Genomic DNA, 72,089 nt, shown 5'->3' with positions numbered 1-72,089 from the left:
TTCACGAACTTCGTCAGCTACGGATTTATCTTTCAGGGCGACTAAAGAAACAGCACGTGCTATTGGTAGATCTATGGCTGCTTTGGTTTCTACAGAAAGAAACCTGGGCTTAATCTTTCAGATATTAAAGATAAAGATAAATATTTTCTTTTAGACGCTCCCATTTCTCATGAAGGTCTGTTTGGTGATGCTGTGAATGAAGTGGTTGAAAGATTTCAAGAAAATAAAAAGCAATCTGAAGCTTTTAAAAGTTTTCTCCCTCGCCGATCTAGTCCTGATGCTGCTGGGCGTACAAGGCAGCCCCAGCCATCATGCTCCTCATTTCGTGTTTTTCAAAAAGAGAGTGTTGCGTCTCGCGCTCCTCCTCAAAAATCATGGAGACAAGCTTCGGCTCAGAAGAAAAGGTCCTGACGCCAAATGGGTCAGACCTGTGAGGGCAGCCCCAATCGAGACGGTGCGGTGTACACCTCAGTATACGGTGCCCGTCCAGTCTTGGTGCTCTCACGGGGTCGTCCTGCCAACCCCGCCACCCTTGGTGCCTCGGGGCGCAGCGGTCTCCAGCGGGTCTCTGGTGCTGTGTCTCCCAGACGCTGCGTCGTGCTCGCTCCCTCTGAGGGGGGTTCAAGAGCAGTTAGCTCGGGTGGTTCCTGTGCTTCGGCTTCAGGTCCCCGAACTAGCTGTTCAAATTACACCAGAGGCCAGCCTCGAGAGGCTGGTTCCCTTAGTAGAATGTCTAACAGAATGGAAAAGTCTGCCGAATATATCTCAATGGGTCCTGCAGATAGTAGAGAAGGGTTACAGAATCCAGTTCGGTTCTCGTCCCCCACGCTACAACGGGGTGTTGCTCACAGTAGTGCATCCCAAGCAGGCTCTGGTCATGGAGCAAGAAGTGAAATCTCTTTTAGCGAAAAATGCTATAGAGCAGGTGTATCCTCCCGACAGGGCATCGGGTTTTTACAGCCGTTATTTCATTGTTCCAAAAAAGGATGGAGGGCTGCGTCCCATTTTAGATCTTCGTCTGTTGAATCGTACAGTTCAGAAATTAAAATTCAAGATGCTGACACTCAAACAGATCGTGACTCAAATCAGATCCGAGGACTGGTTTGTCACAATAGACCTAAAAGATGCGTACTTCCATATCTCCATCCTCCCTCAGCACAGGAAGTTCCTAAGGTTTTCTTTCGGGGGCAAAATATACCAGTATCGGGTACTTCCCTTCGGTCTAGCTCTCTCACCCCGCACATTCATGAAATGCGTAGATGCAGCTCTGGCCCCGCTTAGCCTGCAGGGCATACGTATTCTGAATTACTTGGACGACTGGTTGATTTTAGCGGAATCAGAACAGTTGGCGGTTCGGCATCGAGATGTCGTCCTCGCACATATGCAGAAGTTGGGTTTGAGGCTCAATACCAAGAAGAGTGTGCTATCTCCATTACAGAGGACCACTTTTCTTGGGGTGGTATGGGATTCGGTCACGATGCGAGCCGCTCTTTCGCCCGCTCATGTAGCCAACATCCTCACAGCCACATCAGAGCTAAAGCTAGGCCAGGCCTCTGGAAGGTCGATGGTGACTAACCCTGACTCTGGAGGGTCCATGAGCACCTGACTCGACTCTGGAGGGTCCATGAGCACCTGACTCGACTCTGGAGGATCAACTGGAATGTGACTCGACTCTGGATGGTCAACGGGAACCTGACTCGACACTGGATGGTCCACTGGAACCTGACTCAACTCTGGAGGGTCAACGGGAATATGACTCGACTCTGGAGGGTCAACCGGAACCTGACTCAACTCTGGAGGATCAACGGGAACCTGACTCAACTCTGGAGGGTCCATGAGCACCTGAATCGACTCTGGAGGATCAACTGGAATGTGACTCGACTCTGGACGGTCAACGGGAACCTGACTCAACTCTGGAGGGTCAACCGGAACCTGACTCAACTCTGGAGGGTCAACGGGAACCTGACTCAACTCTGGAGGGTCAACGGGAATATGACTCGACTCTGGAGGGTCAACCGGAACCTGACTCAACTCTGGAGGGTCAACCGGAAACTGACTCAACTCTGGAGAGTCAACGGGCACCTGACTCAACTCAGGAAAGCCCACAGTAGCTGCCATCTTGTGCAGTGGCGCTGGGTTGGTGGCCATCTTGTGCTGTGGTGTTGGGCTGGCTTCCATCTTGCCTCGTGGTGCTGGGTTGGCGGCCATTCTGTGCAATGGTCCTGAGTCGGCGGCGGTTCTGCGCAGCGGCGCTGGGCTGGCGGCCATCTTGTGCAGCGGTGCTGGCTCGGCAGACTTGCACCTCCTTTCCCCTCTCCGTCCATAATGGTTAGACGGCGGTTCCCAACCGAACTCAGGGTCGCCGGTGGGCCATATTGGAGAGTGATGCCGGACCTCCTCTCGACCACTCACTCCTGAGCGACCTCCCCTGGTCCCACGGAACACGGCCAGGTGAGTACCCTCTAACCCATTCCTCGCCCGCTCGGTGACTGGGGAGGAAATGTGAATAGACATACCGCTGGATCTCTGTTTAGTGATGGAGCCCTTCTGTGACAATTCGCGCACCAGAGAGACACAGGAGAGAGTAGAGATCCAATCGCTGGTATTATTATCAATACAGGGTATTATTATTATTATCAAGCAGAGGTCAAGCCAAACAGACAGTCCAAAAATAAACAAAACAATTAAACAAAGGAGGGAACAGGAAAGGAACTCGGAAAACGAGAGGTTAGGGTGAATCTCGGAAGACGAGAAGATGATTGGGAATCTCGGATGACGAGAAGGCTGGTGACACGAAGGGTAAGGACTCCATACAAACAACAGGAAAAGACTGGTATATATAAGGAGGCTAATGACAATCAAGTGACTGCACCTGGTGCAATTAACAGGAATGCAATTACTGTGAAGACGGGACCAGACTAGAGGAATTCTAGTGCCTACGGTGAAGTGCCTAAGGGGAAGTGAGCCCATTAGTGGACACCCAGGGAAACAGAGACTAGACAGTGTAACACATTTTTGATGAAGGCAACATATGTTACATATTACAGATATTACTACAGTGATATTTAACCCTTCTGTTATTCCCGTGGAAAGAATCACGCTATTGGAGTAATTCATGGTCTCTTGTTGAAAGTACCTTGTTGATGCTTTAACACTTTTAAATGCGTGGCCCCTTTAAAAATAGCGCATAAGAGGATTGTATAAGGTGGGTGTGTACGTCAGGTAATCACGTAGCTACAGTATATAGACACAGGTGAGATGTAGTTTCCTCATGATATTGTATCAATGTGTATCAATGTGACCTGTTTGCGTAGGTTCTGTATCTTCTTCACTCCTCGTTAAAGGTAAGTTTTGTTCAGCTGGAGAATTATAGACAGGAGGGAATTATACACTTAGAATATGGGTGCATGTGGGAATTTAACTTAATTCACATACTTGATTTTAATGTGTTTGTTTGGTGTAATTTTAGATTAATCGGTAACGTTCATTTATCCCTTACCCTATTTGTGTGTTTTCTTTTTCAAATGTGAGAGGAGTGGGGAGGGATAAGCATGTCAACGAAAACATTTGTTTTACAGAAGTTGCTAGCTGCTGCTTTGCTCTGGCTTAAATGCCGTTTCCAGTTTTGGGATGCATGATTTTTGTGCGCACGCGATTGCATTGAATATTTTCACTATTTCAGGTATAATGTTCACGTTGGATGAGTTGTAAAACCGTGGCCTTTAATTCTGGTGCCACCTGGTGTTCGCTGGTGTAATTTCCTTGTGGTTTTTTTTTTCGTTGTTTTGTGTATTTTAAGTATGTGTACTTTTTTTGCTTGTATTTTATTTATTCGATTTTATTGCAATTTATTGAATTTTTATTGTTATTTGGGTTGGTTGTATTTCTTTTGTCTTGCTTTACATTGGTACTGCTCCATTATGGAGCTGATAAATTGTGGTTTATCTGTTGTTTTTCTGACTTTGGTTTATTTGGTTGTTGTGGAGTGGGTTTAAATTATTGTATTTTTGGTTTTGGTTAGTTTGAAGTGTTTTTTTTTTTTTTTTGTACTTTTGGAGCGGTGAAAAGTTTTATGCAAGACATAATACCAAAGGAAGAAAACCTCCTTGTTTAGTCTATCTGTTTTTGTTAACTGTCTCTTTGTTTAGTAGATTTCTCTCCTTTTTTGTGTCTTTAGCCGGTGTAGAGGTGGCTGGCTCATGTGAACTGATTAACGAAACCCATTGGGCTGATTCATTCACATGGATTAATTTATATTTTTTTATTATTGATGTTGAGCTCAACGTGTTTTAATAATTAAGTGATAAATAAATGTGTAGCCTGTGGTTTGGTCTCTGATTGTCCTTTTCATTTAGTTGAGAGCCTGTTATCGGGGAGGCTTCAAAATTTGGGGTCTTGTGTATGGGCCTTAGTAGTAAGTTGACTGAGTCATCCGGTCACAAGTGGCATAGTCGGTAGGGTTTTCGAAGTGACAAACGGAGAATGCCACAGAAGAAAAAAAAAGCTCTATGTTTAATTGTGGTTTGTTTTGGTTTTGTGGTGTGTTTCCTTTACAGCAAAGCAGCAGCTGGTAAGATGCAGACAGAAGTTTGGTAGTGGAGGAAACTTGTGTTAAGTGGTAAGGTTTACTGTTCTCCCATTTATTTATTTTTAAATTTTGATGAGGGGGAAGCTTGTAGACATGGAGGTTGAATTGGAGGAGTTGCGAAGACGTGAAGTCATTGAGGGGAGAAAATGAATGGTTGCACCAACAACAAGCAAGCCAGACTATCGGAGCTGTGGGATCTTCAACTGTGAATGTTCTACCTGCTCCTAGCCACATAGTTGAACGAGTGGTTTATGTCCCTAGGGAACGGGCCGTATGTTTAGCGGTAGAGGGGAAGACAATGTGTTTGAGTGGGTGGAGGAGATATAAGCTTGCTTGCGGGTCCAAAATCTGCCTCTGGTTGAACAGACCTGATTTATATTTGATCATCTAGAGGGTCCTGCCAAGAACGAGATTAAGTATAGGGCATGGGAAGATAGGGAAACACCAGAACAGTCCACAGTCCTATATTGCCCTTCAGAAAAACTTATTTTCAGCTTGAGGGGGAGCCCTTCCAAGAGTATTCCCATGCCCTTTTTGCACTAATGGATAAGGTGGTGTAGCAGGCTCCAAGTGGTATGACTAATTCAGTGGTTTTACTGAGAGACCAGTTTGTAGAGCATGTGCTGGATGGTGGTATGCGGTGGGAGCTCAAACGTTTTGTTCAATTGAACTCTGACTCCACCCTCTTGGATGTTTGTAAAGATGCCATTAGATGGGTGGATGAGGGGTTTCATTATGAGATGAGGGAGAGGAGTCATTCGGTCCCAGCTTCCTCTGCTCTTCAGTATAGAGTACAGGGATTGTAACCAAGATAGCGGCGCGTCCACACGCAGAGGCTTCTCTCTGTCCCGAAAGAACAGTGTTTTCGTGTTTTTTGTCTTGTGAATCGCAGTGTTTTTGTACGTCGTCATCACGTCTACCTGTCTGTAAGCGCGCATACAGTCGCGAGTTTCTGCTCGATGTCGGCAGAACCGCATTTTTACAGTTAAACTCCGTGCAACAGGAACAGCTGCGGGATCTCAGTCTGCTACGGAGGCCTTCACCATCACCTACCCCAACTACTGCATCTCGCCCACAGCGGAGGTGCCACAAGCGGTGTGAGAAAAGCAGAAGAGGGGTAAGCGGGTAGGTATCCGGGCTAGGCTAATGGCTAACCCACACAAGCCAGCTATCCCCACCATCGTACTGGCTAACGTACGCTCGTTGGACAATAAACTGGACTACATTCGATTACTACATTCAACTTAGAGTACTGTAAGAGACTGTTGTGTTCTTGTGTTCACGGAAACATGGCTCAGCAACAGCGTTCCAGACTGCGCTATTCAGCTCAACCAGCTGATGTGCTATCGAGCAGACAGAGCTCTCATCACGGGAGGAAAAACCCGTGGCGGCGGGCTTTGTGTTTACATCAGCGACGCGTGGTGCCACGATACTGCTGTGATCTGCAAACACTGCTCACCCCTAGTGGAGTTTATGATTATTAAGTGCCAGCCGTTCTATCTGCCGAGGGAATATACTGCTGTATTGCTCATTTCGGTGTACATTCCCCTGTTCGACATCATCAGCAACAGGAACGACGCACTAAATGAACTGTACCAGCACATCAGTGAGAAGCAGACAGCACTCCCGGATGCTTTTCTCATTATTGCTTGGGATTTCAACCATGCTGACCTAAAGAGTGTGTATCCAAAAATACACCAACACATTAACTTTCCAACACGAGGTAATAACATTTTGGACTTTGTTTACACCACACAGAGAGGAGCTTACAAAGCCCTCCCCTCCCCAACCTCGGAGCCTCAGATCATATCACTGTCATGCTAATGCCTGCATACAGACCGCTCATTAACGTCGCCAAACCAGTTCACAAACAGATTAAAGTGTGGCCAGAAGGATCATCAGAGGTTCTTCAAGACTGCTTCAACACAACTGACTGGGACATGTTTAAGCAGGCTGCCACATGCAATAACACCACTGACCTCCAGGAGTACTCAGAGACTGTCACTGCCTACATCAAGTGTATTGATGATGTAACAGTCACAAAAACCATCACTCTCCGGGCCAATCAGAAGCAGTGGATGACAGGGGAGGTCTACAGACTCCTGAAGATGCGGAACGCTGCCTTCAGTGCCGGAGATGATGTGGGCCGAAGAAGCCATCTCCATCCTGCTTCAATGACTACCGTCCTGTTGCACTTACTCCCATCCTCATGAAGTGCTTTGAACGGCTAGTCATGCACCACATCAAGTCTGCCCTCCCCCTCCCTGGACCCCTTCCAGTTTGCATATCTGTCCAACTGGTCGACTGATGATGCCATCTCCACTGCCGTCCACTCAGCATTCACAAATCTGGACAAAAAGGACTCCTATGTCAGAATGCTGTTCATTGACTTCAGTTCAGCATTCAACACAATCATCCCTCAACAGCTCATTTACAAACTGATCCAGCTGGGGCTCAACACTTCGCTGTGCAACTGGCTGTTGGACTTTCTGACTGGAAGACCTCAGGCAGTACGGGTCGGCAGCACTAAAAATCTTTGATCTGCACTGTTGTTCACTTCATTGATTTGCACACTATCTGCCATTTGCCTTGCTCTACTTTATTTAACTTTATTTTTAATTTATTATATGTCTTTTTTTACATTCCCTTATTTTATAGTTATATCTACATTTTATATTTGATCTATATTTTTAGGCTTTAACCTCTTAGCCAGCACCCCGATGCCCTCGTCCAGAAAACACCTAAACTCGCAAATGTCAGTGTTTATGAATAGATTAAATGAAACGGGACAAATTTAACCCCTTTACGTGCAAACATCGCTGACGGCCCCAGTTTATTATTGTTTCACTTTCACAGCACGTTAAACATCACTGTCTTACTTGATCTGGACAAACTATGCATCAATTGAAAGTTTAAAGACTCTAGCTTCGATATTTGACCAATATTTTGATAAAACATTGTTGCAGTGACAGATATTTAGTGATTTATGTCAGGAGTGCAAAATAATAAATCCGTATTATGCCACATTTTGAATAGAAATTCACCACTCATTCATATTCAGTCACGTCAGCAGCGGTTTATTTATGTTCACAAAGACTCACTGAACAGCGTCAATAAGGATTTATAGACCAAAGATGCATATCTGCGGAGATATATGGATATATTTACTGATGTTTACTTCATATTTCTTCAGACAGAATCGTCATTTCTATTCATTTTCCACGGATTTACGCGATCTGATGATAAACAGCCTCTCCCAGCGATCTGTGTATGTGTTTGCTGTGCCGGCAGCTCGTGCGGTGTGTGACTCAGACTCTGATTGGGTCTTCCCGATGTCAATCTGAGAGTGTCATAACGGACACCGCCACATTGTGTCACATTCTTCCTGCACACTTCCTGGTAGTTATCTGGCCAAAACAACACTGAAACACCTCTGTACACACAAAATATCCGAATGATAAACCCGCGATTACGATAGTAAAGCTTGGTATGAGAATTTCTTGAGATCTGGGGCATTTTATTAAAAAAATCGAAAATGAATAACTTGTGCAGCGATGAAAAAGGCTACAAATAACATATTTTTACAACAGTAAACGACCAAATTCCACCCATGATTGCTAAAGGAAGTTATTATAAACACTCGATCGTGGTTTAAAGTGAGTTTTGAGTAAAAGTGTACTAATAATCTCATAAATTGTCTGTTGTAGCTTGATGCTAACGTTAGCTACAATGCTACTAATAGCAGGTGCTTTTCTTCTTCATAATGCATTTTTGTCTCAATAATTCACATGAGGTCGTAAGAAAATGTTTTGTTGTATTTTCATAGTAAGACTTTTGATAAATAAGGGCTAAATGCAAAGAGAGACTGAAGTGAGATCGCTGCTTTGTTGCTTTGTAAAGCCTGAAAAACCACAATAAAGGATAATAAAGGTGGAATAAAAACAAAAGAATAATGATAAAATAATAATGCGGATAATGTGTCATACCTGGCGGAGGTGTGAAAGACTCGTTTGGTGAGAACAATACAACAATGAATCGGGGAGTTTTGCAAAACCAACACACATACAAAATACACAAGAGAGTTTACATGTGAGATCTTACAGGGATGACAAGGGCCATAAATCAATCTGATTAGCCTTCTCTAAAAACACACATGACATGGCCTTAGAAAATATTTCATAAAATTTACAGTTTTACAGATTCGATTATGAAATTTTTTATGAAGTTTGGAAGACTTGTGGCCTTAGCTACACTGTAAACTCATTTCCTACATCAACAATGTTTAAAATACATTTAAAACATATGTTTTTAATATTTTTATTTTTGTTTTTATGTTTGAGCTTATATATCTATATTATCATAACAGTCTGAGTGATTCTGATTCCTGAACAGTAAACTTTGAAGTGTCAGCTTTGTGAACAAAGGTTGATTATGTATCTAGTCAGAAAGAATCATGAGCAGAAACCTTTTTATTTTGGGTATGTAATTTCGGTCTCCATGCCAAAAAAGGGGGGTTACTAGTAAGGGGTTAATCTTGACAAACTATGTATCATTATAAATATCTAAGCCTCAAGCATGGACGACAGATTGCTGTTTTTCAATGGAAAGCTTCTAAAGACTGTATCTGCTGAATTTGTGTAAGCAGTACACATACAAACATGAATAATGGAAACGCTGTACATACCAGATCCATCGTAATAACGAGTCATGAACACATCCACAGCTGTAAATCCCGGTTTAGTTAGGAAGGTAAGGGTCCAATGAACGCAATCTCATGGAGCATGTTTGGTCCAACACAACAATAACGTTGTAATATGGATCATAATTCCTTTGTTAACGTTTCAGTTCTTCAGGGAAAGAATTGTTTTATTTGTGTCCGTTATGGAATAACTCACACTCAGAAACTGCATCTTGGTAGTAAAAAAAAACGCATGGTTTTGCAGCATACAGTGTCACAAATAGAATGAGACCATCCACAAAAAAAAGTGAAAGATAGGTGAAAGATGGTTTATTTTGAATTCTGGCGCTCTCTCGGGACGGCTCATGACACGCTTTGACGCACCTGTCATCTGATGGAGGCGGAACTTTTCGCGATCGCCTTTTTATTTCTTTTTTTTTCAATATTTTTCATATATGTGTTTTATGTTGAATGTGCCTGTATCTGCATGATTACCATCTGTTTGAGCTCAAATCAGCTCACTATTACTGTGTAATCATGGCTATCAATGTAAACGGCATCTATAATGAATAAAGTGATATATTGACTTTATGGTGCATTGGTATTATTACCAGTGTTGGGGAGTAACTAGTTACATGTAACGGCGTTACGTAATTTAATTACAAAATAAATGTAACAGTAATTCGTTACAGTTACTGAGAAAAAATGTGTAATTAAATTACAGTTACTTATGAAAATTTTAAAGATTACAAAAAGGGTTACATCTGAATGTTTTCTTTAAAAGCCTACAACATGTTGAATAATATTAATTTGTGGCTAGAATTTGTTAACGCGGCTAATCTGATGCTTTTGATTGGTTCTCTGGTTTGAATTTGCGACGCACCACGTCTACCAATTACGTTAATCCATATCGCCGCTAAAAGCTTTACAAGCTGTCTGAGAGTTGCCACCATGGCGAGTGAGAAGAATGCATTTCATTGCTGGAAATTTAAAAATAATTTCATCCTGAAGTCCGATAAGGGCGCAAATATGACAGTTCAGTGCAAAATTTGTTTACCAGCTGTTAAAATGCTTTCGACATCAAAGGCTTCAATGTCGAACCTGAGGAAGCATCTGCAGGTATGTAACAGCCTTTCTTTATTTTATAAAATAATATAGTTTTTTATCATTATTGTGAGTGTACAGAAATAAGAATAGAGCCTTTACTTTTGAATTGATGTATTACTCGTTTCTGTATAATTAAAAGTGATGGAGTAGTCAGATGATTTACTGTAGCTGCAACGTGAAAAAAAAAAAAAAAAACCCTGCTCACGCCCATATTCACAGTGGCGTCCGAAAAAAATGTGCACGTTCGAAGTGTAGTGTGACCACCCCTTAAGTCATTATAATCAGTAATTATGTCCCCACTGGATGCAACAAATGCATAATTTTTAATGGGTTTTATTGGTTTTTAGTGATGTCCGTACCGCGAACGAAATATATCACATTTTTTCCCCTTGACAATGTGTTAGTAATGTCAAATCTAATATAACTGACTCACAAAGTCATCGAGTTCTGAAATTCAGGACACCAACAGATTTTCACCTGAAAAGTGACTCATTTGAATGATGACAACTAGCTGCTGTTTCATTTCGAAAAATATAACCTATTTTTCTCGAGGGTTTGAAACTTTTTTTCTTAGAATGTAAACCTAACGTGCCACCTAGTGGAAAAATCTCTCAATCAGTTTGTTCCATTTTGTCTTGCAAAATAGAGCTATTATCTAGTAAAACAACCCAATTGGTCATTGAGTCTAAACAATGTATTAGATGGAATGTAACATGAAAAAAATGCCATGGATTTTATGACAGCTACACTGGGGAAGTCTGTTTGGATTTTGCAGTATGAAACTAGAATCTACCCTTGCTTCTGTTAGTGAGAAATAAATATTAGGCCTTATGTGTGTAATGTTTTCCCTTCACACACAAATAGTGGTAAAAAAAATTGTGTGCAGATTTTAACTATTTTTTTATTATATTAAAAAAAAACATGTTTTACTACAGTGTAAAGATCTAGAATTGTGTTTTCTCTTACATATAACTACAAATAACCATCTCATTTTTTTAGAGGAAACATCCAAGAACTTTATTGATGCAAGACACAACATCAAGTCAGTCTGATGTGATGGAATCCGCAAACCGCAATGCATCTGCAAACTCCTCTACCCCTGTGGCTTTACAACCCCCTTTGAAGCAAGCAAGGATAGAATCAGGGCTTAACGTGTCACAGCAACGTGTGAACCAGCTGGTGTTCAACTTTCTGGTTGATGATGTACAGTGCTTTTCATTGGTGGAGCAGCCATCCTTCAAAAAATTGATTGAGGGGATCAGTGGCGGGAAGAAGGTATTGTGCCGAAAAACTCTGATGCAGCGCATTGACAGAGAGTTTGGTGTAATGAAGGAATCTGTCATCTCCAAGCTTATTAATGTGGACACTGTCTGCACAACAGCAGACATTTGGTCAGCACAAAACCGCAGTTTCTTCGGGGTCACATGCCATTGGATTGACAAAGACACGCTGGAGAGACATTCTGCAGCATTGGCATGTACACGTCTCAAAGGTCGACACACCTATGATGCAGTTGCAGCAAAACTAAACGAAATCCATGCTGAATACAGGATTCAAAACAAAGTCAAATCCACTGTGACTGACAATGGAAGTAATTTTGTAAAGGCATTCCGTGAGTTTGGTGTAAGAGAAGATGAGTCAGATGATTGCAGTGATGAAGTGAGATTTTTGGATGTGAGTTGTCTTCTTCAGGAAGATGGAGATGGAGAGCAGTTTTTTTTTCCACAGCATCAGCGCTGTGCTGCTCATACATTAAATCGAATTGCTACCAATGAGATACACAAAGCAGCATCAAATGGGCCATCACGTAAGATATACATATATCTTCATTGGCGACAGAAGTGATTCAGGAGATTGCCAATATGCATTTTTCTGTCCCATCGGTCACAAGATGGAACTCAGAGTTCAGGGCTATCACAAAACTTGCAGGACTCCCAGAAGAAAAGCTGAGGGAGATCTGTGATAAACTTGATGTGCCAAGGCTTCATCCACAAGAGTCTGCATTCCTTAAAGAGTACACAGAGGTTCTGAAGCCTCTAGCTGTTGCCATTGACATTCTCCAGGGTGAAACCAAGTGTTACCTAGGATTTTTAATTCCTACTTTGCTTAGCCTCAAGACAAAGCTGTTTGAAAAGATGCCTCATTTGCTTTATAATGCACACATTGTCACCAGTATCAGTGAGGCCATAGAACAACGCTTTGGATCAGTGTTAGCCAGCCATGAAGCAAAGATGGCGACCACAACACTGCCAAAGTTCCGCTTAAGCTGGCTTAGCCCTGAGAAGAGAGAAGACATGAGGAGAACATTACTGCAGGAAGCTATTGCTCTGGAACCACTACACAGTCCAGCTACAGTGAGAGATGACAACTCTGTGAAATCTGATGAGTCAGAGGAAAACTTTTTTGTCTTTAATAATCCCAAATCATCATCTGACAGCACAACTCATGATGAAGTCAGAAAGTACTTCGAAGATTCAGATAACAACCTGACTTCTCTTAAAGCATTTCCCATAGTTAAGAGACTTTTTATCAAGTACAACACCACATTGCCTTCCAGTGCTCCAGTGGAGCGTCTTTTTAGTCATGGAGGCAATCTTTTGACCTCATCTCGAAACAGAATGAGTGATGACCACATGGAACAGGTCTTACTGCTCCGTTACAACAAACAGCATTGTCCCAGGAACCTAGCCCAAGATGACTGATGTGTTTGTGTGGGCACTTTATATGTTGCTCTATTGTCCAGTTTGATTTTTGGAGGATAAAGAGCACACACACACACCCCAGATTTAATTAATTTCTTTCCCTAATTGCATTGATGGCTATGAGACACCAGTGTTTTTTTTTTTTTTTTTTCTTTTGTATTAACCATTTTAATAATGGTTTTATTGCCTATTTGGGTTTATGTATATGCTTTTAGGTTGTTTTGTTTTTTTCAAGGCACTTTTACTCGCCAGCGTGTCCTGTTATAGCTATGCAAAGAGTTGATTCCTAAAACAGTATTAAAAAATTTTTTTGTTATGAACTCTGGTTTTGTGATGACTGTGCTTTAAAATTAAATTAATATGATCTTAATTCAAGTGATGAAAGATTTTGAAATTCTAACAGTAAACAGAGTTCAGTACTACTACAACATTAACCCTGACTTTTATTTATGTTTGGAAATAGTTTAGTTGTAAATATATATTAGAAACTTAAAAGTAATTAAAAAGTAATCAAATGTAATCAGTTACTTTACTTTTATAAAGTAATTGAAAAGTTACACTACTTATTACATTTTAAATAGGGTAATTTGTAATCTGTAACCTATTACATTTCCAAAGTAACCTTCCCAACACTGATTATTACCATCTCTATAACTGGCCATCAGCACATATTTTCATTGTAATTAATTGTAAATGCTGCATTTCTAGCAATCTCAGGATGTTCTGTAATTGGCATACAAAGGTAAATCTTTTTTATTTTTCAAATTTTTCTTACTCATTATCCTTATTGTATTTATCTAGTGCTCAAATAAATCACTAAGTTTCTGTCTAGTATTACTATGCAGTGGTATGTTTAATGACTAAAATAGTTTGTAGATGTAATGAGACAGAGAGGTTCAGATCCATGTGCAGAACTTTTAATGAGAATGGTCAGACAGGCAATGATCAGCAACGGCGTCAGGTATAAAGGGATAACCAGAATCGAAAACAGGAACAAGCAGATGTCGGGGGCAGGCAGCAGATAATCAGAGTCGGTATAAACAATCCAAAGGTCAGGTACAGAGAGATCAAACACAAGGAAAACGCTCGGAAATGACAGACACAGCAAATCAAGACTTCGCAGAGAGTGGGAGTCAGTGTGCTGCTTTTATGTGTTTGTAAATGAGGTGCAGGTGTGGCAAGGAAATGGGCTGATGAATGATGTGCAGGTGTGGCAGGGTGATTGTGATGCAGTGACTCATGGGGAATGTAGTTTGGGTGTGGTGCAACAGATGAGAGGTGCTAGAGTTCGAGTGACATCTGGTGGTTGATGTGGAATATTCCTGATTGGAGTGCCCTCTACTGAAGTTCATGGGCACTCCACCTAATGATCGTGACAGCAGAACCCTTCAATACAGTTGGTAAATATTTTTTTATATTTGGGGGGTGGGGGGGAATAGAAATAGTCTCAGAAAAGTTTTCATGGTATCTCCTTCAGATTTGAAATAGAAACTCATGAAACATTTGACTTTCATCCCATTACTTTTCTAGATTGCTCCAGGACAGATTTCATGTATTTCTATAACAAATTAAAAAAAAATCAGTATGGTAAAAACAATTTCAAGGCACTTCAGTATCTATAACTTTTTTTGAGCATTAAAATATGCTCTGGTTGACAAAAAGTACAGCCCTAAAGGGTCTTCTTTACAGCAAGATTAAGATTGTTATTCACACCGGCGCTAATGATGTTCGACTTCGCAAGTCGGAGATCACTAAAAATAACATTACACAGGTGTGTGAAATTGCAAGCCTGATGTCAGACACTGTAATATGCTTTGGTCCCCTCCCTGCTTACCATGGTGATGGGATGCATAGCAGATTGTCATCACTCAATGGCTGGATGTCCTAATGGTACTCGAAAACCGGCAACCAGCCTTAAGACACAGAAGTCAATTAATTCGCAGGGACTCTTTACCTAGATATCACACTATAGACTGCCTGTACAAATACAAAAAATGTCCTAACCAATTTATGAGTAACAATTTAATTGAGGTTCAACAAATAAAAAACAGATGCGATACGGATAAACAAACTATAAAGCTTGGCTTACTAAATATCAGATCTCTTTCTACGAAAGCACTTTTTGTAAATAATATGATCACTGATCATAATCTAGATGTGCTCTGTTTGACAGAAACCTGGCTAAAACCTGATGATTACATTATTTTAAATGAGTCCACCCCCCAAGATTACTGTTATAAACACGAACCACGTCTAAAAGGCAAAGGTGGAGGTGTTGCTTCAATTTATAACAACGTTTTCAGGATTTCTCAGAGGGCAGGCTTCAAGTATAACTCGTTTGAAGTAATGGTGCTACATATAACATTATCCAGAGAAACAAATGTTATGTTTGTACTGGCTACTGTATACAGGCCACCAGGGCACGATACAGACTTTATTAAAGAGTTTGATGATTTTACATCCGAGTTAGTTCTGGCTGCAGATAAAGTTTTAATAGTTGCTTATTTTAATATCCATGTTGATATTGAAAAAGATGCATTGGGATCAGCATTTATAGACATTCTGAACTTTAATGGGGTTAGACAACACGTTTCAGGACCTACTCATTGTCGAAATCATACTCTAGATTTAATACTGTCACATGGAATTGATGTTGATAGTGTTGAAATTATTCAGCCAATTGATGATATCTGAGATCATTATTTAGTTCTGTGCAAACTTCATATAGCCAAAATTGTAAATTCTACTTCTTGTTACAAGTATGGAAGAACCATCACTTCTACCACAAAAGACTGCTTTTTAAGTTATCTTCCTGTTGTATCCAAATTCCTTAGCATATCCAAAACCTCAGAACAACTTGATGATGTAACAGAAACTATGGACTCTCTCTTTTCTAGCATTTTAAATAGAGTTGCTCCTTTTCGCTTAAGGAAGGTTAAGAAAACAGTATGACACCATGTTATAATGAGCACACTTGCACTTGTGCTAGATCTGACTACTTTTTGTCTAATTTAGAAGAAAACAAACATAACTCTCAGTATATTTTAAGAAATTTAAAATGACTGTCTGAGTTCAGCCTCGGCAGCGATGACATGTTGCTTGTGCTGCTCAAAGACAGAAAGACTTTTTGCCTTTGTTCTTCATGCCGTCACACTGGTGACTTTGACATGAAAGCTGTATTTTTCCACAGATTTGAACCTTTTAAGACTATGGTCTTGAACCTTTTAAGACTATGGTTTTAAACTTTTGATCAGCTGATGAACAGCCTGTTTGAGTTAAAATGCAATTTAATTGCCTATTCTCTATTTTTTGTGTCTTGCTCCTGTTTCTTCATTTGGCATTTTGAAGCAGTTCTTAATACCTGGTTACGATCCACCAGCGTGAAATGCGAGTACTTCCCTGTTCTTAAGATTTTGTTCAGGAATGTATGTGAATAAAAACTCAAATTAAATCTGTTCATCATATAAAGCTATTGTGTCCCTTCAAAAGACTTGGATTAAACTGCTTGTACATGGATTTATTTTATGATCTCTTTATGAATGTTTGAAGGGTCAGAGTTTTGGGTGAGTAGACTTTCATTTGTATTCTAAAAATTAAAAATTTAAAAAAAATAAAAAAAAATTATTTAACGATAATAAAAATGAAGTGACATACAGCCAAGTATGGTGACCCATATTCCGAATTCGTGCGAATCAAGCGATTAAGAAGACTGCGCGTGCTGACTGAACTGCTGTGAAGAGAGAGATGAACACTGAGCCGAGCCAGATAATAACTCGTTCACGAGTCAAGAACTGGTTGCATCGGTTTTCGGATCACCAGTAGTTCTTTCTGACAGTTCGATTCAATAAACCGGTTGAAGAAAACAGTTCACCGGTTCTTTTGCGTTCGACGTAATGGCGTCATCTGCGATGATTGCCCTTGATTCAAGCCCTCGGTTTACCCGCGCTCATAACACTAGCACAGCATCAGTTCAGAATCAATCACCAAAAGAATCAGTTCAGTTCAGACGCTCTGTGTATCGGTCTGCTTCACGCTGAATCACACATGCGCAGTATCATCAGGTCCTCGTTCATGGTTTCACTCGTGAACGAGTCAGTCTGTTGTTTGTTATCTGGCTCGGCTCGGTGTTAATCTTCAGTTCTCTCTTCACAGCAGTTCAGTCAGTGTACTGTTTGAGTAAATGAATTACTCTGGGATATTGGTTTGTTTGAACTCAGAGGGAGTGTCAGCCACATTAAAAAAGTTAACAGCTTAAGTCATTTGTGGATTAATGCGTATTGGAGACGAGAACCGTTTAAAACGATTCAGTTCGATTTGGTGAACTGGTTCAAAAAGATCTGGTTACATCGAATGATTCGTTCGCGAACCGGATATCACAAACTGCTTCGTTTTGAACTGTCTTACAACAGAAACGGAAGAGAAGACAATGCTGAATAAAGTCGTAGTTTTTGCTATTTTTGGACCAAAATGTATTTTCGATGCTTCAAAAGATTCTAACGGACCCTCTGAGGTCACATGGACTACTTTGATGATGTTTTTCTTACCTTTCTGGACATGGACAGTAGACCGTACACACAGCTTCAATGGAGGGACTGAGAGCTCTCGGACTAAATCTAAAATATCTTAAACTGTGTTCTGAAGATAAACGGAGGTCTCACGGGTTTGGAACGACATGAGGGTGAGTTATTAATGGCATAATTTTGCAAATTGGGTGAACTAGCCCTTTAATCTTTTTTTTTTTTTTTTACAAAAAGTTACAGTCAAAGGAATTGTGATTGTCCTTTAGGTTAATCATTTAAAATAATAAAAACAATGTTCAAACTTTTGACTACTTCCTTTAATAACTACATAACACAATACTTGTACTTTTACTTTCAGTACTTGAGTAGTACATTTTAAAATAGACTACTTGCAATACTTTTTGAAGTCTGGGTCTCTATTACTTTATACATCTCTGGAACACAAACACACACACAGTGAACAAACACCCGGGAGAAGTTGGGGGTTCATTGCCTTGCTCAAGGGCTCCTCAGTCGTGGTATTGCCGGCCCGAGATTCGAACCCACAACCTTAGGGCTAGAAGTCAAACTCTCTAACTACTAGGCCACGACTTCCCACTAAAGTTTAATTTGGCAATATTCAATTATTCGATTTTATAATACATATTGTTTCAAAGTTTTTTTATGTTTTTTACAAAAAATTCACTTCTCAATGTTTGAATTTATTGTGACCCGTTATCAGTGATGATCGTCAAAGTTATATTTATATGGCAGAAATGTACAGTTCTAAAATAATACAAATCATGCAGTTAGTTAATTATTAAATTAAATTAGGTTAATGAGTATTTAATTAGCTGTGGCCTAATGGTTAGAGAGTTGGACTAGTTACCTTAAGGTTGCCGGTTTGAGTCTCAGGAGTTGTAGGTGGGGGGAGTTAATGAACAGTGCTCTCTTCCGCCCTCAATATCCATGCCCTTGAGCAAGGCACTGAACCCCCAGTTGCTCCCCGGGCGCTGGATCTATAGCTGCCCACTTCTCCGGGTGTGTGTTCATATTTAATATGTTTTGCAATCACATATTCATGAGAATTCACAGCAATCTGTTCTGCAACGAAACGTTCATGTGAAGTCAGTTCTGTGTTCTGTAAACCAGCGTTCATGTGAAATCAGAGCACTTTATGCTGTAACCAAATCTTTATGTAAACCCAGCACTGTGTTCTGCAACTACATCTTCATGCCTGCAGCCATATCACCCTGGAGCCCAAGACCGGTTGCCCACTGAAGCTAAGCAGGGCTGAGCCTGGTCAGTACCTGGATGGGAGACCTCCTGAGAAAACTAGGTTGCTGCTGGAAGAGGTGCTAGTGAGGCCAGCAGGGGGTGCTCACCCTGTGGTCTGTGTGGGTCTTAGCGCCCCAGTGTAGTGATGGGGATGCTATACTGTCAACAAGCACCGTCCTTCGGATGAGACGTTAAACTGAGGTCCTGACTCTCTGTGGTCATTAAAAATCCCAGGATGTCTTTCAAAAAGAGTAGAGGTGTGACCTCGTCATCCTGGCCAGATTCGCCCATTGGCCTTTGACCATCATGGCCTCCTAACAATCCCTATATCTGCTGATTGGCTTCATCACTCGGTCTCCTCTCCACCAGTAAGCTGGTGTGTGGTGGGCGTTCTGGAGCACTGTGGCTGCCGTCACATCATCCAGGTGGATGCTGCACACTGGTGGTGGATGAGGAGATACCCCCTGACTATGTAAGCGCTTTGAGTGCCTAGAAAAGCGCTATATAAATGTAAGGAATTATTAATTAATTAATTATTATTTAAAGACATAGCATTGTGTTTTGCAATCACATATTGGTAAAAGTTTACAGCATTCTGTTCCGCAACCAAACGTTCATGTGAAGTCAGAGCATTGTGTTCTTTTCCGTTGTAATGGAGAAGTGAAAACTGTTAATGAATTCATTTAATATACTACTGGCTTTAATAAAAGCTTAATGTTTTAAATCCATCTTTTGTCCGAGCCATATATAATTTTTTTTTTTTTTTTTCTAGGTTACTAAAGCCCATGTCAAACCTATAAAAAAAAAGAAAAAAAAAGAATTGAAATTCGCATGAACAGTTTTGATTTATTTTAATGTTTAAAAAATTAAATATTGTTGAAGGAATGTAGAAAATGTCACAAATTGAAAAAATAAATTAAACCATTAGGAATAGCTCTGCCCTTAGGGTGTTGCGTCATCTCTAGCGCTGAGTAGAGTTGAACAGTCTCGTCACGGAGTGAAGTGAAATGGCCGCTGGAGCAGTGATGCATGTCAATTGCAGTTCTAAAGTCAAGAAAGTAAGAGAGGAATACTAGATTTATTGAAATGCATAGTTTGAAGCATCGTTACCAAGACAAATTTTTTGCTAACCATGTGGTCCTTGTGCTATGAGCTACAAGCTAATTGAGTGTACATACGTCACTTTGATGTTATTCTTCATTAATAGTTACATTTCTGTTGAGAAATTTGATTTTAAAAATAAGTGTTGAAATGTGTATTGATGCATTTTAAAGCATTTATTGTGCTGAAAATTATCATTTGAAATATTAATGTTGTTAAATGTGAATTAATTGTGATTTTTCGGCCTTGTCTTTGCAAGGTTGTTTTTTTTTTTTTGTTATTTTCCTTTTTGTCTTTTTTTTTTTTATCTTGCCATTTCCTGTCCTTTTACATCTCCTTTGAAACTTAATGAGGAGTTCGGAGTTAGAACTGTTTCTGCCAACAACGAAGAGTGCCAACCTGTTTTTTTCCCGAGCTTGAACAACATTTCATTGTTTCTTCGAAGTGGTTGGATCTCACTTACTCTGTGAACAAGAACTATTTTTTCCTTTTGCATTTTTTAATCTTAGATTTGCATATCTGCGCTCCTTACACTAACTGAACACTGAAACAGGAGTACGAAGGAACATTGAGCTAAACTCCTGTTAAATTGCTTGAGTTTACTTCAAAGACAGTCGATTGAAAAGGACTCTGATTCTGTGTCCTCTGACATTTTCTTTAGCATTGTCCCTATTGTTGTTATCTTTGTTATATTTTTTTATTTCAAATTGTTATGAAATAAAGAACGCAAACTGTTATAAAATTGTGATTTGTGTAAATGGGTTATACCATCTGTATGTAAAAAGAAAAGGTTGTTTAAAGGATATACAACCAAACCAAGCTAGAAAATGAGGAATACTTAATCTAATTAAAGATTAACAGACTAAATAAATAAATAACTATATAGTATTAAATACAATAAAATATAAGCAGTATAAGAGGCCGTTCACATATTGCATCTTTGGTACATATCGTATGCGCGCTCATAATGGAAGCGACGGTCGACGCGCCTGTTTTTTCCAGGCGCATCCGCACCGCATCGAGTTAAAAACATTTCAACTTTTCAGAATGCCGCAAGCACACCTCGGGTCAAGTGACAACAACAAACCAATCAGTTTCATCCTTTCCTGTGACAACGTTGAAAGCTCAGCTAAGATGAAGGAACTGCTGAGCTGCAAATGCGCTCATAGTTGAAGGCCTTATGTTTACCGAAGTAGACAGTGAGCTGGAAACGTACCAGCAATCCAAAACGCGTGCCTTAGCTACTGTCTACACTCAAACTGCTAGCTGCTCTGCCACTGAAGGGTATCTGGAGGAATTGAAGGCCATTGCCAAAGACAGTGGAATGCCTTTCCAAAGCGTGCTTCAAGAGGTAATTTAAGAAACCCACTCTGCAAATCCAGATCAAGGAAAATCTCAACATGTGAGTTCTGCACAGTGACTCCCAAAGTACAGAAGCCATCGTCCTACCACCAATAAGTAGGTCCCAGACTCCCAACCTGACTCATGCAAAAATGACAAACTCAAAGCTCAGGACTTAAAAACCTAACCAAGTATAAAACTAAATTTGTGTCTCCCCCTTCCCCAGAAACCACCACAAATGATATCACGGTGACAACCTGTCCAGCTTTTCCCACAAATATTGTGGACCCACCCAGTGTCCAAAGAATGGTTGTTGAACATATAGTGAAAACAAGCGAAGCTACCCTGTCACAGCAAACCTCAGTCCATCTGAGAGTTTTCTCAGGGAGGTCTCCTCGTCCCCCACACAAACCAGATTGACAACTGGGGTGTCAATGATAAATGATCCTTCCATCTCTGACTTGCAGAGACAGACTTGATTTGACACAATCTGCACTGTAAAAAGTACTATATAGTCCTAAGGCCGACTCGGTACTACAGTTCACTAAAGCAGTGGTTCCCAAAGTGGGGGTGGGACCCCGGTGCAGGGGTCGCGAGATGATTTCTATAAAAAAAATATATATATATATATAGCCAAAGACAGGCATGCTCAGAGCTGTCATATATCACAACTTTTCAGTGTTTTCAACCACATAATGTTTATTTTAGGTTTCAGACATATAAGTACTAAAAAAACAATACATTTAGAGTTTGTAAAATACACACTGATGTCAAAGGAAGAGACAATAATAATCCTTTCCATTATAATTAGACACGTTTTATTCATATCAGATACACATTGTGTAAGTAACTTTAAAGTTTACTCTATTCTTCTCCCAGTTCACCAGCCACTAACTTTTATGTATTTCGGGAGAAGTGGATGAATTCACGTGTTGTAAATCCAACAGATCCGATTCTTTGAACTGTGTCTGCGGCACAAACTAAGATGGCGGCGGCCAACACGCATACAGCTCAACAAACGCGATCGTTATAAAGGTGTTTAAACAACAAAACACTTCCACTTGGATGTATTTGACAATCAGAATATCAGTTATTTCATGCAATATCTAAAAAATGTGTGAATATTTGAATAAAAATGGAAAAATGACATAAAAGCAGATCATCATTCATTCAGCTCTGTTGATGGTGTGGTATGTCACGTAACAAGCAATGACGCGTCACCATGGAAACCATAAAGTGACACATCTAAATAACAAATTAGCATGAGCGTGTGTGTGTGTGTGTGTGTGTGTGAGCCGCTCAGACCTACTCGACTGGTTCTTGATGGCAGAATAATGAACGAGTTCAACCCAACACAGCTGCACAGTTACTTTCCGAGAGAGAACAGACAGGTGGATATCGAGTGGCTCATGCAGAATTGTAACACTGATTCTGCATGTAGAACAATAAAATATAACTTTTTGTGCTTTGAGACTGGGCATAAAATCGATTTTGCGACAGGAGGGGTTGTTGAGGTGGGGTCGGGGAGGTACGGGCTTAGATTTGTGATCTTTGATCATGGTGAGATAGATCAAGAAGGAAGAGAAGAGATTTCTTCCTAGACTGATTCATCTTGCCTCTTTTCATGGTGGTTTGGTTACTGTAGTCGGGAAAGAAGAGAAGAGAGCTGCTTTAGCTCATCAGCCACTATGACACACAGTGCTTCAATGTCAGGATCTTTCCACTGTTGTTTGTGTGGAGAGGATGGTAAAAGTTGTCGTTTGGCCATTGAACACTAGTAAATTAATTAAGAAAGCAAATATAGAAAAAAAAACTGTGCAGAGACTATCATTTTAACAAATGTTTTACAGACATGGAAAGCTTCAGATTAAATTGACCATCTTTTCCAGTGGGTCATGTGATCCATTAAGAGTTTGTCTTTAAAAAGGTCAAGCAAAGACATCCTGGAGGAAAGTAACGTGTTTGTTAAAATTTACAATTACACATAACTATTTATATGAAAAATCTGAAATTACAGTTTGATACAAATTTGAAAGTAGAAAGATAGTTTAAGTTTATAATATTTGTAAAAAGTAGGATTGTAAATTATTAGTTATGCATAATAAGTAATATTTTAGTAGAAATAATTCCCTCACTAGAACTAAATTAGGAATGTTTGACTCTGTGTTTTTCATGTCTCTTTTCTTTATTCAGCTCGTACTGAACGTGTTTACCACAGTCCTAGGACATGTGCTGTGTGATCCTTTTCACTTGCTCTGGCCTTTGTGAGATTATGGCCAAAGCAATTTAACCAATGGCCAGGCCAGTTTGCCCACTGCAGCCCAACATTAGCACCATAATCAGTGGTTATGCAGGACTTTTTTTTCTCATCTAATAAGCAATCTGATAAAATGCTCTTTCTTAAGAGTTTCTGCACGTGTATCAGCAATATGGTTTTCCATGTTATTAATACTGCTTGTCAAAAATTTTGGAGAATTTTTTTTATAAATGCTGAATTTCTTTAGCGATGTGTGTTACTGTCATGTTTATATTTTGTTTTTCATCTAAAGGCCTGTGCTATTGTTACATGTGACCTTTTGATTTGTTTCTGTTTCCTGTGATTTGTAGTCCCTTCGTTTATTGGCAGTGTTGGGAAGGTTACTGTTAAAAAGTATTTCACTGCATACTACAAAATACACACTTTAACTATTCAGGACAAACAAGGGACTCATGTACAATTACCACAAAACAAAAACAGTCGTGGATCATCCAGGAAACACTTCAGATTCAAGGGTATGTAAACTTTGTGTGGAGCAGTTTCTGTAAATTCAATTATTTTGTCCTTTTGAGTTTATGTAAACATCTGTTGTGTGAAATGGTTTATTCAGGATAGTACTAAATGAACATACCATGCAATTTTTATGATCCCTCTTATTAAGTTATTACAATTTTGCATATTCTGCAAGTGATATGAAATGTGTGAGCAGAAATAAAGCTTAGAATGCGTACAATTCAACATAATTACTTTGTCTTATATATTAACAATCAATATATTAAATTGTTATGTATATTGAAAATACACTGAATAATATATTGTTGAATACATAATACAATGTATAGATATATATGTGATAAAATTATACTTTGTGTATGTGCACACACATAATGTTGCCATTTATTAAACCAGACATCTGATCGTTTAAAAGTCCAAAACTTTTATTTATCTTTTCAGTACAGTTTTTTATATACCACAAATATTTTCATATACCTTTTCTCTTGGTTCTTGGTTCTAAATAAATGCGACTTATAGTCTAGTGCGACATATATATGTTTTTTTTTCCTCATCATGACGTATGCAACTTAGGTGTGACTTATAGTCCGAAAAATACGGTACTGAATGTGTGACTATGCAAACAATATGAGAGAAAAGTTTGTGTTCAGCTTTATGTGAACCTAAGCATTAACTTTTGAAATCGAAATTGATTTTTAATAAAGCTATTACATGTAAAATTGTGGTGCAGTATATATTGCAGTATGTAGAAAAATATAAGATAACAATAACAATATATGTATAAATATATTATTTAATATATTGCATTATATTTTCCAATTTAGTGGTTCCCAAACCTGTCCTGGAGGACCTGAACATTTGTATGTCTCCCTAATCAGACACAACTAATTTAGTTCTCAGAGTCTCTACTATTGAACTGATGAGTGGAATCAGGTGTGTTAGATGAAGGACACATACAAAAGGTTCAGGGCAGGGGGTCCTCTAGGACAGGTTTGGGAACCACTGTTCTAATACATTCACATATATTTTTTTGTTTCATAAGGTAAAAGCCCACTTATTCATATTTATTTAGATTCACTGTATTGTGGAGGAGTGTCTGCAGGCTGGTGATGAATGGAAGAGCTGCTTGCCACAGGTATCTGAAAAAAAAGAAATAAATATATAAATGTTTTTTTTTTTTGACTAGCATTTTACTCAAAGTCCAGTTAAACTGGGGATCAACATTTTCTTACCTCTGAGTTGTTAAGATCATGTAAACGCGTGAAATCAGAGGACTGTGGTGATAAAACCTGCGCAAACTGCACCTATGGTGAAAAAAAATGCACAATATAAAATGTAGTGTTTTATTCCTTCTTATTGTGAGATGCCATAAATGTAATAACACCAGCAGACAGTTTCAGTATTACAGTTTCAGTAGCTGAATACAAATGCAGGAGGAAGAAAATAAATGTTCCAAAAGACGTTAATCCGACACAATCAAACATAAAGAACTGAACTAAAGTTGTGAGATAATGAGACACACACCTAAACATAACGATAAAATAAAATCTGTAAAAATGACACCAAACTAACAGATGGTCAACCAGGAGGATGGCAACAAACTAAATCCTGGAAGGTGCAGGTGGAGCAGATGACTGGGGCCAGTTCTTTGTACATCGCTTATTACATCTGAGATCAAATGTCAAACCAAGGCCTTGTCCACACAAATACGTTTTCATTTGAAAACGCATATTTTTTTCTCCGTTTTGGCAAAGGTGAAAGCAAATTTTCTCGCAATTGGTATTTGCGGCAAAACACGAGAGTTGTGTTTTAGATCAGACATACAATCATGAGTGTGTGCGACCTGGACGTGTCACTGAATGGTGTGTTCTTTTTGTAAATAAAATAATCCTGTCAGAAGAACTGCATAAAAACATATTATGTCTGTTCCGTGTGTATCATCTGCAGTGAGCTTTTTTGAGGATTTGCGCATGCACAGAAAGCGAATTTAAGGTTTTCTGATGTTTCAGTGTGGATGAAAATGCTAATGTGGACGGAGAGCATTTTAAAACGAAAATGTCATTTTCAAATGCATCCGGATTAATGTAGATGTAGTCCAAGATGATATCATCTCGCTAATCAGGATCTGGCTAATTCGGTTCTTTGAGCACACCTGTTGTGTATGATTAGTATGGCTGGATTGAGTTATCTGAGATAATTGTGTGTTCATGGGTTGGTTTAAAAGGGACTATGTTTTGATACTCAACCATGATCAGCAGTGCAGCGACTGGCTGACAGCAACTTAACGAACTCATATAATTAATAAAGTCACGGACCAAAAACTTGACACATTTCTGAAATTTTATAAGTAAACAGCCAAGCAAACAACACTACATACATGTTATAATAGATAAGTGAAATGTGGATTTAAAATGTTTTTATTTTGTTTTAATGTTTTACATAATTCCCAATTTTTTATATTCATGATTTCTAATATTTGTACAGGCTGTACTTTTTTATTTCAATGTTGTAATTAGCAATTCATTAAATTTAATATTTGATCAGATTTGTTATGTGACAGCATTAATGAAAGTTTCTTAAGGGATCATGTTATCTGCATCTCCTCTGCTCCATCAAGCCACATAGTAACTGTCATCACTCAAAGCTCTACATTATCTGTATAGCATGTGTGTAATAATATTAGAAGTAATAATTCTATGATAAATAAATATTTAAATAGTAAAACTGGCTGTCTTAAGTATTAAAGACTACACAACATTATTGTATTATCTTAATTTTTTTTAATTATTATTATTTTAAATTATTGTCCCTGGATCAGTAGGATACTTTTGTAATAAATTACCCGTGGCTGGGACAGATTTTAAGTATCGGTTCTGCTTAAAAAGATGAGATCTAATTTTCCCGAGCAACTTTAAGATTACGGACCTTTTGCTTTGGCAACAACTCCGGACGAGCTTCGAAGTACCAAAATAATCCAAGATCAAGCGAAATCATCAGCAATCAAATCCAGCTAACTGGAGGTTACTTATGTAATCATGGTTCCCTGAAAAGGGAACAAGACACTGTGTCCTTTAGGACAATAATACTGAGAAAAGCTCAGTAATCTGATGAAGTAGATGCGTACTCTCCTGCCACGGTCGCTAATCACTGCTCAAGATTACGAATGTACTTCACTTTTCGTGACGTTGGATTCAACTTACAATATGACTGAAATTCTAATTGCAGATCTGTGCACACTCTAATAGCTAAAACTGCCCACAACACATTGTGTGTTTGACAAGGATTTGACTGGAACAACAAATATACTTAAATCAGGACCACTTCCGTCAAGTATATTTATGACAATTACAGGCACAGCATATTGTGATAAAGTTCATGTAATGATAAAAATTAAACTTTCATATATTTAAGATTCATTGCACACCAACTGAAATATTTCAGGTCTTTTATTGTTTTAATACTTACATTTTGGCATACAGCTCATGAAAACCCAAAATTACGAATAACCAATAAAAGAAAACTGTTTTTAATACAAAAAAAGTCAACCTTCAAATAATTATGTTCAGTTATGCACTCAATACTTGGTCGGGAATCCTTTTGCAGAAATGACTGCTTCAATGCGGCGTGTCATGGAGGCAATCAGTCTGTGGCACTGCTGAGGTGTTATGAAGGCCCAGGATGCTTCAAAAGCGGCCTTAAGCTCATCCAGAGTGTTGGGTCTTGCGTCTCTCAACTTTCTCTTCACAATATCCCACAGATTCTCTATGGGGTTCAGGTCAGGAGAGTTGGCAGGCCAATTGAGCACAGTACCATGGTCAGTAAACCATTTACCAGTGGTTTTGGAACTGTGAGCAGCTGCCAGGTCGTGCTGAAAAACGAAATCTTCATCTCCATAAAGATTTTCAGCAGATGGAATCATGAAGTGCTCCAAAATCTCCTGATAGCTAGCTGCATTGACCCTGCCCTTGATAAAACACAGTGGACCAACACCAGCAGCTGACATGGCACCCCAAACCATCACTGACTTTGGGTACTTGACACTGGACTTCAGGCATTTTGGCATTTCCTTCTCCCCAGTCTTCCTCCAGACTCTGGCACCTTGATTTCCAAATGACATGCAAAATTGGCTTTCATCCGAAAAAAGTACTTTGGACCACTGAGCAACAGTCCAGTGCTGCTTCTCTGTAGCCCATTTCCTGCACACGCCTGTGCACGGTGGCTCTGGATGTTTCTACTCCAGACTCAGTCCACTGCTTCCGCAGGTTCCCCAAGGTCTGGAATCGGTCCTTCTCCACAATCTTCCTCAGGGTCCGGTCACGTCTTCTCGTTGTGCAGCGTTTTTTGCCACACTTTTTCCTTCCCACAGACTTCCCACTGAGGTGCCTTGATACAGCACTCTGAGAACAGCCTATTCGTTCAGAAATTTATTTCTGTGTCTTACCCTCTCGTTTGAGGGTGTCAATGATGGCCTTCTGGACAGCAGGCAGGTCAGCAGTCTTACCCATGATTGCGGTTTTGAGTAATGAACCAGGCTGGGTGTTTTTAAAAGCCTCAGGAATCTTTTGCAGGTGTTTAGAGTTAATTAGTTGATTCAGATGATTAGGTTAATAGCTTGTTTAGAGAACCTTTTCATGATATGCTAATTTTTTTAGATAGGAATTTTGGGTTTTCATGAGCTGTATGCCAAAATCATCAGTATTAAAACAATAAAAGACCTAAAAATATTTCAGTTGGTGTGCAATGAATCTAAAATATATGAAAGTTTAATTTTTATCATTACATTATGGAAAATAATGAACTTTATCACAATATGCTAATTTTTTAGAGGAACCTGTATAATTGCATACAGTTAGTGTTGGCGGTAAGGTTATGTTCTGGACAACACTCCATACGCCTGTACATGCAGCCATGCTTGGACAGAGCGGGGAGAGCAGCAAGACAACCCCCCCTGGGGGTTTAATACATAATTACAATTCACAATTACATGAGTTGTAAACAAAATGTGATAGCGACTGCTTCCAATGAAGAGACTGTAAAGAAAGAACAAAGTTAGATCGGATTACAGGTTCAGTTGGTGGAGTTGGAGTTGGAGGAGGGAGTTAATTGCAAGCAGCAATGCGATGGAAGAGACGCTGAAGAATGGGAATTTAAATAGGCCGCAGGTGATAGGTGTCAAGACTGGATTGGTACACGTCTAGAACAGCTGACAGCTGATGCAAGCATGACTAACGTGCCCTGACTGAACTAACGCGATGCTCAATTTCAATCAGGACCACTTCTGTCAAGTATATTTAATGACAATTATAATTGCATACAGTTAGTGTTGGCGGTATGGTTATGTTCTGGGCAACACTCCACATGCCTGTCCATGCAGCCATGCTTGGACAGAGCGGGGAGAGCAGCAAGACAAACCCCCAAAACAACCATATGACAAACTCCCCAACACAACTGATGCAATTTGAATGGCCAGCAATGAGAAATGTTGCTTGATACTATATTTATGGGGGAAGCATCACCCAAACTCGGAAAGAAAGCATACAAAAAGCATGTTGCTTTAGCTGCTTATGCAAAAAATTTGGATGAACTGGATGGGGGAAGCATACACCCCTAGCAGCAACAGCAGTGTAATATGACGGCAGTTTGTATATTATCCAATTTTAAGAGTCTAACATGCTGAAAAGTCACATTAAGTTAAGCAATAGAGGATGTGCAACAAGCATGTTCTTAAATTTGTGTGATTTTAAAGGGGGAAGCATACACACCTAGCAGAAGCAGCAGTCTAATACGATGACAGTTGTATATTATCCAATTTTATGTATCTACCAAGCTGTAAAAATCACAAAGGGGAAAGCGTCACCCCAAGTTAAGCAATTGAAGATGTGCAACAAGCATGTTTCTTAAAATGCTTAAATCTCATGCCAAATTCCGAGTACCAACAGAGCAGTACCGAATCCCTATCTCCAAAAGTCTCCAGCTTTGTCATATCTGCAAGACAAAAATACAGCTTCTGAATCTCTCTGGAAAACCAAGCTCCTGTAGGCGGAGCTTTAATACTGAAGTTTTGTGTTGTTTCCATTAACATATATTCACTTATGTGCTGATTTCCTCCCCCCCAAAAAAGAAAAAAAGAAATCTGATGCAGTTGTACTTACCTGAATGGGGTCTTTTACCATGTTTTAATAGCAAAGGATGTGCAAATCCAGCATCAACCTGGTCTTGTTTATAAAACATTCTTCACTGAGATGACGAGAACACAAACACACTTGCTACACTCCATTGCTGCCCCGGAAAAGCAAACTGCATCCACAGTTCATGTAATGCTAGGTTCTTTGAAAAGTCAAACATGGTAACTTCACATCCTCCACATCCTCACATCCAAAACATACTTATTTGGAGACATTCTTAAACAAATCCTATGCAGCGTTCCCAACAAATTCCTAATGAATTGCGTTTATGGCGAGGTCTCCCTCTCCTCTGGTCGACATGTGCGCAGGCATGCATTCCCGAGAGAAATGCTCATAAGGAGTTCCACCATCATCTACGTCATTAGATCCATGATCGAAAAACTACTGAAACTGTACAACCCAGAAGTAAGATTTTTTGGCACAGAAAACTCCTTTCATCCACATTGGCCATGTTTAGCACGAAAATCCATGTCTTTAACACTGAACAACTCTGAATCCAAGAAAAACACTTTTGTAGCCCCCCACATTAAGCAAATGTGTGATACATACGACCCCTTGCTGTGGCACGATGATAGAGAATAGCTCAATGAAAACACTTAATTGCAAGCAGCGATGTGATGGAAGAGACACTGAACAATGGGAATTTAAATAGACTGCAGGTGATAGGTGTCAAGACTGGATTGGTACTAGCAAGCTGCCACAATATCAAAACTGACTGCCACAAATAGATTTTCCAAAAGGCTTTGACTTCATTGAATAAACATGAGGAGTGCACGTTTAAAAATCAAAAACCGGTGCGGGTGTTTTTATATCAATGTATTTCAGAAAGAAACCGACTGTATATACAAAAAAATGTTTAATGTCATTTTCAATTCATCTTGCATGTAATCCATGATAAAGCAGCTTTTTGTGAGCTTAGCACTTCTTTGTGTACAGGGTTACCAGAGAAACCTCTTAAAAATCTCTCCCGCACTTAAAGAGCCTTCTGCTGGAAGAAAACGACCCACAATAGAGTGTAAGGCTGTGGGAAACACTGGGGTTAATGTTTGGGAATACAAAGTGTGCTGAGTTCACTTCATTTAAATTTACATAAATTCAAACATTTCTGTCGACATTTTTAGTTTTTCACTAACCACGCATAATATTTTTTTTCTCAAAAACACAATCAGGTACATACATGCTGCTCACATATTATTATAGCCCAGTTTGTGCTGATTACAGTGAGATTGGACTTTACCCATTTAGATGTTTATAAGAAACTGAAAAAAAGCACAAATGTCAGGGCATGACAAAACTTCTCCATGCCCCAAAAATACCCTTAGAGGGTTAAAACTCAATTTTGTGAAGAAAAAGTGAAGAACTCAACATTTGAGATTAAAGAACGATATTAAATATTTGTATTGTAATGTAGTGTTTGTAGGTTCTTGTAAAGCAAGTGTCAACAGCCTTAACAGTAACTATTTCCATTGTATATACATATCAGTTCAGTTAACACACACCTGTCCTGATCTGGCTCATTACTCACCAGAGGAGGAGAATGGCAGGCACTGGCTTTACAGGCAAATGCTGACAGACAGATGGAGATGATAAGCTCGAGTACGGTGAATAACATTATAACACCTCTGATTCCCCTGAAGAGAGTCTGAGAGAAAAATCAAGATTAACACAAATAATCCATGATCATTTCTACTCACACTTGTACGATCAAAACTCAGTCCAGAATCTACCATCTGTGAAGCTTTTATAGTAATATTACAATTTTAGGGTCAGGGTTACTAAAGAAGACAAATTAGCATGACAGCACAAACCTTAGTTAACTATGTTGCATGATTCATTTAAATAATTTTGTGCCTGAAAGGGAAACTCTTGCAAATGCATATGCAGTGACGTTAGCCACAGAAATATCTGTCCTTTATATTGCTAGTATTTCACTGTCATTAGTATATGCTGACAGAAGTTTTGTTATGAAGGTCAAATGAGGGTTTGCACTGGCTTTCAAACTGGACTGAGTTTACAATTAACGTATAATGTCAATGACTTCTTGTATTATAAATGATCTATAAACTACTTCTGAAATGCCAGATAAAAACAGTGAACAGAAGAGTGCTGATAAAGGCTTGTGTACTGACCACACAGTGATCTTACGGTAAATATTAAATACAATTTCCACTTTGACACAATTTGATGTTAATTGTGAATATAAAAGTTGATGACATACCTCATACTTTTGCTCTAAATAACAGGAATAGTCGTTGCAGTTAGGGTATCGCCAAAAAACAAAATCTAGTGAAAGGTAAACAATGGCAATCCCTGCAGTTATAATACTGGAAATGTTCATTCCCAGTGAAGCATTCATCTATAGGCAGAAAAAAAACACAAAAAAAACAATTAATAAATTAGCAAGACTTTTGTAGAAATGTTTAGAAATTGTGTTACCATGTTAATGTACATATAAAAGTATATGAAGTGTGATTAAAAATGCACTTTTGAGGTTATTAGTTGCTGAAATTCGATTGGCTGATAGCGGCCTTGTTTTCATATTATTATTTTCATATTATGAAGATTCATATTCATTTTCAACTTTACCAATCCTACGGTTACATTTTTGTGGAGTTGAAGCGTCTCCTACATGCATGAATTTTCAAAATGTCCTGTGTATACCACTATATATATATATATTGCTTCATTGAGTTTGGGTGTTGCGTTCAGGACATAAAGATCAATTTGTGAAAAAAAGAGGGTTGCCAGCAGCATCCCTGGCTGAAGTGTGCAAAATTTAGTGAAAATTAGATATATATTTGCCAATAAAAGGAAGATTAGATATTGGTTTATTGCTCAAAATGGTGTTATCAAGATTGCTCTTTTTCAGGAGGGGCTTAACAACTGCAGTTTATAGGGAGTTTGGATATGGCCCAGTAAGAAAGTGAGGTGTTCACCACTTCTAAGAGATCTGCTTCTAAACCATTAAGCACACTTGAAACACTTTGAAAAAAAAATGTGGGAAGTGTGTCAAGATAGCAGGTTGACTATTTTAGGTGCTGCACTATTTCTTCCAAAATTTTGCTATCAATTGAAAAAAATGGACATAGTATCTTTTTGATATTGCGGCCAAATCTGTCTGACCTCTGCATTACTTGAAGATGTGCTAATCGCCTTCCTGATATTGATGATTTTCTCAGAAAAGAAGGAAGCAAACTCATTGCATTTGTTGTCTGAGAGAATTTCACTGGGAATCTGAAGGCAGAAGCCAGGATGAGGCTTGTCCATTGTACTCAAGTAAGTGGTTTAGTTCAAATTTATCACAGTCCTCACTAGTGATGCTTGGTGTTAAAGATATAGCCTCCATAAACAGCACACTAGTGTTCTCGTTAATGCATCATCTGATCAGGGTTTCCGCGGGTCATAAAAACGTCCGGATTTTCCATACGAGGTCATAAAAAACATTTAGCCACGTCTTAAATTGATATGCTAGTCCATTAATTTGTTCTTCCATCAAAATGCGCTCGCAATGGCATTCATTTGTTTCACCTGTTGTAGTTCTGTATGAGGAATCTGGGTGGTATCACACTGGTGTCACAGCGCTCCAGAACCACAAGGTCAATGCGGCAGCATACAGATTTGTCAGAAGGACTTTCACAGAAACCCGCGCGAACTCCGATCATACTGTGTCATACTGAGTCACTGCTTAGGTTAATTGAAATCATCCTGGTTATCACAATGGGAAAATGTACCTTTAACGATCTATGGCTCGAAGACGGTGCATTTAGTCGCTGGCTCAAACCAGACGCTAACAATCTGTATCAGGCATCCAATCACAAGACGCGGAAAAGCTGAACTGAGTAACGTTAGCTGGTCACTCGCGCGCTCTGTGTTCGGTGCGGAGAGAGCCGTGTTTCACTGACAGTCCCTTTTGCACATGAACGAACAAATACTAATCGCAGTTTTGAACAAACAAAAGGATGTGAAAGAGCCCAATTCAGTAGCGCGGTGTTGAGGTGTTCAGTCAGGGCTCACACAGAGAAAGGAGTCTCAAAATGCTTGTAACTTGCACCGAATTTGCTTCTTTTTGCTCTTGTGCCGACACATACATACATAATGTCAAAATGGAAAGTATGCTCGAATATTTTTTCGATATTTATTATTATTTATTATTATTTTTTGTAATCCATTACGTACATTTCTATCAAAGTTATGACATTATCAAGACGAATTTGTTGTGACAGAGTTTAACTCTAAATCCTTGTCATATTTTATAACCATTTTAGAAGCAATAGCAAATAAACTGTAATAATGTGAGAAATGTTCAAGGTGTCTGAATAAATTTTGGTTTGATTGTATATTTTATTTTTATATTGAAGACTATACACTGCTATTTTACATTTAATTATTCGGTTTCTGTACCTGGACACCTACAAACTTGAAAAAAACTTAAAGATTGTGTAAATAGCAAAAATAAATAAGAATAAACGAACATACAAATGAAACCATTTCAAACAGGGCCCACTGGTCCAACCTTCACCGGGGCCCCGCTGACCCCAGCTACGGTCCTGGCTGTGGGTGTTGAATACTGTGACCAAACACCAATAAAACACTTGTTATTTTGGAAAGTAATGCCATAAAACAATTGTTAATTGACAATGTTACAACTGTTAAGTGTTCTTGATACTCAAGAAAAATAAGGCGAACGCTTCAGTTTCTTAATCTTAAAAAATAATAGAATAACTCTTTAAATAATGCAACGTGTTACTTTCAATGAAAGTCAATAATAAAAAAAGACTTTTGAAAGGAATTATTTAGATTATATTAGAAAGTTATTTATCGTAATTCATGTAGGTCATAAAACCTTTTTATGACTATTAGGATTTGAATTTAAGTCTTACATTTGACTGATTAAACCCTGCAGAAACCCTGTCTGATGGAGACCGTTCTAGATTCAGTGGTAGCAGAGATCAATATCAAAGAAAATACAGAAGTGATCAGATAGTGCTACGTCCTTAATCATCAGTAGGGGTCTAAACATTTCATCCATTGTTATTAAGTCTAGAGTGTGTCCACCTTTGTGGGTGGGTCCAACCACATGCTGAACTAGGTCAAAAGTGTTTGGAACTGTTATAATTTATTTTGTAGTTATGTTTTCTGCATGATCTATGTGAATATTAAAATCCCCTGCAATGACAGACATCTTTAAATAGAGCAGCTACACCCCCACCTCTCCTACTTCATTGAGGACTGTTGCACTTCAGCTGTCTTCTAGCCATGTTTTGTTTTTGAAACATAAAATTCTGATTGCTTGTGGTTATAAAGTAATTGATTAGAAATTATTTATTTTTTATTGAGCAAATGTTTAAAAATGCTAACTTGATGGCAGTGCTTTGTGTCTTTACATCAATCTTAGTTTGATGCATAATAGGCTGCAGATTGGATGAGTTTGCCCTTCGGATTGAGAAGGCCTTAGACTTTCTATCACAAAATAAAACTGAAATAGAGAAAGCTACAAGCACACTGGGTTCCCACTTGTTCTGTAATCATTTGTGAATGTTGGTGCTATTATAGAGGGGACCCGACAAATCACTGAGAGCTGCTGAGTTGTTTTTGGTTCACCTACAGCAGATGGAGGGTTTGGGCCCAGGCAAGCGGTCGGAGAGTTCTCACAGGAGCAGGGCCCACAGGCTTTGGTGGGTGGGGGGCCCACCATTTTCTTGTTGATATCTGGGGGCTTGCAGCGAATGAATGGGATTGTTTAGCCCCAGCATAAACAAATTCCTCCATTTTCTGTGAGAAGCTGGAGAGAGGGATAATATGTCCGGCGAGCGGGCTGTGGCTCTGGTGTTTCCGGTGACTGTGATATGTTGTCCTGGCTTTCCTGGCTGTTTTCCAGAAAGTTGTCCTTGGGTGCGGAGTCTTGGAGCAGTTTTGATACATCAGAATCTGTATGTGAGAAGCTCTGTGGGCAGGGCTCAGCCGGGATGTTATCTATGAGCTGTGCTTGTTGTGGCTGCATGGTGTTATCAGTGTCCTTGTGGGATGTGTCAATGACGATCATCAGAATGTTGAGAAAGTTCTTTGTTAACATCAGAGACCATTGTTTGAGGAAGGCAGCATGTTGTTGGAGTCCTGCTACTGATATTTCTGATAATAGTCACCCACTATCAGAGTCCTGTGCTCGGTTGTGCTCTGAGCTGAATGCCACTGTCTGCTCGTCCTTGAGCTCCTGTTAGTAGCGGTGTTAGCTGCTGGCTGATCCGATCCATGTTTAATCATATTTGGGGATTCCTCACCTGCTTTCATTAATGATTCAAATCTGTTCTCAAGATGTATAAGTGTTGTTCGAATAACAGTACCCCAGATTCAACTATGACAAGACTTGTGAATAGAGGAAGATATGGCAGCAATACGAGAAACTCTGGAAAATCTGATGTCTTGTGTTCTTTTGGGTCTCGCTCCCTGTTTGTGTCATCGATTAGTGTGGCGATCAGTTTCAGTTTGTTTCTCTACACTTCTTATAAACTGTTGAGATTCAGAAGTTTCATGGGACTCATCGGCTGTATGCTGAGAGCGTCCATGACGACGGTCTGCTGAGTGTTTCTGCCTGTTTTGGAAGTCCAGCAAGAACCTTTGTTTCAAGGACCCCAATCGATTGTAGAAGTTTGCAGCAGTTCATGCAAGTTGTTTTCTCGTCACCAGAATGTAAGCTGGCATGGCTCCCTGAGTGCTGAGTTCCCTACTCCGCCATGGCCCCGAGTTCTGAGTTCTCTTTATTGCCATGATCCCCTGAGTTCTGAGTTCCCTACTCCTGCATGGCTCCCTGAGTTCTGAGTATCCTACTCCGCCATGGCCCCGAGTTTTGAGTTCCCTATCCTGCCATGGTCCCCTGAGTTCTGAGTTCCCTACTCTGGCATGGCTCGGAGTTCTGAGTTCCCTTTCCCGCCATGGTCCCCTGAGTTCTGAGTTCCCTATTCCACAGTGGTCACCATAGCCCTGACTTCCCTACTCCACCACAGCCCCTGAGTTCCCTGCTCCACCATGTCTTGTGTTTTCCTCCTCCGCGTGCCACATTACCTTGTTTCTCCCATGTCTTATGATCATAGTTCCCAGGAGTTTTCTATGTTTAATAAGCTATTTCATTTCAGGTGTCTCATTTAGTTCTAAGTTCTTAAGCCCTGTGTTTTTCTGTGTCTAGCGTCCGATATTGTTCATCTAACCCCTCAGCTATGCGTGATTTACTTTGGGTTGGTGTAAATAAAGTCTTCATGGATTCCCCTACATCTCCTTGCTGTGTCACAGTAGCAGCAGCATCGTTCTATATGTGTGCCTTGGACCACAAAACTAGTCTTAAGTTGCTGAGATATATTTTTAACAAAAACCAAAAAAACATTGTATAGGTCACAATGATCTATTTTTCTTTTATGCCAAAAATCATTAGGATACCAAGTAAAGAGCATGTTCCATGAAGAACTTTTTTTTACATTTCCTACTAAAAATATATTGTATCTCGGTCAAATATTGTTTGATTATATTGTCCCAATTAATCATACATCAATGGAAAGCTTATTTATTCAGCTTTCGGATTATATATAAATATCAATTTTTAAAAACACTTAAATGTATAAATGGCCATGGACCAAAAAACATCTTAAGGATTCATGGGAAAACATTTATTGTTTGTAGAAATTACTCAAATGCAGATCATATTATTATTATTGTGCTACCTAGTGTTGAGTTTCTGTACGTCTAAATGGATATTCATGTTTGGGACCTTCCTGATAATTTTGGGGTCATTAAGTGTGGGTGCTGCATTCAGGACATAAAGATCAAATCATGAATTATGGTCATCGATACCCATATAAATTTATAGAAGAATAAATCCGTATAAATAAGTCTAGAAAATCAGTACAAACACAAATGAACACTATTTCTGTACTTCCAGTTGGTGCTTAACCCTCTTGGCACCACGGTTGAGTTTACTCGACAAGATGCGGCACTGAATAAAACAACCCGTTTTGTCAAATAGGGTGTCAAATTTCACACGACCTCCCCTGCACCAGATAGCAGACATGTAATACTTCATCTCTGACTCAAAAAAAACTTCTTGCTCCTATACAAAATGTTCGAGCTAGAGCGCATTGAATCAGTGTGAAAAAAGCGGAGCTAGTGTGAGAGTGAGCCTTTTTATCTGACCAATATTGTCAACGTCAGCGAGTATTGGCATTATTATTATCATTATTAATATTATCTAATGGCATCAATAAAGCCGCAATGAGGCGTTGGGACTTCTATTCGCGGACACTGATTCTGAAGGGGAATATCTGCATTCAGAAGATGACGGTGACACTAAAAGTGAAAGTATAGCCCTATACCAAGCACAAACGGTGAATCCTTTGCCCAATGTAAATGTTCACACCTCTGACATTTGGCAAAGGACCAATGTTTGCAGGGGTCAGAGTCTTTGCGAAATTAGCAGGCGTGTTATAGTTGCGGCGGACGAGGCGGGAGATTTTTACCGCGCTAGACATGTATATTTGTCTTCTGACCGTATATATGTCTTTTGACCGCACATCTCTGCAATCGCGGGGACAGTATTGTAGTGGAGACTTTGTCTAATGCCACTGGGTATGTTAGACGAGGTTGAAGTATTCATAGGACAGTTAGGAGGCAAGGTGGGGAGTCGCAATGACACTGACAGTAGTCCGAGCTGTACACACTCGGCGCGTGCGCGAGGCAGATCTGGCCGCGAAGCTCATTGCAGGAGCAGAGAAGATGTGACACGGGGCATAGATTTTGAACTAAAAAGGTCTTGTCTGCTTGTGTTTGTGTGTCATATGAATAATATATATGTGCCCCACACATGGAACCAGAGTGCCTGCTGCATGTAGTAAACTGAAAATCCCAACCGCTAAATGCATTCGGTTTGTTTCTACCATTTATTAGTAATGATTTACACAGTTTGTTTACTACTTACTATTTACCTGAGCATTCAGTATTGTGCAATATAGCAACCAGAAGGTGAGGGAAATTTTTGGGGGGAAAGAAGTGCTGCATTTTATTATTTAAACGTGACTTTTCATGAAAATTCTACAATTCAAGATGGCCACCCCCATATGCCGTCATAATATGCAAATTAGATGGGAAAATTTATCCCTACATAAACATTTGGTCATCCTTTAAAATTTTTATAATTGATAAAGTCTCTATCTTTTATAAATTAAGATATAGCCTTTTGAAATTATTATGTCAAAATCGAACGTTTTAGGACAAAACCTCTGGCGCCTAAAGGGTTAAATGCCAAAAAAACTGCTGTGTACATACCAAACACAAACTGGAGGGTTTTTCTTTGTTGTTTTCTGCAGCAATGCTGAGTGACCCTGCAGCAATGTACTGAGAAGAGAGAAAAGGAAAAACATTGAGGCTTGGGTTGAAATATGTAGTTTGTTTTCTAAACTATATAAAACTTAATTGTATAGTAGTTTCTTACGATGAGAGATCCCCAGTAAGTAATACCAGTATGGATAAAGATGGCTTCTGCATAAACTGTAGACACAATGCCAAACAGGAAAGTCGTCACACCGATCATTATCTGGACCGTCTGTGAAGGACAAATAGAAATGCAGAAAGTGTGAGTAGTATGAGAGTCTTTCATAAAGTGGAACAATATAAAATATACAATATGGCAGCTGTAGTTATGGACTTATGATGGTACTAGAAAAATATCCCCAAAAATATATTTTGCAAGTTTGGAATTGTCATTGTCTCAGCAGCAATTATGAGCACAATTGAATTAATATTATATATAATTAAGCCAGTTTTGTTGTTTTCTGAGGGGACATCTGGCAGAGTGTTAGGACCCAGAAGCAGTGAAGCATAATGTCAGACATAACAAGCAGATGTAATGGGTCCTATTATGCTTTTTATTATGAATTTTAGTCAGTCTGTAGTGTGTATGTTTAGGCTTAAAAAGATCTACAAAGTTATAAATCTTAAAGTTGATGCCAAATGGAGATATTTAATTAAAAATCCCTTTTCAAGAACTACAAAAAAAAAAAAAAGTTTAGTTTGAACTACAGGGTTGTTTTCTGGGGTTTGTGATGTCACAAAGCAGCCCATTAGAATATCATTTAAATAAATCCTGCCTATGGAAATGGTTGGTTGGTGGGGAGGGGCGAGATCATGGTTAGAACACTTGGCTGAGTGGATCAGACAAGATGACGACCGAGAAGTGCTGCTGTAGCGTCGAGTTTTGAGTTGAATGCCGTTTCTAAGATGTAATACATCTTACCGTTGCACTTATCTGTAGATAGTAAATGCAGTTGTTTTTAAGCAGTTTTTAACATCCTATCTAAACCATGATTAAGGCAAAAAAAAATAACAATGTTACCACTCTAATATGTCTTGCAAAATCAGTGCGTGCAAATTTGCGTGCTCAAATTTATATGAAAATATTGATGCCATTCTAGACAATACTAGAACAGAGGGAACTTGCTGCTTTGTCAAGGGCCGTCTGAGCTGTTCGCTAATCACACACGCTGGGACAGCTAACCAATCACAATACATTTAGTTTTTTGGAAGGCAGGGCCTCATCAAACCCAGAACTAATCGAGCCATATGTGCCAGGCTGGGGAGAAAGGTATAGTAATAATGTAAATTGTGTGAAAAATAATGCATCTTTCGAACCACTAAGCATGAGAGCATGTTCTAGTACACAAGCCAAAACGAAACCAAGACTTTATAAAACAGCATAATAGGACCCCTTTTACCACTCCTATCCAACCAAGGTATTGAAGTTAGAAATTCCTGTATCACGACCACTAATTCACATACTTTGTCAGTAAGGTAAAAGTTGGTTTTGTTCAAAATTGCTTTTATCCACATAGGTCTTTGATATGAACATTTTTTGGTAATTAAATATTACCGGCTTAAAAGTAACTAGTAATTAGTACTCGGAGTAGTTTTTGAGAAGAGTACTTTGTACTATTACTTAAGTACTTTTTTGACACCAGTACTTTTACTTGTAATTGAGTACTATTTCAGCAATGTACTTGTACTTCAGTACTCTTTCCACCACTGATCCTAATGATTTTTGGTGTAAAATGAAAAAATATATAATTTTGACCCATACAAAGTATTTTTGGCTATTGTTTTAAATATATGCGTGCACCTTTAGACTGGTTTTGGGGTCCAGGGTCATATATTTGAGTTTGAGACATTTCTCACCCCAAGGGCTTTTGGTTGTCCTTTCAGAAATGCCTGAATTCCTAGAAGAGGTGAAGCTCCCGTCATTCCAGGAGCATTTGTGACCGTCGACCCAGGTGCTGTTTGTGTTGCTGGTTGCAACTGGATGACGAGTGTTGAAGAGTTCATGGGTACGACAGTGTGAGACATTCTGGTTTCTCAAACTGACCTGTTCAAAATCATAGTAAATCAAAACATGAACAATATGATTATGAAACAGCATGTTTAATTTGATTTACATAATTTACTGTAAGGCATTTAGCAGATGTTCTTTCACACACACAGAGGCACACATGTCCTGAAATGTTCCATCAATGATGGCAAAATAGGCCCAAACCAGGATCCTACCACCACCATGTTTCCCAGATGGGATAAGGTTCTCATGCTGGAATGCAGTGTTTTCCTTTCTCCAAACATATCTCTTCTTATATAAACACATCATTTCTATTTTGGTCTCATCCAAACATTGCACTCTGCAGAGTCATGTGTTTCATGGTAGCCAATCAGTGGCAGTGTTTTTACACATGCCAGCACACGCGGCAGCGCCAGCGGCGCCAAACACACACACACATGCACACACGCAACAGCTACACAGAGATTCGCAGCAGCAGCAGAAATGGCAAGTCAGGAGCAATCCGATGAAAAGTTGGCATTTTCAAGGTGGAGATATAAGCACTACTTAAAATTCATTGTACACATTACATGCAAGTTCTTGCCTTTGACCAAATGTAATGTGTGATACGCATCTACAAAGCTAGTGGCCAAAAACAACTTTTCTTACAAAGATAATACTTGAAGTGCAGGATAAAACTCTTGCTGTCTGTTGACGTGCAATAAATATCGAAAGTTATGTACGAACACCTGTCTGTTCTGCTCATTTCAACTGACTTGTAAAAACTGCAAAAAAAAAAAAAATACAAATTCTCTGACATATAGCAATTTTTTTTTTTTAAGTAACGCAAATAGTTACTTTCCCTGGTAACAAGTTACTTTAATTATAGAGTAATTCAGTTACTTTTTCAAACAAGTAGTGAGTAACTATAACTAATTACTTTTTTAAAGTAACGTTCCCAACAGTGTTACTGTGATACTCGCCTTCAGGCACAGAAAAAGATGCCACTAAACATTTAAAAATATACTGTCTTTATGTTGTTTGTACACAAATTTGAATGTTGTCTGTGAAATTATTGCAATATAAAAGAATATTTAAACAACTTTAGATTAATCTATCACTGTTTAATGGAGGGCAGGAGGCAAATGCAAGTAAATAATATTTATTGTAGGAGGGTAACGGTGAGTAGATGTTGGAGAGGGACGCAGGAACCTCGACGGCAGCACAGACAGGGGAGTAGGTGTCTTGAGTGGGTTGGCGGAGGTGGTGGTGGTGGTGATAGATCCGTGGATGATGGCAGTAATCCAGAGGCGACCGAACAGGAAACAGAGCACGAAGCAGGAACACTGAAGGACGAACAGACATGAACCACGAGGACCTCAAACAACGATCTGACAAAGAAGAGACTAGGCATTAAGTAGGCTGTTGGAATGAGCTGCTGCTGGGTAAAACCCACATGAAACAATCAACATGACGTAACATGAACGCAGCAGGAGATGGTGCATTCATGAACCATGACGGTAATAAATTGGGAGCCAATTTATTAGACATGGAGCGGAGAGGAATATTCTTAGTAAAAAACCACACGTTTTTTACCCACGGCGTATACGGGAGGCCTATAGCAGTGGCAATCGGCTTTAGCCTTAGTGCGCGCCCCCACTTGGAGGAGAGTCTCGCGGGCTCTAGTCCAAGTGGGGTGACACCTCTGGACGAAGGCGTGAATGGAGGGGATCGCGACTTCAGATTCCAGACTGGGAAAAATAGGTGGCTGGTAACCTACCCTACACTCAAATGGAGATAGGCCCATAGCTGATATTGGTAAGGTATTGTGGGCATACTCCACCATAGACAATTGTTGGCTCCAGGAGGAAGGATTCTTGGAAACCAAATGTCGCAACACCCTTTCCAAATCTTGGTTGGATCTCTCGGTTTGACCATTGCTCTGGGGATGAAACCCTGAGGACAGACTTACAGTCGCTCCCAGTAATCTACAGAATTCTCGCAAAAATTTGGACACAAATTGGGCCATGTAAATAAAAGACGTGATCTACAATGGTCAACGCTGTCTCCTTGGCTGACGGTAATTTGGGCAAGGGAATAAAGTGGGCAGCCTTCGAGAACCGGTCCACCACGGTCAAAACTACCGTGTTGCCCTGGGAGGGCGGTAATAAAAGCTAGAGCGATGTGGGACCAGAATCTCGAAGGGACCGGCAGCGGTTGAAGTAAACCATCAGGGGGTCGATTGGAAGTCTTACCAGTGGCACAAACAGAGAAAGCCAAAACAAAACTGAATGTCGCGAGCCATAAGTGGCCACCAGAATCGTTGCTTGACCAAACAGTTTGTATGGTTAACTCCTGGATGGCAAGCCACATTAGAACAATGTCCCTGGATAATGTTGGACCATAATCCCTCCGGCACAAATAAGCGATTCGGTGGGCATCCGGGCGGAGGCGTTACCCCTTCTAAGGCTGTCTTGACCTTCGATTCGATCTCCCATGTGAGTGTAGAGACCACTAATGTCTCAGGAAAAATACACACGGGAGTGGACGGTCGTTCGGAACGGTCAAAAATACGTGACAAGGAATCGGGTTTAATATTTTTGGAATCCGGGCGGTACGAGAGAGTAAAATCAAAACGTCCGAAAAAAAACTGCCCACCGAGCCTCCCTGGAGTTCAACCTTTTGGCAGTGCTAATGTATTCTAAATTCATGTGGTCTGTCCATACAATAAAAGGAACCCCCGATCCTTCTAACCAGTGGCGCCATTCCTCCAATGCCATCTAGACTGCCAACCATTTTCGGTTACCAATATCATAATTTCCTTCGGCAGGAGATAAACAATAAGAAAAAAACGCGCATGGGTGGACCTTGTCGTCTGAGGGAGTACGTTGAGATAACACCGCTCCTACCCTCACCTCCGATGCATCGACCTCCACCACAAACTGACGTGATAGGTCAGGGGTGATCAAGATATGGGCTGAAACAAAGCAGCTCTTCAGTTTGGCAAACACAGCCTCGGCTGTGTCTGACCACCTGAACGTAGTTTTGGCGGAGGTCAAGGCGGTCAGAGGTGAGGCTAGTTGGGAATAAAACGCCGGCAGAAGTTGGCGAATCCCAGAAACCTCTGTAGGGCCTTACGGGAATCTGGACTTGGCCACTCTACCACAGCCTTAACATTCTCGGGATCCATGCGTATTCCCTCAGTCGACACGATATACCCCAGAAATGGAACCGACTGTGCATGAAACTCGCATTTCTCCGCCTTGACAAAAAGCCCATTCTCTAGCAACCTCTGAAGCACTCGTTGAACGTGCTGCACATGTTCCTGGAGAGAAGAAGAAAAAATCAATATGTCATCCAGGTAGACATATATGAACTGATCAATCATATCTCGCATGACCTGCGTTGGTGGAGGTGGTGGTAGTGATAGATCCTTGGAAGTAGGCTGTTGGAATGAGCTGCAGCTGCCCACCTACATGAAACAATCAACATGACGTAACATGAACCCAGCAGGAGACAGTGCATTCACGAACCGTGACATAATCGTGATATAATTCAGAAAAAAATGTGTGATTAATTAGTATGTATATATGTATAGCAGTGGTGGGCCATCGGGGGAAATGAAGATGTTGCGGTCTAGAGCTTCTTGTTAGCCCCATGTTAGGAATGGAGCGATTTTTATTTTATTTATTTTTTTGTTTATTTTGTTGGGTGTGTAGGACACAGACTGCTTGTGGTGACAGCTGCATGAGGATGCACCGAAGAGGCTAGGGGTGAGTATTTAATTTCATGGCGTAGTTCTTAAAACTAATTTTGAAATTATTCTTCACTATTTGCAATCTCTGCCAGTATCCTGTTAATCAAACATAGGAAAAAGTCTGTTAAAGAAACATTTGTGAAAAGGATGGTTTTGACTGGTTACACTATCTGATGTGGAAGAAAGGGTTTCCAAAGGATCTTTACCTCCACTTACAATGTTTGAGCAGCAAAAATAATTGTTAAAAATCAGAAGAAAGGAACGCAAATTGGATATAGTGCTGGGCGATATATATAAAAAAAAACGTATATCTCAATATTGTAATTTTCTTTTTGTTTTACCAATATTCAATAAATCAAGCGCAGCATTAGCTCAGTCAGGCCACGGAGGCATTGGTTGTGACAAGCTGATGCGGTCAGCTGTCAAATCGCTCCAATCACTACCACTCTCCTATTAAACACGGGACATATATATACGTGGCACCACTGCTCGGTAAGTATGCTCAAATGGCTCGCAAGGCTCAAACTGCTCGCAATAGCTATCGCTAGCTCAGGAACTAATCAGACGGCGAATGCATCTCCATAGAAAGCGTTAAATCAGGATTTTTTGATAGGATTCCCACTGAGTATCACACCAGATTTCAAGTCGTGAACTTGAACGTGAATTCACCTCGTTGTGTGTCAAGCGATGGACTGGAATTGATCTGAGCGAGCACAGCTCTTCACAACTGATATACAGTAGGTGGACAGCCTAAATAGGCATTAACGCCGTGCGTACCGCACCGTGGCGGTAACTGTAATTCAGTCTTGTGTTAAAATTAGGGCATGGACTCAATTTAAAAAAATTTATCTAATTAATTAGAGGCTTTGTAATTAATTAATCTAAATTAATTGCATTTTAATCGCATATAAATATTTGACCTGATAACAGTGAGAAGTAATTTTTTTTTCACATGGATTTATAGTATACCATTGAATAATGACTGAATACATAAGCTTAAGCAACAAAATATTGTTTATTTTTGTTCAACCAAGTCTAGCAGACCAGTGCAATTTTTGCTATTAAGTGTAGCAATAGCATATTTAGAAACAATTTAGAAATAGTACATTTCAGAAATTCAGGTAGCTTATAGGTGCTGGAACCTTTTGTAAAGTGTTTAAGTAATACACAATACTGTCAATTACATTCAGAACATTGGAAACACTGACTATTAGAAAACATCTCTCTGTTGCTTCAGAGGCCATAACATACTAAGTCCAACTCTCAATAACCTTGGCCAAAACAATAAAGAGTTCAACATAAACTGCCAGATGTATCAACAAAATAATACATAGTTCAACATAAAGTGTAAAGTCCACGCTAGCTGCTATATGTTTTGCGTTGAGGTGATACTTGAGGTTCGATGTGCTGTGGTGATATGCGAACGCTAGTTCGTGCTCCAGTATAATCGGTCCGCCGAAACTCATCCAGTGAGAAACGTTCCGTGGTGCAAAAATAAGTTATTAAAAATGCGGGAATTTTTTTTCTGTAATTAATTAATCTCAATTAACGTGTTAAAGTCCCTGCCTTAGTTAAAATCATTCGTGAAACTACTACTACAGGTGGTGCAAAGGAATGGATTGAGAAATGAATGTAATTGTAAAATGAGATAAAAGGAGGAAGTAAAACAACAATAACATTATGAAATAACATTGTTACATCTTTAAAAAATATTACAACTTTTACAGTGAGTTAATTTCAAAACGTAGGATAGTCTTAGGCAAAAGTCTACTCATCAAAAATTAAAAGAAGACACAAAGGATCATATGCATGCTATTGTTATTAAGCCGTAAATAAATACAGCCTATGTGTGTGTGTGTGTGTGTGTGTGTGTGTGTGTGTATATGATATAATTACGGATAAAAAGCTAAATGTTTTCATTTCATTTTCATTTGTGTTCATTATTGGTTTGAAAAAAATCTTCAGGTTCACTTAGCAATAATTATTATTAACTATGTTATTATTCTTAATTTTTTTCAAACTACTAACACTTTGCATTTTTTAATTATGCCTTATGTGTGTCCAAAAATTGAGTATATTTATGTTTCAGCTGTTTGATCGCACTGGTGCCTCTACATATATTCACTGGAAACAGCAGTCGTTCACCAGACATTCAGAGTTAGCAGCGATCCACATACTCCACATATTGTTCATTATGATTTTTTTCCATTGATACTGAAACACGCCTGAACTACAAAGCCTATTTTATCTTATGAATAATAGTTCAACTTCAAATGGGCAACATCACGAATGTGGAAATGTTTAGATTTCTCCCGAGTGAGAGAATGAGAAAGCCCAACCTTATGTTTAGCTTTAAATTATTATTATTTTTGTTTGTTTAAAGCTAAGCCTATATTATGGTAGCACTTTATTTTACAGTCCTGTTCCCCATGTACATACTATGTACTTATTATAGTAATTACAATAACTATGTAATAACTAGGTACTAACCCTGAACCTACCCCTAAACCTAACCCTACCCCATGTAGTTACCCTGTATTACCAGAACTTACTTAGATAAATACACTGTAAGTACATAATAAGTACATGTAAGTACACGTACCGTAAAATAATGTGCAACCTATATTATTATATACTGCAATTATATTTATCTATTAGAATTGCATATTTTTAATTCTTGTTTTGTTCTGATATATTTGTTAAGTTTAAAGGATTTGTTGTAAAGTGAAGGGAACTAAATATATCCTGTTGGTACATTATAGCATTATTAGGCCAGCCGTTATTATTTCTAAATGTAATCAAATGTAAAAAAATTAATCTGTTAACATGCAACCTTGTATCCATATTAACAGTGTAAGCAAAAATGTATCCTTGTAAACAGCGAAGCTCTGATTCGGGGATTTAAACTCTTGTTATATGGCAACCGCTCTCATGAAAGTTCTCTTAGTAGAGGCACGTAGAGCAGTCCGCAGTTATATTTTCAATGGGAGATGTTGTACTTGTTGTCAATGATGCTGCCCCTCGCAACTTTATTATGGGTATAATTATTCATACTACTCCAGGTAAAAGGGGGTAGATTCGCCAAGAAAAGATTAAAACGAGGTACAACTACTTGGACAGACCAGTCACCAAGATTTGCTTGCTTCTCGAAACTGAAGACGATTTATAAATGATTTTTTTTTTTGAGTGTTCAATGACGTACAGACATAATTACATGTATATGATGACTGACTTCTAGACAGACCTTCCTTGGACTTGTTTTTACTGACATGACTTAACATTTTTTTTACATGAACAGATGCACACACACACACACACACACATTTGTATACCTGTAAATTATTTTGTATGTTGTGTCAATTTATGAATTGTTTGTTATTTCTTATTGGTTATTCACGGTCACGTTGGCACAGGTGATCACTTCCATTTTCTCTATTATTTCCTTTGTCTAATTGTTTGAGAGGTTGGAAGGGGTGAGGAGTGGAAGCCAACTTTCTGTTGACCGTATTGCATTGGTCTGATCATGTTTTATGTGCATTAATAAAATCGAAAGCATGTTAATATCATCAGTTTTCCTTTGAATAGAATGACATGAGTGTGAACGAGTCACAAGCCCATTACCTAGCCTCTATGTTGCGATTGGATTACGCTAATAACTAATGGACATAAACGAACACGTTAAACAAAGTATTTAAAACAGGTAAGTTCATATACTTGGAGTAAAGTTGAATTGAACTGATGCATCAGTCATACAGCACTCCGGACCGTGCACCCCATGATGAGCCAATAAGGAAAATCCCAAATTCAGAAAATTAGAATATTGCTTAAGACCAATACAAAGAAAGGATTTTTAGAAATCTTGGCCAATTGAAAAGTATGAAAATAAATTATGAGTGTACAGCACTCAATACTTAGTTGGGGCTCCTTTTGCCTAAATTACTGCAGCAATGCGGCGTGGCATGGAGTGGGTCAGTCTGTGCCACTGCTCAGGTGTTATGAGAGCCCAGGTTCCTCTGATTGTGGCCTTCAGCTCTTCCTCTTCACAATACCCCATAGTTTTCTATGGGTTTTAGGTCAGGCGAGTTTGCTGGCCAGTTAAGAACATATAATCGCCAAGGGGGAAAATAAAATGAGAATGGATTAACTTTACACCACTTTCCTGCTTGGAGGCGCGACCACGGAGACCATAACATCTGAATATTCATTTATATAGCTTAAGTCAACATTGAACATTGAAATAAGGCAAATTTCCCGGGTTACTCATCCAAAATACGGGAAATTTCAACATTCATCTTTCTGTTGCTATCCCTCTGCTGACAGCAGAAATCCGTACTACAAAAACTGCTGCATTAACTAACGTTAAGCGATTTGTGAAGCTAGGTCTGACATGAGTTTGCTTTCAGATTGGCATGAAATTGTGCTCTCACAACAACCACGCTGTTATCTTAAAAAGCCCAACATCACGCTAAGGTTGCTTTCAAGTAAGCAAAGCGATGCTCTGAAAACATCTGTTCGCTGGAAGGGCAAGGAGTAGCAACAGGACAACAGCACAGAGACTTTTACAGGCCTGATATAGGGGCTAACGGGATATTTTACAGGAAAATACTAAAACGGGAGGACAGTGGGAAAAGAACTCAAATACGTGAGATCCCCGGAAAAAAACGGGAGGGTTGGCAGCTACTAACTACACTTTTGAAACACATAGTTAAAAGTCCATGTGTGAATGGTTGTTAGCACTAACGGTTACTAAACTAGTAGCTAGGTAGAGCGCAGCTTACCGGATTACTGTATACTGTTTGCCGCTGTTCCGGTTCTATGATTTGCAGTTCCTGAACCCATCCATTTGTGAACTGTACATGACACTTCAATGACTTGTACCTTCGGAACTATTCTGAAGTGTGGGCGCTCACAAAACAAACAAGGTAGCCAAGGATATCTGTAATGCAAAAGTGCGACAGCAAGTCATCGTCGGTACTCCACTCTTTGTTGGGAATTTCATATGGATCCAAACCGTTAATAGTGTCGATTTTGTCCACATACCGGTCCCTGGCATCCCTATTTAGCGTATCCTTATAAATCCTACAACCTTTCCACGATTTTAACATCTTTTTTTCTTTCTCCCAACTCGTTCAACTTGCTGTATGTTTACATTAGCAAAGCCATCAACATGGCCGCCACATCCCAGAAATGCAGCGCGGCGCCCAAGCCCTGAAGGCATACACACAGGTTCGAAGACTCGTTCTTGCCCCCTACAGTGCAATTCAGTTAGATATACATCCGCGCTAAAATACCAAGGTGAAAGTCATCATAGCTTGCCTAATATAGACCCAGCTCTCAACCCAACTTTGAGAATAGATTAACTGAGATTTTTTTTTTTTTTTTTCGCCCGATAAGTCGAGAAGGGTATTCTTGCACAACCGGAGGCTGCAGTTACAGGACCGCAATTCTGTGACCGCAGCTTTAGGACCCTAGTATTTTTGTGACAGCGCCACCTACTGTACTGATTCAACACTAATTAAAGATGGGCGACGTGGACCGCAACCAGACGGTGAGTATCGATATTTAATTAAGTTTTATTTTATAACGTTTAAACAGTGCAAAGTTTACATAGTGAGAACTACTACCTATGAATTAATAATTAATTCCCACCAAATTAAGAATTTGTGAGCTAGTTTTATTAATTACTACGACGTTAATTCGTGGCTATGAATTCTAGCCTGCACATTAATTAAACTTACCAGATGACAAGAGCATGGTTGATGTAAGGTTTGTAAGATTTACCTGCAGCTTAATGTATTAGTGTGAATACTGGCTTAATAGTCGTTGTTTTACCATATTTATGTCTACTCCACATACAGTTATACATTGCTATCATGTGTTAGTTTCTGTCATGTTTTGCATGGCCAATACGAAATGATTTTATGGATTCAATTAGGCTCATTGTAGTACAGATGATAAAAAAGGCACTAGGGATATTTTCATAATCTCAAAATATTCTAACAAGTACACTCACTTTTCCAAGATACATATAACAATCAAAAAGGGAAATCCCTGCCCGAATTGAAGAGATGCACCACATCCTGCAAGGACTTTTACTTTTCATATATATATTCCAGTTGAATATGTTAAACAAATGTTTCTTATTTATCTCTCTCTGTCTCTGGCTCTCTCTTTCTCTAAAGTTGAAGCCTACAGCCATTCTATCCATGCAGCAACTGATGGAAAAGGGGATTACTTTGGTGCTGTTGTGATGTTGTCACAAAAATGACATGTGTATATACTGTAAAGACCAAGAGTTTGGACACACTTTCTCATTCAAAGAGTTTTCTTTATTATATTTATTTATATAGACAGAAGACTATTTACATCATTAAATTAAAGTTTATGGAAACTCGTTTTTCCTCGTCAATCATTCTCCATTCAGTAAGGTTATTCAAACAGCGCGCGCGCCTCGTGCATGGTAAAACGCTCTTCAATATATGATATATTCACATTATAATGCTTGATATGTAGATAAAAGGCTGTGGATTTGCATAAGATGACTTTATTTTGTGTATTTGTATTTTATGTTTGTTGCTGTTTTTAAACGACTCGCTACCGTGTGTAGTGATTGATCACGGACACATCACAAAGACTATGAAAAGGCATCAAACACACACTAACTGGAATTTTAAACTGTGAAGAAACAAATGATCAATAAACTGTTGGACAGATATACATTAGGATTTGTGCACTCGACATTTCTTCGCTTTGTGCCGTGAACTTTTAAATGCGCACTTGAGCAGCGCAGCGCTGCACACTGTGACTCCATGTTAAAGAAAATAGTCCGCTCCGCGTCCATAGCAACGCTCTGTTTATGGCAATGGTGTGTTCTACTTAGCAGCGGTCTTTTATCAAGAAATAACAAACCACATTCTACATTGGGATTCAACCAAGCCATGTCATAAATGCTAATAACATGATGCATAAAATTGGTTTAGTATTATACATTTGCTGTGATGTTAAAGCATTTAACAGAACAATATAAACCCAGTTTGGCTTCTACACTAAAGGGCTAACATTAATTTACTCCTTATGTCCCCTTTCCAGGGGCACTATTAAAGTATATGCTGCCAGTAAGCAAACCTCCATCTGTTGGTGAGTATAAAGGGGCTGTAAAATGATAACCTTCTGCATTTTAAAAATTAAGTCTAACTTTATGTATAATTATTTTCTTTATTTCATTGCAGCTCCATCAACAACTACTTTTCCTGGTTCACAACACAGTCATGTCACCCAAGAAGCTGGCGATGCTGGTAAATTCTGTGTTTTAGTTTAACCTATAGTGATAGATACATTTCCCACTTGTTGTAGTTTCCTGTCCTTTGCTCATAAATGAAATCTGTCATGAGGGGAGCGTGTAGTAGCTGTTTTTAGGAACTGATTATTCAGCAAAATTATGGAGTTTCCTCCAAAGCTGCTAATGTTGAAAATACATTTTATCTAAAATAACTTTTTAAAAGAAGATGGCATCAAACTCTTGCAGATTATTTTGCATTTTAAGATTCTCTAAGTTTGATGCTAAGAACACAGGTAATTTCAATTCAGTCAATTTATTTCATTATTTTATTTAGATTTTTTCATTAGCATGCCCATCAACCTCTACCTCCAGCTCTGGTCCCAAGAAGCTGACAATGCTGGTAAGTTTACTCCTACATCGACAATAAATTAACAATTATTCACTGCTAGGAAAACTAACATCCAACATATGTCAACTTACTAAATTTTAGAATTTTTGGTGTTAAATTTCCCCATAGGTCTTTCTCCTGTTGAAGTGGAGAGCAGTACCCCCATGCCTTCCACCACACCTTTTATTCAATTTTTTGTTTTTTAGCAAATTACTTTTTTCCAAGGAGAACATGTATGCATGTGCGCGCACACAAATACACAAGTTTGGATTTTAATAGTTCTATTAAAATGTTACCTAATTCTTATTATTGGTACTATTAATCTTGTTTGTGGTGTTTTAGATGTTATTGTTAATTTTGTTTATTTGAAAAATTCAAACATTTAAATGTTCTATTTATTATCATATATAATATTTTATTTAAATGTTATTCTATTTGCTCTATTTCATTTAAATTCTATATAAAGGCTGTTGTTTGTGCCTCTTAAACTCTGGTGTCAATTAAAAATGTTTCTTTTATGGTCAGTGAAAATCACTTTATCAGTCTTTTTATTCAGCAAGTTCATCAGTGTGTTCGTTGCACTGCGCTGCCATAAGAACAAAATACTTACTCAGGGCCAGCAGTGTAAAAAAGATAATTAACATACAGCATACATAGAATAATTAAAACATAATTTAATAAAAAAAAATGTAAAATAACATAGTAGATATAATATGTACAGTCTAGTTACAAGGTAGTCATTAATTTCTGTAGGCCTTACTTAAAACGGTCAAAGGGGCCTCCAACCAATTTTGCTTAGGGCCCCCAAAGGTCTAGGGCCGACTCTGCCTGTCTGTTCTGCTCATTTCAACTGACTTGTGAAAACTGCAAAAAAAAAAAAAAAAAAAAAAAAAAATCTTTGACATATAGCAACTTTTTTTTTTTTTTTTTTTTTTTTTACAGTAACGCAAATAGTTACTTTCCTAATATATATATATATATATATATATATATATAAGGCTATGTTACATATTGTAGTAATATATAATGTTGTGCGCTATCTGTCACGCCCACTGATGGCTAGCTGCTCCGGAGCTTCGTTTTTTTAACCGAAAGTTGAGGTTATCCGCTCACTTACTCTTATAGATACCTGAGTATGTCACATAACCTGCTTTCTGGAATAGGGTAAATTTAGTATAGTTTGTGAAAATTGTACAGCTGTGGAATTTGTATAGGCTGTGAATTCTGAATAGAAAATTATTGCTTGACTGAAGCAAAGCCATCTCTCTCTTTCTCACACACACACACACACACACACGTTTGTTTTTGTGAAAAGTGTGTTCATCCCATAGGTGTAATGGTTTTTATACTGTACAAACTGTATATTCTATCTCCCTTCACCAACCCTACACCGAACCCTAACCCTCACAGGAAACTTTGTGCATTTTTACTTTCTCAAAAAAGCTCATTCTGTATGATTTATAAGTGTTTTGAAAAATGGGGACATGGGTTATGTCCTCATAAGTCACCCTCTCCTTGTAATACCTGTGTCATACCCATGTCATTATACAGAGTTGTGTCCTGATATGACACAAAAACAAGAGTACATAAACACACACACACACACACACACACACACACACTAAAAATACTGAAAAGCTGTATTTAAAGTTTTCTTTTTATTTGTTATTTGTCATGTTCTTTTCTCAGATTAAGCTCCCTGACAATCTGACAGAAATTTTTTAGTCTGTTGGCTCTTTAGCTTTTTTTTTTTTTACTGGCACGCGTCGCTTACATATTTTGCACTTACTGAGGAGTGTTGAGATGTTTACATATTTGTGCCCATATGTACATTTTAGGTACTGCTTTTATTTTTGAATTCATATTTTCAAAAATGTTATGATGTTTTTGTTATTACACAATACTTTTTCTGACCTTTTTGAATCTTGCCCCTGACAAATAACCCAAATTACAAAAAAAAGACTAAAACTAACACTAAAACTAATAAAAAACTAAACTAAAACTAAGCATTTTCAAGAAATAAAATCTAAACTAAACTAGCAAACCCACTTTAAAAACTAATTGAAACTAAACTGAATTTGAAAACAAAAAGTACAAATGAAATAAAAATAAAAAACTATAAAAAATAAAAAACTATAATAACCTTGCTGCTTGTACACTTTTTTTCTACCACATATTTTCCTTCCTTTCGCCTCTATTAATGTGCTTGGACACTCTGTGAACAGCCAGTCTCTTTTGCAATGACCTTTTGTGTCTTGCTCTCCTTGTGCAAGGTGTCATTGGTCCTCTTTTTGACAACTGTCAAGTCAGCAGTCTTTCCCCATAATTATGTAGCCTACAGAACTAGACTGAGAGACCATTTAAAGGTTTTGAGTTAATTAGCTGATTAGAGTGGCACCAGATTTCTTCAATATTGAACCTTTTCACAATATTCTAATTTTCTGAGATACTGAATTTGGGCTTTTCCTTAGTTATTTTATTTTGAAAACAAACTGAATCTTTTAAACTGAGATCTGCAGCTGAATATTTAGGGAAAGAAAAACGTGAAAATGTGAATACTTTTAGTTATCTAAAACATCACCGTCTCTAACTCTATTTCTCCATCAAATGTCTTTCCCAACTCATTTTTGCGTGTCATGACACAACTTTCCTGTGAGGAACATTGTTTGAGAAAAACAAAAGGTTGAGCAAGACTTCTGTCCGCTGTAGAGAGAACTGTTTGTGCTGTCAACAAGTGTCACTGAGACAACACGTGTTATTAATATAAGAAACAACAGTTTGCAATATTAAGAAACAAAACGAGCTGTTTCTGTACAGTTAAAAATAGCAGAAAGACACATTAGATTTACAAACATCCGCCCAATCTAACGAGTAAAAGAAGATGAAGAGCGAAATCTCTCTCTATAACTACATTTACTACTATATTGACTTCGATGTTAATCATGGATTCATAAATACATTTCATGATAAACGTTAGACATTCATTAGTAAAACCTCACATTCAACTCGACTTAAATAGCAAACACACCACACACATATAATATAGTTACTAATATGACAGCATCATAGCATGAGAAGAACATTCTGGACTCACCGATAAATAAGACAGAAGTCAACTTTGGTTCACAGCGTTCAGAAATGGGTCTTTTTCAGTGGCGTAGTCTAGATAACTTTGAAGAAGTGGGTGGGACAGAAGTGTGTGTGTGCGTACTCGAAATTATTAATGTCAGTGCATAGATAAGCCATAAACCTTCGTGTTCCCAAACAGTCTCGTGTGTAAAGCGCTCGTGTGCTGAAGAGTGGGACATGTTTACTACATGATCTTATCAGAGGACGAACTCAGTTTAGTTTCGATTTACATGTGTAAACGCTTAAAACGACACGCACCCTCCCGACTGAGATTGGTTATTACAGGTTGAGATCTTTATATATATTAATAATAAAAGTAAAAATATATTTAAAAAAAAAATGAAATATATATGTAAAATTCAAAGTATAGTAGCTAATTTTATTTTCCCTTATTGCTTTTTTATTACCATAGCTGTCACCACAGCCATCTTGAAAATACAGCGACAACAATAACAAAAAAAAAAATTTGATTCATACAAAACAAAATAACAGTTTATACAAAAACACTACAATATCCATAACATATATACAGGCATTCAAAAAAATAAAAAAAATAAAAAACACAAAAAAAGAAACATAGTTAAATCCTCAATGGTGCTAAAGCTGTATGTTAAAAGAAACAATTACAAAAATGTAAAAATATCAAGCAACCTGCTTCCACTTACATTGAAATGAATGTCAGATATTTTTTGCTTTTTTTGGTTCTTCTGAATAATCTGACAAAGTTATCTAAATGGCATAATGCTGCTGGTTCGACGCCAACAGCCAAAAAACAAGAAGTAAATAAAGCTCTTCCTGCATTATTCAGCCTAACCATGTGCCGTGCTGTGCAGAACACACGTCTAGATTAGTCAGAAGGGAAGATTTGCTTAAGGTAAGTGTATATTTTAAAACAAATTGTGTTGTGCCAGCGATCAAACTTATAATAACTTCCAAATTAAGTTGTGTATAATGACTATCACCTGACTATCACGGCCATCCGAGTCAATGGACCACATGCTAGCGCTGCTGGTTGCGCACAAGCCATGCTTTCTGTTTAAAGATTTGTTCTTACAACAATTACCAAAGAATGTTTGTACTTCTCTTGCAAACTGCACAGTAACAGACTACAGGGAGCTGGCACAGCTAACAGATGTATATCAGGCAGCATCACACAAGTTTATGGCAAATGAATCAGTAACTACTTCTGTATACCCTGTTTTCATTACTGCAGCATGGGATTCAGATGAGTGGCCAGCTCCTGCTGCACATCAGTCGGCTGAACAAAGAATATGTTTCTTTCACGACTGTTTTGGGGTGAAAGCCAAAAAGTGCCGTCCTCCATGCACTTCGTTTTATTTGGGAGTTTGTGTTAGCAGATGTGAGTAGGCCCCTCCTGGGTGCAGATTTCCTGTGCACTAATGGACTGTTGGTTGATGTCAAAAGGACTGCTGGTTCATGCCTGGGCCCGTCGATTAGATCCAGTGAAACTGACAGTTGCCAAGGCCAAGTTCGCTAACATTGAAAAACTGGGTATAGTGCAATGCTCTAACAGTCCTTGGGCCTCGCCCCTCCACAAAGTCCCCAAAGCAGATGGTGGTGACCGCCCATGTGGAGATGATTGTCAACTCAATGACATCACCACGCCCGACCGATACCCAGTTCCGCACATTCAGGATTTTTCGGCCCGAATTGTGTGAATTATTTTGTTGAAAGCGGAACTTATTCGAGGTTACCATCACGTGCCAGTCTTCAAGGAGGACACCCCAAAAACAGCGGTGACAAAATTATTTGGGCTTTTAGAATTTTTGCGGATGCCTTTTGGACTCAAAAACGCAGCACAAACCTTTCAGCGCATGATGGACTCTGGCTCCTAGAATGGGTCACCCAGCCACCATCAAAAGGATGGACCCAGGGTGAAATCTCAGATTGTTAAAGAGGTTCAACATGCTGCTGACTCAAGCTACTGCACATGTTCAGCGAGACCAGTTCAAGCCCCAAGCAAGCTTCTGTTATTTATCACTGATACATAATTCACACATCACCAACACACACATGCATATTTGACACGTCCCCTTTAAGAGTTAGAGAGTTTTGTTGATGTGCAGTTAAGATGCAGAAAGTGTAAAAAAAGAAAAAATATATGACTGTTCTGGTCTGAAGCAGCAATCTTGACTCTGTGTATTTTTGATAGATTATTAAAGCTCCAGTACTTACTACTGTTGTAATGATAGCTCCACCATTAGTTCTATAACTTGTATTTGGACGGGGAAGTCATGGCCTAATGGTTAGAGAGTCGGACTCCCAATCGAAGGGTTGTGAGTTCAAATCTCGGGCCGGCAGGAATTGTGGGTGGGGGGAGTGCATGTACAGTTCTCTCTCCACCTTCAATACCACGACTTAGGAAGAAACTCACCTGAGCAAGGCATGGGCACTTCGGATGGGTTAAATGCAGAGCACAAATTCTGAGTATGGGTCACCATACTTGGCTGACCTTGTTTTTTGCAGCATTAGAACTTGTCTATTAGGAGTGCTCTGTGTATGACTTTTGGATCCCTCTCTTTTCTCCCCTCCCGCACCAGTTCAACTGCCAACTTCAACGAAATCAGTGGAGAACACCTTGGAGCAAATCCTCCATACTGTTTTCTTCATGCTTGGCCTGCTACTGATGGATAATCTGTTCACCTTTAACAGTTACATTTTGAAGTAATATGCACTTTACTGTCCATTGCAATAGTGTAATTATGTTCATAGTTCTGCCTATAGTGTACATACACTTTTACATAATCCATCTGTATAGTATGTTCATAGTACACCTATCTGTATATCATGCTAATAGTATTTAAAATCTGTAAATTATGTCCATAATACTTACCTGTATAGTTATTGTACATATTATAGACCTGTATATTCTGTACTTACTGCTTATTGCACTTCTGGTTAGATGCTAACTGCATTTCGTTGCCTTGTACCTACATGTGCAGTGTCAATAAAGTTGAATCTAATCTAATCTAATATTTTAGCATTAAATTGACCTGTATTTTATACACATCCAGGTAAAATGTTGTAACAATCAAGATTTTTTTTTTGTTGGTTTTTATTTATTTTGAAAAAGAGGCCTCTTATGTTCACCAAAGATGCATTTATTTTATTGAAAATGCAGTTTAATTTATTTATTATTATAAAGGTGAAAATTGTTGTACTTCAAGTTTTTGTGTTAACTATGGTGCATTGCCATTCAAAATAGAAAGTTTGTAATAAGTAATAATTATTTTATTTGTCTAGGAGACATTAACCCCTTACCAGTCACTGTGAATATTATGAAATGTTTTCTAAGGCCATGTCGTGTGTTTTTAGAGAAGGCTAATCAGATTGATTTATGGCACTTGTCATCTCTGTAAGCTTTGAAAACTCCCTGATTCATGGTTCTATTGTTTTCACCAAACGAGTCTTTCACATTTCCGCCAGGTATGACACATTATCCGCATTATTCTTTTATTATTATTCTTTTGTTTTTATTCCACCTTTATTTGCCTTGATTGTGGTAATTCAATGGTATTTCAATGTTTACAAAGCCACAAAGCTGCTATCTCACTTCAGTTTCAGTATGCATTTAGCCCTTATTTATCAAAAGTCTTACTATATAAATACAACAAAACATTTTCTTATGACCTTGCGTGAATTATTGTGACAGAAATGCATTATGAAGAAGAAATGCACCTGTAGCATTAAGCTACATCAGAGAATTTATTAAATTATTAGTACACTTTAGGGATGTTGCGGTGACAGCACTGGTTAATCGGCGTGTAAAAAAACGGTAATCCCGGTGTCACCGGGTTGTGTGTCGGGGATTTCGGGTGGCTGAAAATGCGGTCGTGCAGACGTGCACACGTCTCAATTTACTTTCACTTTAATTAGCGGCAATTCAGTAGCATTTGTTTGAATTAATCATGGGTTCATTTATTTTATTCTTAATGAAAATACACAAAACAATAAGACACTCACTTGTATTACACACATCTTTATTTGCAAAATGAATAATAACTTAACACACCATGCAAAAACTAAACAAAAGCACTTATGAAACACCTTTAAAGTGCATTTATCAACAAAACAAAATCACTATTCGTTAAATAAAGTGCCTGCCTTTATCAGCAAAAAAAAAAACCCATCGAATATGAAACGAACGAACATCAAAAACTTCGTTAAATAAGGTAGCCTACGTTTTCAGGTTCCCTGTTGGCATTTGGTTTGAATCCAAAATATTTCCAAATAGGTGCTTTTGCATTTCGCTTTGAAACCAGATATTCCGCCATCCTTTGCCAGTTAGCTCGCCTCACTCTCCTCAAATGATAAATGAAATCGGACACCTGCTGCTTTACTACGGCGCTCGTTCCACTTATGCTAAATTACGAAGGCTTACGCTAAATTACGAAGGCATGTAGTCACTAACTGAATTAAGTGCTTTATTGCTATAGGCTAAAACTTCAACACGATGGGGACGGTGCCGGTGGTCAAGTGCTATGACCGGTAGGTGGGTTAAACACCGTGTATCACCGGTAACACCGACTATCGCAACAAGCCTAGTACACTTTTACTCAAAACTCAAATTAAACACAGATCGACCAAACTTTGGTTTGGACAGCAGTTTGTTAAAGGGTTAGTTCACCCAGATAGATTAGATTAGATTAGATTAGATTCAACTTTATTGTCATTATGCAGAGTACAAGTACAGAGCTAATGAAATGCAGTTAGCATCTAACCAGAAGTGCAAGAATATAGTGTTTTATATACATAAAAGTGCAGAGTAAGTAAAGCTATGATATACAGAATGTACAGTGGAGTTGCTATATACAGTGTTGAGCAGAGTATATACAGAGTATAAATATGAATGCAATGTAGATATTGTATGTACATTATGAACTTCATATAACATTATCCAGAGAAACCAATGTTAATGGTAAATCCCCTGTTATGTTTGTACTGGCTACTGTATACAGGCCACCAGGGCACCATACAGACTTTATTAAAGAGTTTGGTGATTTTACATCCGAGTTAGTTCTGGCTGCAGATAAAGTCTTAATAGTTGGTGATTTTAATATCCATGTCGATAATGAAAAAGATGTATTGGGATCAGCATTTATAGACATTCTGAACTCTATTGGTGTTAGACAACACGTTTCAGGACCTACTCATTGTCGAAATCATACTCTAGATTTAATACTGTCACATGGAATTGATGTTGATAGTGTTGAAATTATTCAGCCAAGTGATGATATCTCAGATCATTATTTAGTTCTGTGTAAACTTCATATAGCCAAAATTGTAAATTCTACTTCTTGTTACAAGTATCGAAGAACCATCACTTCTACCACAAAAGACAGCTTTTTAAGTTATCTTCCTGATGTATCCGAATTCCTTAGCATATCCAAAACCTCAGAACAACTTGATGATGTAACAGAAACTATGGACTCTCTCTTTTCTAGCACTTTAAATACAGTTGCTCCTTTACGCTTAAGAAAGGTTAAGGAAAACAGTTTGACACCATGGTATAATGAGCATACTCGCACCCTAAAGAGAGCAGCCCGAAAAATGGAGCGCAGCTGGAGGAAAACAAAACTAGAGGTATTTCGTATTGCTTGGCGGGAAAGTAGCATATCCTACCGAAAAGCATTAAAAACTGCTAGATCTGATTACTTTTCTTCTCTTTTAGAAGAAAACAAACATAACCCCAGGTATTTATTCAATACAGTGGCTAAATTAACGAAAAATAAAGCCTCAACAAGTGTTGACATTTCCCAACACCACAGCAGTAATGACTTTATGAACTACTTTACTTCTAAAATCGATACTATTAGAGATAAAATTGCAACCATTCAGCCGTCAGCTACAGTTTCGCATCAGACAGTGCACTATAGACCCCCTGAGGAACAGTTCCACTCATTCTCTACTATAGGAGAGGAAGAATTGTATAAACTTGTTAAATCATCTAAACTTACAACATGTATGTTAGACCCTATACCATCTAAGCTCTTAAAAGAGGTGCTTCCAGAAGTCATAGGTCCTCTTCTGACTATTATTAATTCCTCATTGTTATTAGGACATGTCCCCAAAACCTTCAAACTGGCTGTTATTAAGCCTCTCATAAAAAAGCCACAACTTGACCCCAGAGAACTAGTTAATTATAGACCAATCTCGAATCTCCCTTTTCTGTCCAAGATACTAGAAAAGGTGGTATCCTCACAATTATATTCCTTCTTAGAGAAAAATGGTATATGTGAGGATTTCCAGTCAGGATTTAGACCGTATCATAGTACTGAAACTGCTCTCCTTAGAGTTACAAATGATCTGCTCTTATCATCTGATCGTGGGTGTATCTCTCTATTAGTTTTATTGGATCTTAGTGCTGCGTTTGACACAATTGACCACAACATTCTTTTGCATAGACTTGAACACTTTGTTGGCATCAGTGGAAGTGCATTAGCATGGTTTAAATCGTACTTATATGACCGCCATCAGTTCGTAGCAGTGAATGAAGATGTATCATATCGATCACAAGTGCAGTATGGAGTACCTCAAGGCTCAGTTCTAGGGCCGCTACTCTTCACGCTTTATATGTTACCCTTGGGAGATATCATCAGGAAACATGGTGTTAGCTTTCACTGTTATGCTGATGATACGCAGCTCTATATTTCCTCGCAGCCCGGTGAAACACACCAATTTGAAAAACTAATGGAATGCATAGTCGATATAAAAAATTGGATGACGAGTAATTTCTTACTGCTAAATTCAGAAAAAACAGAGGTGTTAATCATAGGGCCTAAAAACTCTACTTGTAATAACCTAGAACACTGTCTAAGACTTGATGGTTGCTCTGTCAATTCTTCGTCATCAGTTAGGAACCTAGGTGTGCTACTTGATCGCAATCTTTCCTTAGAAAGCCACGTTTCTAGCATTTGTAAAACTGCATTTTTCCATCTCAAAAATATATCTAAATTACGGCCTATGCTCTCAATGTCAAATGCAGAAATGTTAATCCATGCATTTATGACTTCAAGGTTAGACTACTGTAATGCTTTATTGGGTGGTTGTTCTGCACGCTTGGTAAACAAACTACAGCTAGTCCAAAATGCAGCAGCAAGAGTTCTTACTAGAACCAGGAAGTATGACCATATTAGCCCGGTCCTGTCCACACTGCACTGGCTCCCTATCAAACATCGTATAGATTTTAAAATATTGCTTATTACTTATAAAGCCCTGAATGGTTTAGCACCTCAGTATTTGAATGAGCTCCTTTTACATTATACTCAAGTTTATTTTTTTTTTATTTGTATAGCGCTTTTTACAAAATAAATCGTTACAAAGCAACTTTACAGAAAATTATGTTTCTACAATATTTAGTAGTAGCTAGTAGTTTGTGCACATTTGACAGGATTTTAGAAAAAATAATTTTTACGTCCGCTACGTTCTCAAAACTCAGGCAATTTGATAATACCTAGAATATCAAAATCAACTGCGGGCGGCAGATCCTTTTCCTATTTGGCGCCTAAACTCTGGAATAACCTACCTAACATTGTTCGGGAGGCAGACACACTCTTGCAGTTTAAATCTAGATTAAAGACCCATCTCTTTAACCTGGCATACACATAACATACTAATATGCTTTTAATATCCAAATCCGTTAAAGGATTTTTAGGCTGCATTAATTAGGTAAACTGGAACCGGAACACTTCACATAACACCCTATGTACTTGCTACATCATTAGAAGAATGGCATCTACGCTAATATTTGTCTGTTTCTCTCTTGTTCCGAGGTCACCGTGGCCACCAGATCCAGTCTGTGTCCAGATCAGAGGGTCACTGCAGTCACCCGGATCCAGTACGTATCCAGACCAGATGGTGGATCAGCACCTAGAAAGGACCTCTACTGCCCTGAAAGACAGCGGAGACCAGGACAACTAGAGCCCCAGACACAGATCCCCTGTAAAGACCTTGTCTCAGAGGAGCACCAGGACAAGACCACAGGAAACAGATGATTCTTCTGCACAATCTGACTTTGCTGCAGCCTGGAATTGAACTACTGGTTTCGTCTGGTCAGAGGAGAACTGGCCCCCCAACTGAGCCTGGTTTCTCCCAAGGTTTTTTTCTCCATTCTGTCACCGATGGAGTTTCGGTTCCTTGCCGCTGTCGCCTCTGGCTTGCTTAGTTGGGGTCACTTCATCTACAGCGATATCGTTGACTTGATTGCAAATTAAAACAGACACTATTTCAACTGAACAGAGATGACATCAATGAATTCAATGATGAACTGCCTTTAACTATCATTTTGCATTATTGAGACACTGTTTTCCAAATGAATGTTGTTCAGTGCTTTGGCGCAATGTATTTTGTTTAAAGCACTATATAAATACAGGTGATTGATTGATTGAACAGAGCAATGAAGGATTATATATACATTATGAATAGCAGGAACGTGAGAACAGTGGTAATGAGTGTGCAAAGTATTGTTGAACAATCTATTATATGCAAAATAACAGTAGTGCAATGTTTTTTTGTAGAAATAGTCTACTGTGCTTGTACAGTTTTTTACTGTGCTTGTACAGTAACCACAGTTTATAGTGTAATGGATTTAACCATGTGCAGTCTGTGCAAAATATGAGTAGTGCAATACATGTATGTAAAGTACTGTGACCAGTGCAGTAAAAGATAGCAAAATTATGTAATTAATAACTTACCCTCATGTTGTTTCAAACCCGTAAGACCTCCATTTATCTTTGGAACACAGTTTAAGATATTTTAGATTTAGTCTGAGAGCTCTCAGTCCCTCCATTGAAGCTGTGTGTATGGTATACTGTCCATGTCCAGAAAGGTAAGAAACACATCATCAAAGTAGTCCATGTGACATCAGAGGGTCAGTTAGAATGTTTTGAAGCATCAAAAATACATTTTGGTCCAAAAATAGCAAAAACGATGACTTTATTCAGCATTGTCTTCTCTTCCGTGTCTGTTGTGAGAGAGTTCAAAACAAAGCAGTCTGGATATCCGGTTCGCGAACGAATCATTCAGTTCACCAAATCGAACTGAATTGTTTTAAACGGTTCGCATCTCTAATATGCATTAATCCACAAATGACTTAAGCTGTTAACTTGTTTAATGTGGCTGACACTCCCTCTGAGTTCAAACAAACCAATATCCCGGAGTAATTCATTTACTCAAACAGTACACTGACTGAACTGCTGTGAAGAGTGAACTGAAGATGAACACCAACTCCTGGCGGGCCTTCCTTCATGTACTATCAAGCCTCTGCAACTTACCCAGAATGCAGCAGCGAGGGTTGTCTTCAATGAGTCAAAAACAGTTCACGTTACTCCTCTCATACTGGCTACCAGTTTTCCTTGAAGGGTGTGTCCATGGGGGCCGGACAAAATTTCGATGTTGTAACAAACTAGGCCTAGAAATTTTTATGATGAGGTCCCGTTCATCACTGCTTGCATCTCTAATTAGGGCCCGAGCACCAATGGTGCAAGGACCCTCTTGTATCTGCTCCATTTATTCTTCTTCTTCTCCAAAATGAGTTGCATTTTTGAGGGCCTAAACATGTTCAAAGTCAATAAACTTTTCACACGCGTCAGACCTGGTGAAAATGTACATCTGATATAGGTTTCAGAAGAGGGTGTGGCAAAACAGCTCAACAGCGCCACCTATTCTAAAAAAAAAATCAACAGCCTTCGAGCTATGTTTCACGTACATGCACGAAAATTGGCACACACATGTAACACACCAATACATACAAAAAAAAGACTCTTGGAGCAAAATTGGAAACCCAACAGGAAGTCGGTTATTTTGAATTTTATGAGCAAATTTTCTGTAATTTTTGTCATTTGCATTCGTTGTATTTTAACGAACTCCTCCTGGAGATTTATTCAGATCTACACCAAATTTGGTATGCCTAATCTAAAGGCCTTTGCGATGTGAAACTGCGGAGATCATGAGTTTTCATCAATCAATCACCTTTATTTATATAGTGCTTGAAACAAAATACATTGCGTCAAAGCACTGAACAACATTCATTTGGAAAACAGTGTCTCAATAATGCAAAATGATAGTTAAAGGCAGTTCATCATTGAATTCAGTGATGTCATCTCTGTTCAGTTTAAATAGTGTCTGTGCATTTATTTGCAATCAAGTCAATGATTTCGCTGTAGATGAAGTGACCCCAACTAAGCAAGCCAGAGGCGACAGCGGCAAGGAACCGAAACTCCATCGGTGACAGAATGGAGAAAAAAACCTTGGGAGAAACCAGGCTCAGTTGGGGTCAGTTCTCATCTGACCAGACGAAACCAGTAGTTCAATTCCAGGCTGCAGCAAAGTCAGATTGTGCAGAAGAATCATCTGTTTCCTGTGGTCTTGTCCTGGTGGTCCTCTGAGACAAGGTCTTTACAGGGGATCTGTATCTGGGGCTCTAGTTGTCCTGGTCTCCGCTGTCTTTCTGGGCAGTAGAGGTCCTTTCTAGGTGCTGATCCACCATCTGGTCTGGATATGTACTGGATCCGGGTGACTGCAGTGACCCTCTGATCTGGATACAGACTGGATCTGGTGGCCACGGTGACCTCGGAACAAGAGAGAAATATTAGCGTAGATGCCATTCTTCTAATGATGTAGCAAGTACATAGGGTGTTATGTGAAGTGTTTCCAGTTCCGGTTTACCTAATTAATGCAGCCTAAAAATCCTTTAACAGATTTGGATATTAAAAGCATATTAGTACGTTATGTGTATGCCAGGTTAAAGAGATGGGTCTTTAATATAGATTTAAACTGCAAGAGTGTGTCTGCCTCCCGAACAATGTTAGGTAGGTTATTAAAGAGTTTAGGCGCCAAATAGGAAAAGGATCTGCCGCCCGCAGTTGATTTTGATATTCTAGGTATTATCAAACTGCCTGAGTTTTGAGAACGTAGCGGACGTAGAGGAGTATAATGTAAAAGGAGCTCATTCAAATACTGAGGTGCTAAACCATTCAGGGCTTTATAAGTAATAAGCAATATTTTAAAATCTATAAGCTGTTTGAGAGGGAGCCAGTGCAGTGTGGACAGGACCGGGCTAATATGGTCATACTTCCTGGTTCTAGTAAGAACTCTTGCTGCTGCATTTTGGACTAGCTGTAGTTTGTTTACCAAGCGTGCAGAACAACCACCCAATAAAGCATTACAATAGTCTAACCTTGAAGTCATAAATGTAACATTTCTGTATTTGACATTGAGAGCATAGGCCGTAATTTAGATATATTTTTGAGATGGAAAAATGCAGTTTTACAAATGCTAGAAACGTGGCTTTCTAAGGAAAGATTGCTATCAAATAGCACACCTAGGTTCCTAACTGATGACGAAGAATTGACAGAGCAACCATAAGCAGAGTTTTTAGGCCCTATAATTAACACCTCTGTTTTTTCTGAATTTAACAGTAAGAAATTACTCGTCATCCAATTTTTTATATCGACTATGCATTGCATTAATTTTTCAAATTGGTTTGTTTCACCGGGCTGCGAGGAAATATAGAGCTGATTATCATCAGCATAACAATGAAAGCTAACACCATGTTTCCTGATGATATCTCCCAAGGGTAACATATAAAGCGTGAAGAGTAGCGGCCCTAGTACTGAGCCTTGAGGTACTCCATACTGCACTTGTGATCGATATGATACATCTTCATTCACTGCTACGAACTGATGGTGGTCATAGAAGTATGATTTAAACCATGCTAATGCACTTCCACTGATGCCAACAAAGTGCTCAAGTCTATGCAAAAGAATGCTGTGGTCAATTGTGTCAAACGCAGCACTAAGATCCAATAAAACTAATAGAGAGATACACCCATGATCAGATGATAAGAGCAGATCATTTGTAACTAAGAAGAGCAGTCTCAGTACTATGATACGGTCTAAATCCTGACTGGAAATCCTCACATATACCATTTTTCTCTAAGAAGGAATATAATTGTGAGGATACCACCTTTTCTAGTATCTTAGACAGAAAAGGGAGATTCGAGATTGGTCTATAATTAACAAGTTCTTTGGGGTCAAGTTGTGTGTTTTTTTTATTAGAGGCTTAATAACAGCCAGTTTGAAGGTTTTGGGGACATATCCTAATGACAGTGAGGAATTAATAATAGTCAGAAGAGGATCTATGACTTCTGGAAGCACCTCTTTTAGGAGCTTAGATGGTATAGGGTCTAACATACATGTTGTTGGTTTAGATGATTTAACAAGTTTATACAATTCTTCCTCTCCTATAGTAGAGAATGAGTGGAACTGTTCCTCAGGGGGTCTATAGTGCACTGTCTGATGTGATACTGTAGCTGATGGCTGAATGGTTGCAATTTTATCTCTAATAGTATCGATTTTAGAAGTAAAGTAGTTCATAAAGTCATTACTGCTGTGGTGTTGGGAAATGTCAACACTTGTTGAGTTTTTATTTTTCGTTAATTTAGCCACTGTATTGAATAAATACCTGGGGTTATGTTTGTTTTCTTCTAAAAGAGAAGAAAAGTAATCAGATCTAGCAGTTTTTAATGCTTTTCTGTAGGATATGCTACTTTCCCGCCAAGCAATACGAAATACCTCTAGTTTTGTTTTCCTCCAGCTGCGCTCCATTTTTCGGGCTGCTCTCTTTAGGGTGTGAGTATGCTCATTATACCATGGTGTCAAACTGTTTTCCTTAACCTTCCTTAAGCATAAAGGAGCAACTATATTTAAAGTGCTAGAAAAGAGAGAGTCCATAGTTTCTGTTACATCATCAAGTTGTTCTGAGGTTTTGGATATGCTAAGGAATTTGGATACATCAGGAAGATAACTTAAAAAGCAGTCTTTTGTGGTAGAAGTGATGGTTCTTCGATACTTGTAACAAGAAGTAGAATTTACAATTTTGGCTATATGAAGTTTGCACAGAACTAAATAATGATCTGAGATATCATCACTTGGCTGAATAATTTCAACACTATCAACATCAATTCCATGTGACAGTATTAAATCTAGAGTATGATTTTGACAATGAGTAGGTCCTGAAACATGTTGTCTAACACCAATAGCCGTTCAGAATGTCTATAAATGCTGATCCCAATGCATCTTTTTCATTATTGACATGGATATTAAAATCACCAACTATTAAAACTTTATCTGCATCCAGAACTAACTCGGATGTAAAATCACCAAACTCTTTAATAAAGTCTGTATGGTGCCCTGGTGGCCTGTATACAGTAGCCAGTACAAACATAACAGGGGATTTATCATTAACATTGGTTTCTCTGGATAATGTTATATGAAGCACCATTACTTCAAACGAATTATACTTGAAGCCTGCCCTCTGAGAAATCCTGAAAACGTTGTTATAAATTGAAGCAACTCCTCCCCCTTTGCCTTTTAGACGCGTCTCATGTTTATAACAGTAATATTGGGGGGTGGACTCATTTAAAATAATGTAATCATCAGGTTTTAGCCAGGTTTCTGTCAAACAGAGCACATCTATATTATGATCAGTTTTCGTAGAAATGGATCTGATATTCAATAAGCCAAGCTTTATCATTTGTTTATCCATATTGCATTTGTTTTTTATTTGTTGAACCTCAATTAAATTGTTAGCCTTAACTTGGTTTGGACGTTTTTTGTATTTTCTAGTTCGGGGAACAGACAAAGTCTCTTTAGTATGATATCTAGGTGAAAGAGTCTATATGTGCTGTGAATTAACTGACCTCTGTGACGGGAGGCAGCTATAAGACGGTTGGTTTAGCCAGTCTGTCTGCTTCCTGACCTGGGCCCCAGTTAGTCAAGTATAAACACTAAGACTATTTGCCATATTTCTAGAGAGAATAGTGGCGCCACCCCAGGAGGGATGAAGACCATCTCTTTTAAACAGGTCAGATCTGCCCCAAAAGCTCGTCCAATTGTCTATGAAACCTATGTTATTCTCTGGGCACCACTTAGACATCCAGCCATTGAGTGATGACAATCTGCTATGCATCTCGTCACCACGGTAAGCAGGGAGGGGACCAGAGCATATTACAGTGTCTGACATCAAAAAAACAAAACAAAAAACAAAAAACAAACAGACAGTGATAGTAAGAAAGATTATAGAGAAAAAAATTAAATAAAAACAGCTACACGGAGCTACGATTAGCTACAGAAGGCCAACAGGAAGTAGAGAAAACACTGTCCAACAGCGACACCAACAGGCAGGAGGAGCAATGGGCGTGTCCATGGCGGCCTGACGAATTTCGATGTTTCGCCATGAAAAATTAAGTTGCTATAACTCAGACATACTATGTACAATCTGCCACAAACTTCACATGTTTGATAAGACTCCGAACCTGAACAGATTGACATGCCCAAATTCAGTTATAGTCATAGCGCCACCTACTAAGTGACATATTTTACGCTGTAACGAAGTACACCTAGAAATTTTATGACATCATTTTTTTTCCCAGTCAGTCTAATCTAAAGTCCTGTGCAATGCTAAATTGTGAAGATCTTGAGTTTTCGTTAAAGGGCGTGTTCATGACGCTATGACAAAGTTCAAAGTCTTGCCATAGGAATAAAAGTTGTTGTAACTCAGACATAAATTGTCCGATCTTGCCCAAACTTCACATGTTTGATAAGAATCCTGGCATGAACACATCTGAAGGCCAATATTCCCTGGGTGTGGCAAAATGGCTCAATAGTGCCACCTATACACTTTCAAGGGAGTAGGCCTCGAGCTAAGTTAAATTTACAAGTACAAAGACTTGTACACACATGTAACACACCAATACCTACAAAAAAGTCTCTTGGTACAAAATTCGAATCCCAACAGGAAGTAGGTTATTTTGAATTTTCTCTGCAAAATGTGTGTCGTTTTTTGCCATTTCCAGGAGTTGTACGTTTTGTGTGAACTCTTGGTATTTCTAACTGACTCAATCCTAATGATCTGAGTGGTCTGTTAGGTTTATATTCAGTGAACATATCTGCAATATATTTCGGTCCTAGGTCATTGAGTGATTTATAAACAAGTAAAAGTACTTTAAAATCAATCCTAAATGCAACTGGAAGCCAGTGTAAGGACCTGAGGACTGGTGTGATATGCTCAGATTTTATGGTTCTAGTCAGAATCCTGTCCATTACAATAGTCCACACTGCTGGTGATAAAGGCATGAACAAGTTTCTCCAAGTCGTGGCTGGAAAAAAACATCTAATTCTTGCAATGTTTTTTAAATGATAGTATGCTGATTTAGTTACTGCTTTGACATGACTACTGAAAATAAGGTCTGTCTCCAGAATCGCACCAAGATTCCTGACTTGTTTGACCCCTAGAGTCAAGGTATGCATTCACCTTGAAAACTTCATCTTTGTTTCCAAATGCAATGACTTCAGTTTTTTCCTTGTTTAACTGAAGAAAGTTATGGCACATCCAACTATTAATTTCATCAATGCATTGGCAGAGGGAGTCAATTGGGCTGTAATCATTTGGAGATAAGGCTAGGTAAATCTGGGTATCATCAGCATAGCTGTGATAGGCAATTTCGTTCTTTCTTATTTTAAGTACCGCTGGTACCAAGTACCCGGTCAACCAGGTTCTTGACAGCGCTATGATTTTCGCAAAGCAGAAAACGCGGACGGAATCTCAAAATCTAATCATGAAAATTAATCTAACATTTTAATGTGGACAATCACGGAATTTACGGAATTTGTCAAAGTAAAAAAAAAAATGTCATAAATTAATCAAATGAAATCTCCATATGGACCAGTATCTGTAAATGTTAAGCCACAAAAGTTGGTTGAAAAATGAATCCTGTATGTTCTGCGCGCCTCTGTGTGAATGAATGATTGGCCGAAATGTGCGCTTTTGTTTGCTACATAGACTGAAGTGCATGACGCTTGCAGTGTTGCCAACTTAGCGACTTTGTCGCTAGATTTAGTGACTTTTCAGACCCCCTTAGTGACTTCTT

At 38.8% G+C, this 72,089-nt stretch overlaps 1 protein-coding gene and 1 long non-coding RNA gene across 4 annotated transcripts; one reads left to right on the top strand and one right to left on the bottom strand.

Moving 5' to 3' along the window:
- Nucleotides 1-25,104: 25,104 nt before the first annotated feature.
- LOC113067115 (membrane-spanning 4-domains subfamily A member 4A-like) lies at nt 25,105-56,348 on the bottom strand. 3 transcript variants are annotated; one of them, XM_026239396.1, is made up of 9 exons: nt 56,106-56,348; nt 44,988-45,059; nt 41,458-41,644; nt 39,722-39,832; nt 39,556-39,624; nt 32,468-32,605; nt 31,775-31,891; nt 25,297-25,368; nt 25,105-25,203 (listed from the first exon to the last, which is right to left on the bottom strand). In XM_026239396.1, exons 3-9 carry the CDS (start codon nt 41,623-41,625, stop codon nt 25,129-25,131), a joined length of 750 nt encoding a protein of 249 aa, XP_026095181.1. In that variant the 5' UTR covers nt 41,626-41,644; nt 44,988-45,059; nt 56,106-56,348; the 3' UTR covers nt 25,105-25,128. The 3 variants fall into 3 exon arrangements, with proteins under 3 accessions (XP_026095181.1, XP_026095175.1, XP_026095190.1); XM_026239390.1 differs by lacking the exon at nt 44,988-45,059 and having other exon boundaries at nt 56,106-56,347; XM_026239405.1 differs by lacking the exons at nt 44,988-45,059; nt 56,106-56,348 and adding an exon at nt 42,800-44,719.
- A 583-nt stretch (nt 56,349-56,931) lies between these two features.
- On the top strand, nt 56,932-58,286 carry LOC113067619 (uncharacterized). Its single transcript, XR_003279419.1, has 2 exons — nt 56,932-57,014; nt 57,354-58,286. It is a non-coding gene; the product is annotated as an uncharacterized LOC113067619 (long non-coding RNA).
- The last annotated feature ends 13,803 nt before the right edge of the window (nt 58,287-72,089 follow it).

This window comes from Carassius auratus, chromosome 4 (genome assembly GCF_003368295.1).
Source record: "Carassius auratus strain Wakin chromosome 4, ASM336829v1, whole genome shotgun sequence".
Taxonomy (NCBI): Eukaryota; Metazoa; Chordata; class Actinopteri; order Cypriniformes; family Cyprinidae; genus Carassius; species Carassius auratus.
The sequence above is the reverse complement of the archived record's forward strand: the minus strand, read 5'-3'. Positions and strand labels throughout refer to the sequence as shown.

Coding starts and splice junctions, on each gene's coding strand:
- LOC113067115 (XM_026239396.1), bottom strand. CDS start 41,625: ATGTCTCACACTGTCGTACCCATGAACTCTTCAACACTCGTCATCCAG. Junction 32,606..39,555: donor AACCCTCCAGTTTGTGTTTG/GTATGTACACAG, acceptor TTCTGCCTATAG/ATGAATGCTTCACTGGGAAT. Junction 31,892..32,467: donor ATTTAGAGCAAAAGTATGAG/GTATGTCATCAA, acceptor TTTTTCTCTCAG/ACTCTCTTCAGGGGAATCAG.